The 72,089-nt window shown below is 33.4% G+C and overlaps 4 protein-coding genes across 4 annotated transcripts; 2 read left to right on the top strand and 2 right to left on the bottom strand.

Moving 5' to 3' along the window:
* Positions 1 to 16,115: 16,115 nt before the first annotated feature.
* Positions 16,116 to 37,049, top strand: LOC110645236 (probable cytosolic oligopeptidase A; the record flags this gene model as incomplete). Its single annotated transcript, XM_021798314.2, has 17 exons — positions 16,116 to 16,502; positions 16,913 to 17,080; positions 17,295 to 17,418; positions 18,569 to 18,645; positions 19,329 to 19,472; positions 19,592 to 19,822; positions 19,884 to 19,974; positions 20,371 to 20,492; positions 28,235 to 28,342; positions 28,442 to 28,687; positions 29,181 to 29,326; positions 29,572 to 29,689; positions 35,368 to 35,527; positions 35,636 to 35,667; positions 35,921 to 35,986; positions 36,511 to 36,582; positions 36,728 to 37,049. Coding segments are annotated over 17 exons (2,379 nt in total), but the record flags the coding sequence as incomplete, so codon positions are not given.
* A 1,400-nt stretch (positions 37,050 to 38,449) lies between these two features.
* On the top strand, positions 38,450 to 39,198 carry LOC110645237 (protein BRICK 1). The gene is made up of 2 exons (XM_021798315.2): positions 38,450 to 38,807; positions 38,935 to 39,198. The coding sequence occupies exons 1-2, from the start codon at positions 38,675 to 38,677 to the stop codon at positions 39,057 to 39,059; spliced, it is 258 nt and encodes an 85-aa protein (XP_021654007.1). The 5' UTR covers positions 38,450 to 38,674; the 3' UTR covers positions 39,060 to 39,198.
* A 2,148-nt stretch (positions 39,199 to 41,346) lies between these two features.
* LOC110645238 (nodulation receptor kinase-like) lies at positions 41,347 to 49,272 on the bottom strand (the record flags this gene model as incomplete). The annotated part of the gene is made up of 14 exons (XM_058128636.1): positions 41,347 to 41,776; positions 42,033 to 42,165; positions 43,128 to 43,317; positions 44,208 to 44,276; positions 44,353 to 44,479; positions 44,845 to 45,071; positions 45,625 to 45,797; positions 45,910 to 45,978; positions 46,105 to 46,176; positions 46,443 to 46,511; positions 46,600 to 46,671; positions 47,346 to 47,496; positions 47,612 to 48,087; positions 48,698 to 49,272. Coding segments are annotated over 14 exons (2,766 nt in total), but the record flags the coding sequence as incomplete, so codon positions are not given.
* A 15,673-nt stretch (positions 49,273 to 64,945) lies between these two features.
* On the bottom strand, positions 64,946 to 68,124 carry LOC110639920 (ABC transporter G family member STR2-like). Its single transcript, XM_021791045.2, has 3 exons — positions 67,616 to 68,124; positions 66,796 to 67,520; positions 64,946 to 66,138 (listed from the first exon to the last, which is right to left on the bottom strand). The coding sequence occupies exons 1-3, from the start codon at positions 68,093 to 68,095 to the stop codon at positions 65,157 to 65,159; spliced, it is 2,187 nt and encodes a 728-aa protein (XP_021646737.2). The 5' UTR covers positions 68,096 to 68,124; the 3' UTR covers positions 64,946 to 65,156.
* Positions 68,125 to 72,089: the final 3,965 nt, after the last annotated feature.

The raw sequence follows: 72,089 nt of genomic DNA on the forward strand, positions 1-72,089 counted from the left end.
TCTATTCTTAAGTTGTTAAGAATATGAGTAACAGTATTTTTAGCACAAAGTATCATAAATTGGTTCACAATCGATGATACTTCACAATAAGGACATGACTTATCCAGAAAGATTGTAATCATGTTTGTTCCTAAGTTATTTATATGAGATGTAAATAAGATGGAATGGTGAGTCTCATGCCATATAACAAACATGATAGGCACTTATACATGATAAGTAGATCGAACCAGTGACACTTATGACAAGCACATGGAGTTTACTCTTGTCAATGCATTGTCATAAACCATATCAGTGCATATAATCTTTAGACTTGAGATAACACAGTTATCTTGTATATAGGTAGTTTGAGATTGATACTGCTTTCATACTTGTACTATGTATGGGTATATGGGCATGTGTTGGCTCCTACTAGTTATATATGGAGGTAGGTGTTGATCAAGATGAAATCTGTTACCCTAAGTAAATAGGGATAAAATCTTATGTTCATTTAATTGTTCTTGATGTTTCAAGTTCCTGGCTAGGACAGATAGATTTAATCAGAAAAGAGTTTCTGATGAGAAAATCTTTTTAATCAAGAACTGGAATTAAAAGAGAACATAATATTCATAGCAAATGGGGTTTGACATAAACCATGACTCATTTCGAATTGGGATTTTGTAACAGAGAGATTCTAGTGCATGGTAATATATGATTATAGGTTCATTTAAGGTAAACCTTATTACTGATTGGGTGGCCATGGCATGCTATGCTAGGTGTTAACCATAGTCTATGAGCTGCATAAAATGATTTAGAGAAATCATTTATGGTAAGAAAGAGTTCTGATAATATTAAGAGTTGATATCATGTCTTATTGCCAATTAGTGATAAGCCTAGTAAGTCACACACATACACAAGTAATCACCAAATTAAATATGATTTAATTAATTAATTAAAGAGTTTAATTGATTAATTAAATAGGTTTGATTTGTAATTAGATTGCAAAGTCCCTAGCATGGCTTGAAACTAAATCTAGGTTATTGGATGTACAATATAAGTTAAATTTATATTTAAAGTGTTTAAATATGAATTTAATTAATGAGAAATTAATTAATAGAGATTAATTAATTTATTTATATTTGATATAAATTGATTAGAAGAAGAGAAATAATTATTTTGGGTTGAGAACTTAAAATTAAGACACTGGGGTATTTTGGTCATTTCACAGGGTGACATGTGGTACCATGAAATGGTGACACATGGCATTACACATAAGCTTGCCAATTATCTTTTAATCATGTAAGATGATTAAAGTCAAGATTAAATATAGGTTTGACACTTAACACAATGTGATTGGGTCAATTAAACCTAGAGCCAATCAGAAGGTGACATGTGGCAAGGGTTTTAAGTGATGACCTAGCTATATAACTGTAAGGATGAAAGAACAAAAAATACAAGCTGCTGTATTCTCTTGGTGCCGCCACCCCTGGAGTGTTCTTCTTCTCATCTTCTTCATCTCTCATCAATTCAAAGAGATTTGCCAACAATCTCTTGAATTAAAAATACTAGAAATCGTTTCTAGTGTCCTGTTTACATCTGTAATCTCTCAAAAGGCAATACCTGATTTTCTAATTGATTGAAAAAGCTTTAGAAGCTGTTCAAGGGGCTGCCATTGTTGATCTTAGTGTGGACAAGCTAGAGGGACAACATCTGGTGTCCTAGGCGCATCCCAAAGGTGCCAAATACACTGCAGTGCATCAAAAAGGTTAGTGCACTTGTTCTTGATCTAATCTAGGGTTCTAATGAATTAATCTCTTAATTCTAAAATCTTAAATGGCAAATATAGATCCAAAAACATATTAAAAGAGTTTTAATATTCTGTTTATCATTGAAATCAAATAGATAAAAAATGAATCTTGTATGATGCATGTGACCCTAAATGAAATTTTTTTGAATTCAATGATCTAAACTTATGTTTTTCATGCTTCCGTTCCTTCATCTAGGGCATACTACTAACAAATAGTGCCATGAATAGTAATCTCGAAATGCAAACTTCAAAGAACATTATTTTAAGCAAATTTAGGCTAGAATTAAGTAGGTGTGAATTTATTTATTGGATTAATTATGAGATGTGATACTGAAATACTGTAAATTATGTGTTCAGTTGAAAAAGACACAGGAAAGGATAAGGAACATTGAGTCAAGGTCTAGAGGCGACTCAAATTAGGTTTGTGCACAATAAACCTTATTTAAGCATTTTCTCATTGAAAATTTGATTTAGTATGCATTATGAAATTTCTGTGTTAATTATGAGTTTAAGAACTTTTGTGTTGCCACTTTGTTAATGAAAATGTGACTTTAGAAATTGATTGGATTTTATATGCAATACTTAAACAAATTGTTTTTAATTAATTTCAGATTCACTCTTAGCATGAAAATACCATATTATTCCTCCTCCATTTATGGGGTTGAGATCGATTATTTTCCTCCCTCTCTAGCTTACCAGTTGAGGTCAAGATCGGATGAGTACTGATTAGCTAGCTAGCCACTTCCCTTATCGATTTCGATTAGTGAGGTTGTAGATTGCTTTGTTGTGGTGTATAACACGGCATTGATTGGAAATTTTGTGTCATGACTTAAGTTGTGTATGGATTGGCAACACTGTGTTTATAAAATTATTCGACAAAATTGTATTATTAATGTGATTTGAAAATTGTGAAATGAGATTGTGAAATGATTGAATTATGATTTGTCAATAAAAGTTTTATTTACAGTATTTTAAATTTTTATTGTGCACCACTAAGTAAATTTTACTCAGCGATAGCTTATTTTGCTATCGCAGATAAAGGCAAGGAGAAAGCAGCAGAGTGAGCTGCTATTGAGAGGACTACATTGACCTTTTTGTATGGGTATTTATTTATACCATTGTAGTTTTTTTTATATAAATATCGTAGTGTCATATGTATTAATGTAAAATTGAGCAGTTGTACGGTTAATTATAATAATATTATTTTTGAATTTTTATATCTGTAAATTAAACTTATGAATGTAAATGAGCTTTATTGAATGCAATGTTGGTTTTGAAATGGTTTGATCTGAAAATTTTGAGTTGAATTGTGGTTGATGATGTTGGTTTGAGATTTTTTGGAGATTGGGATTTGTGAAGTAATTTATTGGAAGTGCTTTTCTCAGGTTTTAAATTTTTTGCTTTTCTCAGGTTTTAAATTTTTTATTTTTCTCAATTATAGACGGCACTCTGCCTAAATTTTTACAAAATTTGCGAAAAAATAAAAAGAGCCAAAATTTTTACCTAGTTTTTAAAAAGAACTTAAAAGTTTTTAATACTTGTTAAAAGTGCTCACCACCTTCAAAAGACGATAAAATTATTTTAAAATCCCTTGTAGTGTATTTAATGGGTTATCGGTAGGCGAAGTTTGGTAATTCATTAAGTATACTACGGGATCATGTTATGCCTTACGGAGGGGTAAGGTGTTACAAGTTCCTTCCATTGAGTCAGCAGTTCCTCTCTACTGTGATAACAATGGAGCGGTCATACAGGCTAAGGAACCCCGGTCTTACCAGAAATCCAAACACATAGAAAGACGCTACCACATTATCAGATAGATAGTTGGGCAAGGTGATGTAGCCATGTAGAAAATAGCATCAGCTAAAAATCCAGCTGATCCATTCACAAAGCCTATGCCACAATCTCAATTAGACCGACATCTTGAGAAGTTGGGTTTAAGATATTGTAATGAATAGCTCTAGTGCTAGTGGGAGATTATTAGTAGTATGTCCTAGAGCATATTATTTTGTATGTATCCTGTACATATTTTACTAATAAAAGGCAATTTCACTTTTCCGTTTACATAATATATTGATGTGTAATAGAAAAGGTCCATTGATATTTTGTTAGAAATTCTATTCTTCAGTTGTTAAGAATATGAGTGACAGTATTTCTAGCACAAATTATCATAAATTGATTCACAATCGAGGATACTTCACAAAGGACATGACTTATCCAGAAAGATTGTAATCATGTTTATTCTCAAGGTATTTATATGAGATATAAATAAGATGGAGTGGTGAGTCTCATGCCACATAACAAATATGATAGGCACTTATACATGATAAGTAGGCCGAACCAGTGACGCTTATGACAAGCACATGGAGTTTACTCTTGTCAATGCATTATCATATATCATATCAGTGCATATAATCTTTAGACCTGAGATAACACAGTTATCTTGTATATAGATGGTTTGAGTTTGATACTGCTTTCATACTTGTACTGTGTATGGGTATATGGGCATGTGTTGGCTCCTACTAGTTATATATGGAGATAGGTGTTAATCAAGATGGAATCCGTTACCCTAAGTAAATAGGGATAAAATCCTATGTTCATTTAATTATTCTTGATGTTTCAAGTTCCTGGCCAGGACAGATAAATTTAGTCAGAAAAGAGTTTCTGACAAGAAAATCTAATTAATCAAGAATTGGAATTAAAAGAGAATATAATGTTCATAGCAAATAGGATTTTGTTAGTAGTATGCCCTAGAGCATATCATTTAGTATGTATCTTGTACATATTTTTATTAATAAAAGGCATTTCCACTTTTCCGTTTACATAATATATTTATGTGTAATAGAAAAGGTACATTGATATTTTATTAGAAATTCTATTCTTAAGTTATTAAGAATATGAGTGACAGTATTTCTAGTACAAAGTATCATAAATAGGTTCACAATCGAGGATACTTCATAATAAGGACATAACTTATCCAGAAAGATTGTATTCATGTTTGTTACCAAGTTATTTATATGAGATATAAATAAGATGGAATTGTGAGTCTCATGCCATATAGCAAACATGATAGGCACTTATAAATGATAAGTAGGCCGAACCAGTGACACTTATGACAAGCATATGGAGTTTACTCTTGTCAATGTTTTGTCATAAATTATATCAGTGCATATAATCTTTAGACCTGAGATAGCACAGTTATCTTGTATATAGGTAGTTTGAGTTTGATACTGCTTTCATACTTGTACTGTGTATGGGTATATGGGCATGTGTTGGCTCCTACTAGTTATATATGGAGGTAGGTGTTGATCAAGATGGAATCTGTTCCTTTAAGTAAATAGAGATAAAATCCTATGCTCATTTAATTGTTCTTGATGTTTCAAGTTCCTGGCCAGGACAGACAGATTTATTCAAAAAAGAGTTTCTGATGAGAAAAATCTTTTTAATCAAGAACTGAAATTAAAAGAGAACATAATATTCATAGCAAATGGAGTTTGACATAAACCATGACTCCAGCTTGAGTTGGGATTTTGTAACAGAGAGATTCTAGTGCATGGTAACATATGATTATAGGTTCATTTAAGGTAAACCTTATTACTAATTGAGTGGCCATGGCATGCTATGCTAGGTGTTAACCATGGTCTATGAGGTGCATAAAATGGTTTAGAGAAATCATTTATGGTAAGAAAGAGTTCTGATGATATTAAGAGTTGATATCATGTCTCATTGCCAATTAGTGATGAGCCTAGTAAGTCACACACATACACAAGTTATCACCTGATTAAATATGATTTAATTAATTAATTAAAGAGTTTAATTGATTAATTAAATAGGTTTGGTTTACAATTAGATTGCAAAGTCCCTAGCATGACTTGAAACCAAATCTAGATTATTGGATATGTAGTATAAGTTAAATTTATATTTAAAGTGTTTAAATATGAATTTAATTAATGAGAAATTAATTAATAGAGATTAATTAATTAATTTATATTTGATATAAATTGATTAGAAGAAGAGAAATAATTATTTTGGGTTGAGAACTCAAAATTAAGACACAGGGGCATTTTGGTCATTTCACAGTGTGACACGTGGCACCATGAGATGGTGACACATGGGATTACACATAAGCTTGCCAAACGTTTTTTTTTAATCATGTAAGATGATTAAAATTAAGATTAAATATAGGTTTGACACTTGGCACAATGTGATTGGGTCACTTAAACCTAGAGCTAATCAATGAGTGACATGTGGCAAGGGTTTAATGTGTTAACCTAGCTATATAAGTGTTGTTATGAAAAAAAAAAAGCAACCAGCAGCCACTCCTCCTTTGTCACGCCATTTTGAGGCTCTCCATCTATTCTTCTTCATCTCTCATCAATTCAAAGAGATTAGCCATCAATCTCTTGAATTAAGAACACTATAAATTATTTCTAGTGTCCTGTTTACATCTTTAATCTCTTAAAAGGCAGAACTTGAATTTCTAATTAATAGAAAAGGCTTTAGAAGCTGTTCAAGGGCTGCCATAGGTGTTCTTGGCGTGGACAAGCTAGAGGGACAACATCTGGTATCCTGAAGACGAATCTCAAAGGCACGCATGCGCAAAGGCATCAAGAGGTTAGTGTAATCGTTCTTGATTTAATCTAGGGTTCTAAAATTAATCTAATTAATTTTAAAATCTTAAATGGCAAATACAGATCCAAAAACATATTAAAAGAGTTTTAATATGTTGTTTATCATTGAAATCAAATAGATAAAAATAAATCTTGCATGATACATGTGACCCTAGGTGAAAATTTTTGAATTCAATGGTATAAACTTGTGTTTTTCACGCATCCGTTCCTTCAATTGGTATCAGAGCCACTATATTTTCCATTTAGATTGTTGATTATATAATTAATTGTGTGTTTTGATCATGAGATGATTTATCCATTGCTGGTTGCAATGGAGGTGTGGCGGCATGCTTGAAAAACACCATCAATGGTGCGCATGGTTTGGCTTCCATGGGTGGTTCAAGGTTTGGCTTTTAATTCTGCAATTGTTGTATGATCTAAGGCCTATTCTTTGACTAATTAAAGTGTTTAATTAGTAGTTTTAATCACACAATTAAATTATGATTCAAATCAGAATTTTAAAAATTGTTTGAATGTGATTCAAATCTGAATTTTAAAAGTTGTTTGAATGTGATTCAAATCTGAATTTTTAAAGTTGTTTGAATCATATTTAAATCTAATTTTTTAAAGTTGATTGAATAATATTCAGATCTGATTTTTTAAAAAATGTTTGAATGTGATTCAAATCTGAATTTTTAAGGTTGTTTGAATGTGATTTAAATCTGAATTTTTAAATTTGTTTGAATGAGATTCAAATCTGAATTTTTAAATTTATTTGAATCATATTCAAATCTGGATTTTTAAGTTGAATATGAGATATTCAATTTAATTTAAGTATGTATGTTTTATTTAATTGTTAAATAGTGATATGCATGATGGATGATCATGGACTATAAAAAGACCAATGTGATTGGATTTATTTCTTTTATGTTTTCTTTGGGATTGCAAATTAATTAATTTATTTTAATTTATTTTGGGCATGTATTATTAAGTTTGTAATAATTTTTGGGTTGTAATTTCATTTATTTAATTCTTGTAAATTCGCCTTGGTATGCCAAGGATTACTATGTAATTGGATTGCAAGAAGTTCAAGAAGGTCAAGAGCATTGGTGGGACCAATGGGAGAAATTCAAGATCAAGTGTTGATTATGTACTCCTTCGGCAACTCTTGTAAAATGAATGAATGAAATACACCTAGGAATGCCCTGATTCAATTCTTGGTGGCTCAGAATTGAATCCCTTAGAAAGTCCATGATCATACCATATTTACTGCTTATCCATGAATGCATGAGATGTATAGGAATGTATGCAATTATATGATATATGCATGCTAAATGGATAATGTGCAAAGTGAGACCTTAATAGTAATTAGGATGACTATAAAATCTTCCAAACAAATGATTAAGTTGGAAATATTATAATTAAAGTAATTATAATATAGGCCCTCCATTAGGGCAATTATTTTAAGAAATTTTAAATAGTTGCATAAGATGCAATTAATTTAAGAGATTTTCTTAAGAATAATTGTTAAGCATAAGATGTTGTAAATATGTAAATGGTTTGGTGGCCAATATTGGATGTACATGAGGACATTAAAATTATTTGCATAATTACTGGCTCAATGGGATCAACTTAACTAATGCAAGATAAGTCAATAATGGATGTACCCGAGATTTTGAGCATTAGGGGCTAGGTAAATGATTGAACCTCACATGAGATGTGATGGGCAAGGAGTTGCTCACTTACAGTTTATTGTAATTCCAATAACGGATGTACCTGAGGATGATCAATAGAATTATAAGAATTCAATCACCCACTTGAAATCCATCCAACTAGGATTTTCGTTTTCTACTTTGGAAGTGTAGGATTCGCTAAGTTAGTAGGAGGACCAATTTGATTAAAAGACCATAATCATTTTGGTTATTTACTTGATACATTTACTAATTAATCTGGTTATTTTCTGTAATTAATTTTCTGATAATAATGAGCACATAACAACCACTACCATCCAATATCCTTGCAAGCATACTTGATCGCAATAGGTTGACAGGACCTAATCTCTCTGATTGGCTAATAAAATTTGAAACTTGTCCTGAACCTTGAACATATAGGATATGTTCTAGATTCAAATGTTCCTGGTCCCTTACCTCCAGAGCCCACTCAAGAGGAACATGAAACTTTGGACAAGTGGAAGGAGCATGATATGAGAGCTAAGTGTTACATGCTTGCTTCCATGAGTAATGAGTTACAGAAGCAGCATGAGAAAATGCAGAGTGCGAGTGAGATCCTCCTTCACCTACAAGAGTTGTATGGTGAGCACAGTAAGAATGCTAGGTATGAGATATCTAGGCGGTTCGCATGAAGATGTCCGAGAGACAATGTTGGGGATCATGTCCACAAGATGATTCGGTTGATTGAAAGCATGGAACATCTTGACTTCAACATGGATTTCCAACTCATGATGGATTTGATCCTTCACCTTCCTGATTTTGCGAATTTTGTGACAAATTTCCATATGACTAAACAGAATGCACCTTAGCCGTTTACTCAACATGCTAGTTATTGCCCAAAAAGACTATGCCGGGCAATAAAGGAAAATAGGTAGCTTTGATTGCATCTTCTTCTGCTGGAAAGTCCAACAAGAAGAAGGGCAATAAGAAAAAGAAACCTCAGATTCCTGGTCCTTCCAAGAAGATAGCCAAACAGAAAAACAAATATCAAAGTTGACAAAGGTAAAGGAAAGTGTTTCTACTACCAGCAGGAAAGTGTTTCCACTGCGCCGTGAGAAAGTGTTTCACCGTCAGTATAGCAATCTAAATGAATGTAATGCCATGATGAAAATCAACTCAAGTTCAAAATATATTTGGCAATTAAAATTAGGTCATATTTCAAAAGATAGGATTGCAAAGCTGGAGAAAATGGGGATTTTATCCTCACTGGGTTCTGAACCTACTCCAACTTGTGAATCCTGCCTTTAAGGTAAAATGACTAGATCATCTTTTGTTGGACAAGGATCAAGAGCTGAAAATATTTTGGAATTGATACATAGTGATGTGTGTAGTCCATTTAAGGAAATGGCTAGAGGCGGCTTTCATTACTTTATTACCTTTACTGATGATAAATCAAGGTTTGGGTATTTGTATTTGATGAAATACAAACATGAATCCTTTGAAAAGTTCAAAGAATAGAATTTAAGTGTGAAGTAGAAAATCAAACAGGAAAAAGTATTAAAACTCTTCGATCAAATCATAGAGGTAAATACTTAAGTACTGAATTTGATGAATACTTGAAAGAACATGACATTGTCTCCCAACTGACTCCTCCAGGAATGCCACAACTAAATGGTATATCTGAAAGGAGAAATCGTACCCTATTAGACATGGTATGTAGTATGATGAACTATACTGATATGCCAATCTCCTTTTGGAGATTTGCATTAGAATCAGCTTTGCATATTCTGAATAAGATTCCATCAAAATCAGTTTCTTCCACACCTTATGAGATATGCCATGAAAGAAAACCGAGTCTTAAGCATATTAAGATTTGGGGTTGTTCAGCTTATATTAAAAAGCTGAACACTGATAAATTGGAAACCATATCAGAAAAAGGTCGATTTGTTGGATATCAAAAAGAAAGTTTTGGATATTTTATTTGCCTACATCACAAAAGGTTGTGGTAAGCAGATATGCCATATTTCTTGAACAACATTTTATTCAAGAAGGTGGCAAAGGAAGGCAAATAGAGTTAGAATTGGAGAATTCTAACCAACTAACAGATCAAATGGATATAGATACATCTAGTCAACCTATATGATGAAACATCTACAAATTCTTAGAACAACTAGGATATCTCACCCACCAGTGAGATATGGTTTTCTTCATGAAGATGACCAAGAGTTGTTTACTCATGAAAAAATAGATCATGGAGATGATCCTCTTACCTATGAAGAAGCTATATCAGATATAGACTCTTCAAAATGGATTGAAGCTATGAAATTCGAAATTGATTCCATGCATAAAAATCAAGTTTAGAACCTTATTGACCCACTTGAAGGTATTGTACCTATAGGGAATAAATGGGTTTTCAAGAAGAAAATTTGTTCTGATGGAAAGGTAGAGACCTATAAAGCAAGGCTAGTTATGAAAGGGTTTTGCCCAAAGGTAAGGAAACGACTATGAGGAGACTTTCTCGCCTGTTGTCATGCTTAAATCAATTAGGATTCTATTAGCAATAGCTGCATACTATGATTATGAGATTTAGCAGATGGATGTCAAAACAGCTTTTCTCAATGGATACATTGATGAAAATATTTTCATAGAACAACCTAGGGGTTTTGAATTCCAAGACAGTTCCAAGGTATGCAAGCTAAAGCGATCCACTTATAGGTTAAAACAAGCTTCGAGGAGTTGGAACATCCTTTTTTATGAAGCCATTAAGTCATTTAGTTTTACAAAAAATGTGGATGAACCATGTGTATATAAGAAGGTTAGTGATAGTGTTGTCACTTTCCTTATCTTATATGTAGATGACATTCTGTTGATATGTAATGACATAGGTATGTTGACAACTGTCAAGGTATGGTTGTCAAATACATTATCCATAAAAGACTTAGGGGAGGTAACCTATATTCTTGGAATTCGCATCTATAGAGATAGAGCGAAAAGAATAATTAGTTTATCCCAAAGTTTATACTTGGAAAAGGTGTTAAAGAGGTTTAACATGCTTAATTCCAAGAGAGGATTGTTACCAGTAAGACATGGTATCCACCTTTCTAAAGAGATGTCTCCAAAGATACCAGAAGAAAGAGATAAAATAACCAGGATTCTATATGCTTCGGCTATTAGAAGTTTGATGTATGCAATAATGTGTACTAGGCCAGATATCGCGTATGTTGTTAGTTTGACTAGCAGGTTTCAATCCAATCCAGGTTTGGAACACTGGATGGCTGTCAAGAATATCCTTAAGTACTTGAGAAAAACTAAGGATTTATTCTTGATTTATGGAGGTGGTGACTTACAATTGGATGGTTATACTGATTCTGATTTTTAATTAGATATCGATGATAGAAAGTCTACCTCTAGGTTTGTGTTCATTTGTAATTGAGATGCAGTTAGTTAAAAGAGTTTCAAACAGAGTACGACTGCTGATTCCACTACAGAAGTCGAGTACATTGCTGCATCAGATGCTGCAAAAGAGGCAGTTTGGATAAAGAAGTTCATGACAGAACTTGCAGTAGTTCCTTCCATTGAGTCAGCAGTTCCTCTCGACTGTGACAACATTGGAGCGGTCATACAGGCCAAGGAACCCCGGTCTCACTAGAAATTCAAACACATAGAAAGGCGCTACCACATTATCAGATAGATAGTTGGGCGAGGCGATGTAGCTATGCAGAAAATAGCATCAGCTGAAAATCTAGCTGATCTATTCACAAAGCCTATGTCACAAACTTAGTTAGACCGACATCTTGAGAAGATGGGTCTAAGATATTGTAATGAATGGCTCTAGTGCTAGTGTAATAGAAAAGGCCCATTGATATTTTGTTAGAAATTCTATTCTTAAGTTATTAAGAATATGAGTGACAGTATTTCTAGCACAAAGTATCATAAATTAGTTCACAATCGAGGATACTTCACAAATGACATGACTTATCTAGAAAAATTATAATCATGTTTATTCCCAAGGTATTTATATGACATATAAATAAGATTGAGTGGTGAGTCTCATGCCACATAACAAACATGAAAGGCACTTATACATGATAAGTAGGCCGAACCAGTGACGCTTATGATAAGCACATATAGTTTACTCTTGTCAATACATTATCATATATCATATCAGTGCATATAATCTTTAGACCTGAGATAACACCGTTATCATGTATATAGGTGGTTTAAGTTTGATACTGCTTTCATATTTGTACTGTGTATGGGGGTATATGAGCATGTGTTAGCTCCTACTAATTATATCTGGAGATAGGTATTGATTAAGATGGAATCCATTACCCTAAGTAAATAGGGATAAAATCCTATGTTCATTTAATTGTTCTTGATATTTCAAGTTCCTGGCCAGGACAGACAGATTTAGTCAGAAAAGAGTTTCTGACAAGAAAATCTAATTAATCAAGAACTAGAATTAAAAGATAACATAATGTTCATAGCAAATGGGGTTTGACATTAACTATGACTCCAGCTTGAATTGGGATTTTATAATGAAGAGATTCTAGTGCATGGTAATATATGATTAAATATTCATTTAAGGTATTCTTTATTACTGATTGAGTGGTCATGGCATACTATGCTAGGTGTGAACTATGGTCTATGAGATACCTGAAATGACTTAGAGAAATCATTTACGGTAAGAAAGAGTTCTAATGATATTAAGAGTTAATATCATTTCTTATTGCCAATAAGTAATGAGCCTAGTAAGTCACACATCTACATAAGCTAATCACCATTTAAAATGTGATTTAATTGATTAATTAAAGAGTTTAATTAATTAATTAAAGAGGTTTAGTTTGCAATAAGATTGCAAAGTCCCTAGCATGACTTGAAACCAAATCTAGGTTATTGGATGTATAGTATAAATTAAATTTATATTTAATTTGATTAAATAGGAATTTAATTATGAGAAATTAATTAATGAAGATTAATTAATTTATATTTGATATAAATTGATTTAAAGAGAAGAAATTATAATTTTGGGTTGAGAACTCAAATTAAAGAGTAAGGGCAAATTGATCTTTTCACATGGTGACATGTGGCACCATGAGATGGTGACACATGACATCATATGATCTTGCCACTTGTCTTCTTATGATAGAAGACCACATGTTATGATTTAAATGTAGCTTGACACATGGCTTCATAGCATTAAATCAAATAATAAGAAGATGAGATCTTATGGTGACATGTGGTAAGGGAGTTAGAGTTTGACCTAAGTATATAAAGAGAGCTTATAAAGAAAAATTAGTCCACCTCTCTTTTCTCTTTAATGTTGGATGGCAACATGGTGTGACCATCTCCTCTCTTCTTTTCTCACTTGATTCAAAGAAAAATCCCTTGTTTTCTTTGAGTTAGAATTGCTAGAAAAGGTTTCTAGTGTTGTAAATATCCATTAACCTTCACTAAAGCACTAAACCCCATCTTCAAGTGGTTAGAAAAGCTTGAGAGACAAAGTTTGGGGCTGCCATAGTTGCTTCTTGGTGTGCTTGTGGTGGACAAGCTAGAGAAACAACATTTGGGGTCCTAAGAGCATCCTAAGATTGCATTAATTGTGCATCAAGAGGTTAGTACCTACAAATCCCTCTTTTAGTTAAGGTTTAATTGAATTAAATGTTAATATATAATCTTTAATGGCAAATAAAATTTTAATACATGCTAAAATATGCTTAGGTATGCAATTGGGCATTGGAAATTGATTAGGTTAATAAGACACTTTGTGTGATACATATAACTTTAGAAATAATTTTTTAAATTCAAGGTTCTAACGTTCAATAATCACGCTTTCACTCCTTCAGTCGGGGCGGGTCGGGTCGAGTCGGGAACTTTTGCCATCCCTGATTAATGGTAGTTATTAGATAGTTATCTTAGATAAGGAAGTTGACAGTAGTTTGTAGCGGTTTCAAGCAGTTCTAAATAGTGGCAGGTAACTGCAGAACGTAACAGAGAGTGTTCCAAAATCTTCTAAATACCTGCAGGCAGAGTTATAAAAGTCAAATACTCTGCAATGTGAAAAAGCTCTAACCACTCAATCAATCAAACAATAAACTCCATCAATCTATTTATTTTTAAGTTTATCTATCTTTTTATTTTCCTAGCTTTACATTTATTTTTTAAACTTTGTACTTAAATTTCCAATAATCAATACAATTTTCAGTTGCTTTAATTATATATTTTAAGTGAGATTTTGTTGAAACTGCATTCAGTTTAGTCAGATTCCTATAACCGTTTGAGGTAAGTCAGAAAAATGTATAGTTGACGCACTTAATATTTGGCACACACGCAATTCCTAAGTTGTTAGCTAGCCAAATTGTTTTCCAACGAAATAAAAGCTATTGTGCAAGAGGAGATAAACCTATCTGAATTTGGAACTATCATGGCTGATTATAATTTTTTGCTTAGTCAAATGTTTTGCAGCTTTTGTTGCTTGGATTGGTAGGCAAGCTAATAGAGCGGCTCATAATTTAGCTAGAGTTTCTCTTCACTTTGATAGTACTGTTGTTTTCATTGAACCTCCTCAATTTCTATTATCTAATTTGTATGATAATTTTCATCAGTAATATATTTTATTCTTTCAAAAAAAGAAGTTTCATAAAATTAAAAAATATATGTAAAATTAATGAAGATAACATTAATTTTAGAAGTTTGAAAATACTTTATAAAAAAACAATTAAAAATAATTATGTAATGTCAAAATATATATATGCTGGCAAGACCTTATAATTTTAAATATAACTCTAGTATTATTGAGTTAATGTTAATTAGATAAAACATATTTAAACGATTTAGTTTTAAAAAAATTACGAACTTTTCAAAAAAGATGTATGTTTAAATTTTTAAAATTTATAAATTAGGTAGAATTTAAGGTTATATATATATAAACCCATTTTATATTTTTTTAATGTGAAATCACTATTATAATTATAGTCAAAGAGTAAAATTAAATTTAAAAATTTCATGATAAATTATAATATAATACGTAATATTTTATTTGATTAATAAAATATTTTTTTAATTAAATTTAATATTTTAAAAAATATATTTTATCTATTATTAATTGTCATCAATTAATAACTACAGTAAAATATCATTATTATTTAATGGAGATATATATAAAAGATTGATTTTTAAAAACTGATAAATAAATGTGTTAATTTTAATTTTGATATATATATATATATATATATATATATATATATATATATATATATATTCATATTTCTAGAAGGATGAAATTATTCATTTCTCTTAGCCATCGTTGCTCATAGTGTAATTAGCACTCTGTTATGCCACATCAACTATAGATTAATTGCGATACGATGATAAGAGCAGCTTGCAATCTTGTTTGTTTGAATTCAATTTACTCATAATGGAAATACATTAATGAGAAGGAAAAAAATTTTAAGATCTTGAAGTTGTTATGCCCATTTTTGAGGTCGTAACATATAGAATTCTTTATACGTTGATCTGCCTCCACTTAAAAAGCTCTCAATACACTTATGTTTTAAAGAAAAATTAAATTAATTATGGTAAAATTAAAATATAAAGAGTTGATCTGAACAAATTGATGTATGAAAAGCTTATTTAAATATAAATATTCATTATGATCCAAGGGACAACTAATCATAAATTTATTAATGGATTATGAAATTAATCCATATATTATGTGGAGCTCCAATACATACACACGTGTATATCCAATTAGTTGAATTTTGAGAGCTTTTCTCACTTCAATTTGCCTAATTTATTGACACCTGTTTAAATAATACTATGAAATGTTAATAATATTTTAATATAATTATTGATGATAATTAATAATAAATAAAATAATTTATCGTTAATTTTTTGAACTTTAATTTCACGCCACAATTGTGATAAAATTGAAAAGTTTTAATTTGGCTTTCTTTTTAACTATGCTCCAAAGTTGACATATACCCAAGATATTTTTAAAAGGGCAAAACGACAAAATTCAGCCGACAAGAACCCCAAAAGAGAAAATGACAACAAAACTGCACGTTCCAAAGAGAACTCTTGGTCACTCTCTTTACATGCTCATGGCGATACGTTTCTTTCTCTCTTCCGTTCAATCCAACCAACCATAAACTCTCTCCTTGTTGCCATTTTGGCCCCAAAAAATTCCTCAAATCCCATCATTGCCCTCCCTTGTCCTCTTCTTTTTCCTTCTGCCTCCATTCTCTCCACAAATCCACTGCTTTCTGTGTCTTTCTTCACTCTTCCTCTCCTTGTTATTCTTCACTCTCACCTCCTTCAATGGCTGCTCCTGATGAGACTCTCCGTTCCAATCCTCTCACGCAGGATTATGAGTTCCCTCCCTTCGATGTTGTTGAGGCTGAACATGTTCGACCTGGGATACGTGCCCTGCTAAAGAAGCTTGTATGTTGCTTTGATCTTTTGTTGTGTTTTGGTTACTAGGTTTGTTCTGTTTTGCTTGTTTGGTGTCTGGATTTGTTGGAAGTCCAGTCTTTTTTGAATGATTATGATCTCTTGTTGTGTTTTTGGTTCTGGGCATGCATTCTTGTTTTTCTATTTTTTAATTTACTATTTCAATAATTGATTGTTTGATAAGTGGGACTGAAGCAGTTTTTAATAAGATATGACTGTCGATTATTCGATTGCCTACTTTCTTTTTCTATTTAATCCGTGTGTTCTGATTTTTTCTTTCCCATTCGAGCGCTGGGAAGATTATTATTATTATTTTTTTTAATATTGGTTTTCTGGAATTTAAGAATGGTTTCTTTTGTCTTTGATGTTGATGTTGTGTATGAATGAGTGGTGCTTTATAGGAGAGTGATTTGGAGGAATTGGAGAGAACAGTGGAACCATCATGGCCAAAGTTGGTGGAGCCATTGGAAAAGATTGTAGATCAGTTGAATATTGTTTGGGGGGTCATCAATCATCTTAAGTCTGTTAAGGATACACCTGATCTCCGCGATGCAATTGAAGAAGTTCAGGTAAATTTTTATATATCGCATTTCATTCTCTTGCAGACACTGTTATTCTGGCAAAGCACCTCATCTATGCGCACTACATCGGTAATTCTTATCTATGTCAGGACTAGAAGGAAAACTGGTGCAATATATGTAAAGAAAAAATAACTCTTCAGTGAAGTTAAATATATGCCTGTATCCTGTTTCTAGTGCTTATAGCCTTGAGTTTTTTCTGCAGCCCGAAAAGGTCAAGTTTCAGCTTAAGTTGGGGCAAAGTAAACCAATTTACAATGCATTTAAGGCTATCCAAGAATCTTCCCAATGGCAGTCACTAAGTAATGCTCAGAAACGTATAGTGGAATGTAAGTATCATAAAACTTCTTGTATCATCTAAAATGGTTATCCTTTTCTCCATTTTGGTTCCACTTAAATCCTTAAAAATTATTTCTTGTAGTTCTATTGTTGGTTTTAGAATTTGAATCTTGTATTTCTTTCTGAAATTTCCCCCAATCTTCATGTCACTGATTTTGGTTGGATTTTCTTAGACTAGTTGGTCGCAGGATTGTCCACTGGTCATTGCTTTAATATTGAATGGATAGGCTTGGCATAGTCGATCTTGCCCTGCAAAATTAAAAAAAGAAAGTATTTTTGCTGGGTTGTGCTGCATATTTGGGTTGCCATGCTTCTTGGTTTGTGCATACTTGTATCTGAACTGCATATCAATTACAGTGACTCAGGTTTCTCTCATGTTTAGGTATTAAATAAGTTGATCCATTAAATCCCATCCATCAACTCAGGCTCTGAGATTTAATTTTCAAATTTGCTCTATTCTTTTTTAAAGGGAGAAGGACATTGGTATTGAATTCATGGCCAATGCTTGGAATTACCTTCAAGCGTATTAAATAACCGAGCTTTATTTAGTCGGATTTGGCTTATTTATAATAGTGAAAGGTTAACCTTTTATTATTTGGCCCTTATAATGATGAAAATCAAAGGATAAGAAAAACAGGAGAATACATATTATCCTTTTTGCTAGATATTAGTTTCAGACAAACAGAGATACTAGATATGTCTTACCATTGGTGCTGTGAGTTATATTAAGCTTGGTTCTCCTAATTATTAAGCCAAAATCTTGCAATTTTTGGGGAATTTGTCAGATTGCATGAAAAACAGGTTTGGGAGAGGAGAGATATGGTTAAATGTAACTCACTTTGACATGGAAATTGCTTTTAGGCTTTTCATGAATGGATGTTTTCATGAATTCGTGTTGATATATTGGCTTTGCTTCAATGCACTCAATTAGTTAGTAGATGTCATCTTGTATTACATTTAGATTACAACTTATTATGGCTTATGTATTATTTTATATTGCATTTGGATTACTTCTTTTCAAGTACATGTTATATCATTTACAATGTCCTTCCATTGTATTAATTAGCCGTGCTTAAACATTTGAGATTACACTTAACTTGTTTAACATGCCGGTTTACTTCTGTATTTGTGTCTGCACAGCTCAAATAAAGGAGGCAGTTCTTAATGGTGTTGCTCTTGAAGATGATAAAAGGGTAGAATTCAACAAAATTGAACAGGTTTGTCTTTGATAAAGTCCTAAAGAAAAGGAATACTCAATTACTCATGTTCTCACATGGAGTGGTAGGGGGAATTCGTTTAGCACAAGTTTTCATTTTAAAGCCTTGAGCTATCTCCTTCTCCTCCTCCTCTTCCATCGTTTCTTCCACTAACTTGCTTTTTTGTTGACATTTTTTCATCAGAAAACATTAGCAATTGAATTATTAATATGTACTATCTGCCTGTATATCTTGTTATTGTTGTTAAAACTCAACTCAACTCAACTCAACTAAACCTTTAACCCAAAAATTTGGGGTCGGCTATATGGATTCTCTTTCTCCCCTCTAAACGATTTTGGGTTAAATCCTCGGAAATGTGTAATGCTTCTAGGTCATGTTGTGCTACTCTCCTCCAAGTCAGTTTAGGTCTACCTCTTCTTTTCTTTCTATCCTCTACCCTAATGTGCTTTACTTGTCTAACTGGAGCCTTCGTATGTCTGCGCTTCACATGACCAAACTACCTCAATCTCCCTTCTCTCAACTTATCCTCAATTGGCACCACTCCTAACTTTTCTCTAATGCTCTCATTACGGATTTTGTCTTGTCTAGTATGGCCACTCATCCACCTTAATATTCTCATCTCTTACCTTTTCTCTAATACATTATTTTTGTTTATGGCTTTTTAATCATGGTTTAATTTGCAGGAGCTGGAGAGGCTATCGCAAAAGTTTGGGGAGAATGTATTGGATGCCACAAAGAAATTTGAAAAACTCATTACAGACAAAAAAGAAATTGAAGGGTTGCCTGCTACTGCACTTTCATTGGCTGCACAAACAGCAATTTCCAAGGTATTACATGTGAAAATATGTATTTTTTTTCCTCTATTCATTAATATTTATTTTAGTTTTATTCATCAAGTCGAGTGCCATTGTTTTTTTAAATAATTTTTTATTCTTTTATCATCCAGGGGCACAAAGAAGCAACTGCTGAGAATGGACCATGGATAATTACATTGGATGCCCCAAGTTTTATGTCTGTCATGCAACATGCTCATAACCGTGCTTTGCGTGAAGAAGTCTACCGTGCTTATGTAACTCGTGCTTCAAGCGGTGATCTGGATAACACACCAATTATTGATCAAATATTAAAGCTTAGACAGGAAAAGGCTAAGCTTCTCAATTACAGCAACTATGCTGAGGTATGATTTATTATTATGCTCAACAATACCCTTTGATTCCTTGCTGAAGTATTTGTAACAGGTAAGCATGGCAACAAAAATGGCGACTGTTCAAAAGGCAGAAGAGCTCTTAGAAAAGCTGCGCACAGCTTCCTGGGATGCTGCAGTGCAAGGTAACATTAAGTATAATTTGTTAACCTAGCTCCAATAATTTTGACCTTAAGGTGAAACATTTTCTTTAGGGAGTTTTCACCCTTCTGTAATTGTTTTGTTGACTATTTGCAAACACACACTCTTATGTCCTGAAAATTTCATTTATATCTTCTATGCGTTATTCTAAAATGAAATTACAGTTTGGATCAATAAAATCTAGTTATTCTTCATTCCTCTTGTCCTGATGTGGTCTAAATGTAAATTTTACAGTTCGACTAATTTATAAGGTTACTGTTGAATATGGCCTGCTTTCTCTAACTTCCAAAAGTTTCCCTTTCTTAACGCTACATTCTCAGCAAAGTCGCCTTTAGTTGAAATGAGACATTCACAACTGCATCATTCTTTTATATTTGTAGATATGGAGGACCTTAAAATTTTTGCCAAGAATCAAGATGCAATAGAAGCAAATGATTTAAGTCACTGGGATATTAACTTTTGGGCTGAAAGGCTTCGTGAGTCAAGATATGAAATCAATGAGGTTGGTTTTCTCTTCTCTCGCTCTCTCTTTTGTGAGTGCATTTCTATCTAAGGCATATTGCAAATTTGGTATGCTGACTACGATTTTTTTTTTCTTTTGTGATTTATAATATTTTCAGGTAAATATCACACGCGATCACTTAACTTTATGAGTGTTTTCATGAAAATCATTGAATTTTAATTTCCTTCATAAAATTTACTAAACTTCAATTTGATTTCATAAAAGTCACTGTGATCAGAAATTAAAGGTTTTCAAATTAACCTGTTGACCTGTCAACTATTTTACAAAATAAAATTATCTTATTTTATTTGTTTCTTAAAAAAGAAAAAGAAGAAAATAGGATGCATAAAACGCATCCAACTTCCCCCTTATCATCAAACCCCTCCCCTTTCTCCGTTTTTTCTCCATCATTAACCACTAGTTAGGTAATTTTATTTGGAAAATAGTTGATAGGTCAACAGGTTAATATGAAAACTTTTTATTTTCTATTATAGTGACTTTTATAAAATTAAATTGAAGTTCAATGAATTCTATGAAAGATATTAAAATTCAGTGATTTTTATAAAAATACTCATAAAGTTAAGTGACCGTGCATGATAATTATCCCAATATTCTCTGACTGATGTCTTGGAATTGATTTTATTCTATTTATGATACATTATTGCTGTAAATCAACCTTGTATGCTTTGTTTTTTTGCTGGTTCAGTTGTGGATTTTATTGCACTTTTAAATAGCCAATTGATTTTGATAATCATGCACTGATTATAGTTCAAAGGAAGGTTAGAAGGCCCTGATTTAGCAAATAAAGGACCTGTTTGGAGGGATTGAATACACAATTTAGTCCATTTTTTCCCAAATTGTCAGAAAAGAAATTTCTCATTCCCTGTCTATTGATTGGAATTTCCCTTTTTTAACTAAGGTTTTACCCTTTCTATTGGATATTGAAGTGAAATTTATGTTCTTTTTCTCATATTGAATATGATTGTAGTTTTTTTGGAATGATTCATTCTGTCTCATTTTGACTTTGCACCAAGGAAAGAAAATGATAGCACGTGTTTTTGTATGTTTTGAATGTACAAGCACTAGCATTCATGTGTGGGTGATGTAGAACAAAGGGAAAGAATCAAAAACAAAGAAAAAAAAATCAAGGACCAATCCTTGAAGAAAAGAGAACTAATTCTCAAGATATTATTAAGCTTATAGAAATGGTCATAACAAACTGCTAACAATGAAAAACTTAGGTCTTATTTATAGGATTAGGAATTTCAATCTCATTAGAATTAGAGAACCCTAATTCAATCATAATTAGGAATTGAAGAATCTCAATTTAATTAGGAACCTAATCTATTTGTGATACACTATCATAAAAAACTAAAATTCTTATTTTCTATATTTTTTTTCCTAAAATAAGTACTCCTAAAATCTTTAGGAGTGTATTTTGCATTATTCCCCCTTAGTTGAAAAGAATTCGACTCCGTAGAGTTGACTTGCAAATAAGCATCCAAGAGAGAGAAGGATCTGGGCTCTGAAATTCCTCTTGTGTCATCCAAGTAGCATCAGAATCAGGATAGCCTTGCCACTTGACAAGAAATCTACGAAATCCATGAAATCCACCTTGTGAGGAAGTAACGAACTCATCATCAAGCACGGTGTTGATATCTCTAGGTTGAGGAAGTGATAGCGACTTTGGCACAAGCTGACCTGCAGAAACACTAGAAGGCAAAATAGGAGGCTCAAAGGTGCCTCGATAAGGTAATAAGTCCTCCGCATTGAAAATAGGACTGATATTCATATCTTTAGGTAAGTCAAGTAAATATGCATTAGATCCAAATTTTTGCAAATGGAGAAAGGGCCAATAGCTAAAGCATGAAGTTTCTTTAGAGAATCTTTAGGAAGCTTTCGGGGCAAATATGAACCATGACATAATCATCAACATTGAATTCTTTATTCCTAGGATGCACATAAGCAGCAAGTTTGTAATTTTCATTACTTAAAGCAATCTTTCGCCTAATCTCAGCATGCAAATCATGACTATGTTGAGCAAAAGATTCAGCAGGTTGTGAAACACGAATATCAGGTCGAAGAGAAACAAGGTCAACTGGGGTACGGGGAGAATAGCCATGAACAATCTCAAAAGGGTTTTTACCTGTGGAACGATTTACTGAATTGTTATAGGCAAACTCTGCAATAGAAAGAACTAAATCCCAATTACCTAGCTTTTCTTCTACAAGACACCTAAGCAAATCACCCAAGCTACGATTCACAACTTCAGTTTGACCATCTGTTTGAGGGTGAAAAGCTGAAGAAAATTTCAATGTTGTGCCAAACAACTTCTAAAGTGTCTTCCAAAAGTAACTAACAAACTTAGCATCCCTATCAGACACTATAGAAGAAGGTAAATCATGCAATTTGACAACTTCCCTAAAGAACAATGCAGCCACATGTGAAGTATCATATATCTTGTTACATGGAATGAAATGCGCCATTTTTGAAAACCTATCCACTACTACTAAGATAGAATCATGCCCTCGAGCTGTTTTAGGTAACCCAAGAACAAAATCCATGCTCACACCTTTCCAAGGGGTATGTAGAATAAAAAGAGGAGTATACAAACCAGTGTTATATTTCTTAGCCTTAGCTAACTGACAAGTGCGACATTGTGAGACAATCCTAGCAACATCTCTCTTTAATGAAGGCCCATAAAACCTATCCTCAATAAGTGCAATGGTCTTATCTTTTTCAAGATGTCCTACTAGCCACCTGCATGTAATTCTCATACTAAAAATTCTCTAGGTGAAGTACGAGGAATGCACAATCTAGTGGCCTTAAATAAATAACCATCATGAATAACAAAATCAACAAAATCACGATGATTACCTATATTCACCTTTTGAAAAGTAAGACCAAAATCAGGATAAGTATCATAATCATCTTTCATCTTTTCAAATCCAATGACATTTGCACTCATTTCATGAAGAACAATTGCTATATGACTAAGTGCATCAGCTGCTTTATTATCAACACTAGAATAATGTTTAAGAACAAAGGAATACTCATTAGGAAACTCAGCCTACCTAGCATGTCTAGAATTCAATTTTTTTTGTGAGTTCAAATACCTCAATGCTTAGTGGTCAGAAAACAAAACAAACTCTTGTGGCAATAAATAATATTGCCAATGACAAAGAGACTGGATTATAACATAAAACGCCCTATCATAAGTGGAATATCTTTGTTTAGCCTCATTGAGTTTTTCACTAAGGAATGCTATAGGATGACTTTCTTGACTCAATACACGTCCAATACCAACACCTGAAGCATCACAAGCAACTTCAAAAACTTTATCAAAATTAGGATGCCCTAAAACAGGTGCTTCAGTTATTTTCAACTTAATATTATTAAATGCTTTAGCAGTAGCTTTAGTCAAATTAAACTCACCTTTCTTAAGACAATCAGTAATAGCAGCCATGATTGAACTAAATCCTTCAATGAACCTTCTATAAAAAGTAGCCTTTCCATGAAAACTATGTACCTCATAAATTGTTTTAGGTGTAGGCCACTCTTTAATGACTTTTACCTTTTCAGATCAGCTGCTATACCTTGCGCAGACACAATAAAACCTTAGAAAAGCACTTTAGATTGTATAAAAGAACACTTCTTAAGGTTAGCATATAATTTTTCTTCCTTAAAGAGTATCAAAAACCTGTTGAAGATGATTCAAATCTTCTTTAGATTTACTGTAGATCAAAATATCATCAAAATAAACTATAAAAAACATACCAATGAAAGATTGTAAAACATGATTCATGACATGCATAAAAGTACTAGGTGCATTAGACAATCCAAAAGGCATTACTAACAATTCATACAACCCTTCTTGGGTTTTAAAAGTAGTTTTTCACTCATCACTTGGTCTAATCTTGATTTGATGATACCCACTATACAAGTCAATTTTAAAGAACACACAAGATCCTGCAAACAAGTCCAACATATCCTCAAGTCTATGAATTGAGAACCTATATTTAATAGTGATCTTGTTTATGGCTCTACTATCCACACACATTCTCCAGGAACCTTTTTTCTTAGGTGTCAAAAGTGCAGGAACAGCACATGGGCTAAGACTATGCCTAAAAAAGCCCTTTGTCAAAAGTTCTTCAACTTGCCTATTTAACTCAGCTTGCTCCATAGGGTTCATCCTATAATGACGAAGATTAGGTAACTGTGATCTAGGAACTAACTCAATAGCATACTTAATATATCTCATTGGTGGTAACTCACTAGGCAACTCATTAGGCATAATGTCAGAGAACTCTTCTAAAAAGTGTTTTATCTTAGAGGAGGTGTCAGGTTTAGAATTATAAGGGACCTTTTTAGCTAAGATAACTAAGCAATATTTACTTTCCCTTCCTACCTTTTCAAAAGCCATGTTACTCAAGATAGTAATTTTCTTTTAAGCGTTTAGTGAAGACTTAGGCTTTGGGTTTGAAGAGGAGGAGGTCTTTTGGGAAGGTTTTGCAGGTGTCAAAATGATTTTCTTTCCATCAAACTTAAACACATAGGTGTTGTCCTTACCATGGTTAAGTGCATCATGATCATAAAGCAAGGGCGACCTAAAAGCATATGGGCAACATCCATAGGTAAAATATCACAATAAATTTCATCTTTATAATGACCCATTTGGATGGAAATAAGACATCTTTAAGTTACAGGCAAAGTTGTATTATTTACCCAAGCAACCCTAAAAGGTTTAGGATGTGGCTCTACCTTAAGGTTAAGTCTCTATCAATGGCTTTTTTAGCTACCACATTCATGGTGCCCCCCCGCCCCCCCCAATCAATTATTAACTTGCATGACCTATTCCCATTTTTAACGAAAGTATGGAAGATGTTAGTGCGTTTCCAATCATCATCAACAACAGTCGACAACACACAGCGAACAATATTAACATGCTCATCATCTATATCTAGCTCATCTTCATCACCAGAATAATCAATAGGTCCTACAAATTCTTCCTGATAATCAAATGAGTTATGCTCACTTGCATGTTCCTCTTCACATGCTTGTTTTAAAGCTAGTGCACCGTGTAGACACTGAGATGCAATATGACCTTTATCATGACAATGAAAGGATTTTATGGAAGAGCTATTAGCTCAAGACCCACTAGATGCAACAACAGAATGAGAATTAGCAAAAACAGTTGCTTTACCTATGCTTTTTCTTGTGCTATTTTTAGGATTGAAAGCTGATTTTGGCACAATTTTAGTCTGACTTAGACATACAGACTGTGGAGAAGACTTAGGTTGATATGATCTTACTGATTATGAAGCAAACCTATGGGAGATAGGGAATTGGTATTAACTCTCAATCTCTAAAGCCTTGTGATAGGCTTCCTCTATTGTTTCAGGAGAATAAAATTTGAGTTCCTTTTGAATGTCAAGTTTCAATCTATTAATAAACTGATGAAGTACAAGGAAAGGGTTCTCAATTGAATCACGATATAAATCACATCTAAAGTTTCCTCAAATTTTTTAATGTATTCAGTAACACTGGGGGTTGATTGCTTAAGATTCATCATCTCATGTGCTATATTGTTCTTATAATAGCTAGGTACATATTTTTCCTTCAACTTACTTTTCATGATAGCCCATTGAGTAATAGGAGGCTCATTCAAGCACTCCATATGTTGCGTTGAACACTTTGCCAAAATTTCTTAGTAGCTCCAGCCTCCAGTGAATTTTATTTTGGCAAAACAAACACGTTCTAAATCAGTCATGTGATAAAAATCACAATACTGCTCTATCCCATATAACCAATCAATGAAAGCATTAGGGTCCAATTTTCCATCATATTCAGGAGCATTTAGTTTGACTTTCCTAGTAATATCAACATTTTCATTATTAGCATATCTAGGAGGTTGCCTATGGTCTCTATCAAAGAGTTTACCATGAGGATTAGGTTGCCTGTAATTTCTATCAAAGGTCCTATCATGAGGATCATAATGCTCAAAATGAGGATCTTGTCTAAAATGAATGATTGGTGGTGCATCAAGAGCATTCTCATCATAATCAATATGTGTCCTCTCTTCAAAGTGCAAAGGCATATTACCGATAGGATTAAACCTCACTTGTTTTGTTATTACATTGCTAACCCTATGCGATGCATTTTGTGTGCTTGGTGTATAAATTGTAGCAGGTGCAGACTCATCAAAATGAGGTGACTCTAGGTGTAGCTTAATAGATCCTTCTTACATTACAATTGGTTTGCCCGTAGCTTTCAGATGTTCAACAATTTGTTCCACTTGTCTTTTTAATTCAACAAATTCAGGTTAACCATATAATGTGGAATTAGGGGGTGGGTGTGAGGTAGAGGCATGGTACTTATCTTTAGTCATAATGAATGCTAAGCTGACTAAATTTACTAAAATTAATGCAAATAACAAACTTAATGCAAACACACGCCAATAAGAATGTTAAATCCAATTTTAATGATTTATGTCAAGGTTATTGGTGATTGGATTGAATATAAGTAAAAAAGACAAATTAAAGGAATGAAATTATGTTGAATGGGTAACATAAATTATGAAGTAAATTCTTGGATCTAAAACATCTTACAAAACTACCTAATTTATGAATAATAATCTAGTTTCAAGTAGAGAAGCGTATCTCGCCGAAAACACAAAATTTAGCATCTTGGAGTTGTTTTCTGCCGAAACGAATGCCAAAATCGGACTCAGAATGTTGAAATTAGTCAGGTAGGACTCTTCCAATTTTTTGCTGACGTGGCAATCACGTGTTTGATGAGGTGGCATTTTTGATAATGTGGCAAAGGATGGCTGACATGGTAATGAGGTGGTAGGATGATGTAGTGATGTGGCGCTCAGTTGCTAATGTGGCGATGACGTGTAGATGAGGTGGTACGATGTTGGGGTAGTGATTGGCTGATGTGGTGATGAGGTGTCGATGAGGTGGCAGGATGATGTGGTGGTGGTTGGCTGCGACTCTTTGGGCTTCTCCGTTTCAAGATTTTTTTTTTTTTTGATAAACAATAAACTAGAGGTAAAAGTTTAATAAAGGAAGTTTGGGATTTTTTTTTTAAATAAAGAAGGCAAGAACACAGATTTTGAAAAAGCTTGAGAGTTTGCGGAAGCAGAAGAAATTTGGATTGATTTTGGCTCTGATGCCAAACTTGATGTTGAACAAAGGGAAAAAAAATCAAAAACAAAGAAAAAAAATTTAGGACCAATCCTTGAAGAAAAGAGAACTACTTCTCAAGATGTTATTAAGCTTATAAAAATTGTCATAACAATCTGCTAACAATGAAAAACCTAGGTCTTATTCATACGATTAGGAATCCTAAACTCATTAGGATTAGAGAACCCTAATTCAATCAAAATAGGAATTGAAGAATCCCAATTTAATTAGAAACCTAATCTATTTAGGATACACAATCATAAAAACCTAAAATTCTTATTAAACCAAAGTTCTTATTTTCTATATTTTTTCCTAAAATAAGTACTCCTAAAATCTTTGAAAGTGTATTCTGCATCAGTGGGCCAAGCATATGTCTGTAATGTGATCAATAATGCATATGATTATTTCAATATAGTATCAACTCCTGTCTGACTGATTTCACTTTCTTGTCAACTCCTGTCTGACTGATTTCACTTTCTTGTCTTCACTTTTTGCAAAACTTGTGCTGTCTTTCATGGAGAAAAGCTTACTTGTTTCTTGTTTTGAATTCTACAGGAAGAACTACGGCCATATTTTTCATTGCCAAAGGTTATGGATGGCCTTTTCAACCTTGCAAAGATACTTTTTGGAATTCATATTGAACCAGCGGATGGTTTAGCTCCTGTAATATTTTCAATTTGCTCCATTTTTGTTTTGCTTTCTGCCAAACGTAGTTTATCTAACTGTCTGGTACCTTATTAATACATGCTTCTGGTTTTATAGGTTTGGAATAATGATGTTAGATTCTATGGTGTGAAGGATTCCTCTGGTAGTCCAATTGCATACTTCTATTTTGATCCATACTCTCGTCCATCTGAGAAAAAAGGAGGTGCATGGATGGATGAGGTAGTTGGTCGGAGTCGGGTTTTGTCACGCAATGGTACTACTCCAAGGTTGCCTATTGCCCACATGGTGTGCAATCAAACACCACCAGTTGGAGACAAACCAAGCCTTATGACATTTCGGGAGGTAACCTTAGCACATCTGTCTTGGCTCAATGGCTTTGGTTTTTATTTAGGGGCATGGGTGATTTGCTAGACACACACGTAGGGTTTAACATCCAACAATCCTTTAAAACACGGACGTAAGGGGGCAACCATATTCTGTGGATTAAACATTATGTTTAACCCAGACTAGTTGTTTTCTTTATTTAAATATGCTTAATACAAAATGACTATTAGGATGATGGCTCAAAGTTTCTTCATGTTAATCTGTTGCTGCTTTTGAACTCTATTCTTCTTTTAATAATGTGAAAGGAGTGGTTTCATACAACTATCCTTATACAGATCTTAGGGAGCAATTATATATAACCATCAAATCTTTAGTTTTTGTGAAATGATGTAATCTAATTTTGACATAAATTGCTTGTTCATTGAAGAAGTTATTTACCCTTTTAGGGAAAAGAAATTTATATCGGGGAACTGTGGTGGTGTAAATTGCCATGATTTTGCTTTTTTTGCAGGTTGAGACTGTCTTCCACGAATTTGGTCATGCCCTTCAGCATATGCTTACCAAGCAAGATGAGGGTCTTGTTGCTGGAATTCGAGGAATAGAGTGGGATGCTGTTGAATTGCCCTCACAGTTCATGGAAAATTGGTGTTATCACAGGTAATTTAACCTCAATGTGATTATAGATCATTTGAATGTTCCACACTGAAAAATTCTTTTTTATAGCTTTCACTTCTATTTATTTTGCTATTGTGAAATTGTTTTTACAATGATAGGTTGCATTCTATAACTTATTATTTTTATCATGTGTGGTCAGAATGTGTTATTTCCTCAAAGATTTCTTTGTTGGAAGTAGTAATTTCAAACTGATTCAATGTGCATATATTTAAATGTGTTTGCTGCAGGGAAACCTTGATGGGCATTGCAAAGCACTATGTAACTGGGGAGACTCTCCCGGAAGATGTATATTTGAAGCTTCTTGCTGCAAGGACTTTTCGTGCAGGTTCCCTTAGTCTTCGTCAGGTTTGTGGAAAATGATGGGGTTTTGCTTTTGTTTTTCTTTTGTAAGTTATTTGGAATTTTTCTTTTTTTTTTTTATGCTGATTACTTGTTGGTAGGTCTGAAATCTATTTGAGGATATAGCTTTCTTTTGGAAAGTTGGTACATAATTGTTTTCCTTCTAGTTCAGAAACACATTTCTTATATCATTCATATCGATTTATATGTGGTTACTAACTTTCCATATTAATGAGTGAAGATTTTAAGAGAATATAGCTTTCAAAACAGGGCCATAAATTAATGAAAAGTTTTGAAATTACTTACATTGTCATGAAAGAAAAATAGCACCAACGGTGTAAAATTAGCAATTTTAAAATTTAAACCCTAATGTGTCATGCAACATGTAAGTTCTTTATATTATTGCCAAAACACATATTTTAGTTACAACACTTGTCACTCAATTGCTTAAAAACCTATTAGTTATTAGGAAACTTAAACCTTAAAATTATTAAGACAAAATTAAGGAGTTTAGCCATTCAGGCTTAGAATCACATTCAACACCTTATCCGGGGAGCTTAGATTGCCAAAGGTCGATCCTGTAGTCCGTCTGTAGGAACAAGATGACCAAAGCACCAAGACTCAACTGAAATTTCTTTGTGCTTCCTCTCCTTGTCTTGACCGAGCTTGCACAAACATGAAATTTAGGGTTTTTCTTGGTTTTAAGCTAATGGAACTGTAGAGAAACTATTTCTCTATCTTTAATTTAAGAGTGACAACTTCAAGTTTCTCTTGAATTAAACACAAGAAAGAAGAGTGGAAAGCTTGGCTTGAGAGAAAAATGGAAGAAGAAGAGATTAACCACTTAATCAAAAGTTGTCTTCTTATCTCTAATTCTTAGAGATATTTCATTCCCATAAGGTTAATTAGTGGTTGACTACTAATCATTGTCACCTTTATAAGTGTCCATATCTAATTTCTCCAATTAGACGTGTTTTCTCATTTTGATTTGGTCACTTGTTAAGTTAATTTAGGAAATTAAAACCTTAATTAATTAGTATTATATGAAATACTAATTAACTATTAATTTTCTCTTTTCTATGACTTTCTAAGTCATTTTAATCAAATTAAAATTTTTTACCTTATAATTAATTTATCAAGTTTATATTTAAACACGTTAAACATAAACTTGAATATTTCCATTAATGAATTTAGTTTCAAGTCGTGTTAGAAATTTTGCAATCTTATTGCAAATTAAAAATATTAATTTAATTAATTAATTAAATCATTTAATTAATTAATCAAATTAATTATGCTTTAATCATTTTATTCTTATTGTGTGTGACTTTCTGAGTTCATTACTAATTGGCAATGAGAATAATATTAACTCTTTAATATTATTGCAACTATTCTATACTTAGAGTAAAATTTCCATATCACTCTTAGTTCTCATAAATCATGGTTGACACCTAGTATAGCGTACCATGAGTACCCAACTAGTGATGAATTAATTTATACGTAACTCATGAACTTTGATGATACATATCATGCACTAAAATCTTTCTGTTACATAATCCCAATCCTAGCAAAGGTCATGGTTTATGTTAAACCCTAATTGCTTAGAATCATATGTGCTCATCTTAATTCAAATTCTTGATTAATAAGACTTTTCCATCAAAAACTCTTTTCTGAATAAGTCTATTTGTCTTGGCCATTAAATTTATTTATTAAGAATAATTTAGATAGAAATAAGATTTTATTCCTGTTTACTTAGGGCAACGGATTCTATCTTGACTTAACTCTTATCTCCATATATAACTAGTCGAAACCAACATATGCTCTTACACTTGTACCCAGTACAAGTATGTACAACTCAACTCAACTCAACTAAGCTTTTATCCCAAAAATTTGGGGTCGGCTATATGGATTCGCTTTCTCCACTCCGAACGATTTTGGGTTAAATCCTTAGAAATGTGTAATGCTTCTAGGTCATATTGTACTACTCTCATCTAAGTCAATTTAGGTCTACCCCTTTTTTTCTTTCTATCCTCTAACCTAATGTGCTCTACTTGTCTAACTAGAGCCTTCATATGTCTACGCTTCACATGACCAAACCACCTCAATCTCCCTTCTCTCAACTTATCTTCAATTGGCACCATTCCTACCTTTTCTCTAATACTCTCATTACGGACTTTATCTAGTCTAGTATGGCTACTCATCCACCTTAACATTCTCATCTCTGCAACTCTTATCTTAGATGCATACGACTCTTTTTGTGCCCAACACTCACTACCATATAACATAGCCGGTCGTATGGCTGTACGGTAAAATTTTCCTTTCAATTTATTGGGAATCTTACGATCACATAAAAATCTCGTGGCACGTCTTCACTTCAACCATCCGGCTTTAATCTTATGACTAACATCCTCCTCACATCCCCCATCTACTTGAAGGACTGAGCCTAGATATTTAAAGTGATTACTTTGGGAGAGTATCACTCCATTCAAACTAACTCCTTCCCTATCACCAGTTTGGCCTTCACTGAACTTGCAATGCATGTATTCTGTCTTCGTTCTACTTAACTTAAAACCCTTTGACTCTAGAGTACTTTTCCAAAGTTCTAGCTTTCTATTGACTCCTTCTCATGTCTCATCTATCAGAACAATATCATCCGCAAACATCATGTACCAAGGAATACTCTCTTGTATATGTTTCGTCAGTTCATCTAAAACTAATGTAAAAAGATAAGGGCTTATGGCTGATCCTTGGTGTAATCCAATTGAGATCGGAAAATCTCTTGTGTCCCCTCCCACTGTGCGCACAATAGTAGTTGCTCCTTCATACATATCTTTCAATACTTGTATGTAACTAATAGATACCCTCTTTTGTTCTAACACATTCCATAAGACCTCTCTTGGAACACTATCATAAGCCTTTTCCAAATCAATAAAAACCATGTGTAGATCTTTCTTCACATCTCTATATTTCTCCATCAAGCTTCTAATGAGAAAGATCGCTTCCATAGTTGAACGACCGGGCATGAAACCAAATTGATTGAGAGAGATAGAAGTATCATGACGTAGTCGATGCTCCACAACTCTCTCCCACAACTCTCTCCCACAACTTCATAGTATGGCTCATGAGTTTAATTCCCCTATAGTTTGAGCAACTCTGTATGTCTCCCTTATTTTTAAAAATAAGTACTAAAATACTCTTCCTCCATTCATCAGGCATTTTCTTTGATTTTAGAATCTTATTAAATAATTTAGTTAACCATGCCACTCCCATATCTCCCAAATACTTCCACACTTCAATTGGTATTTCATCGGGTCCACAGGCTTTACCCACTTTCATTCTCTTAAGTGCTTCCTTTACTTCTAAAGATCTAATCCTTCTAGTATAATTCACATTCTTTTCTATTGTTCTATAATCTATATTCACGCTATTACCATTTTGACTATTATTAAAGAGATCATTAAAATAATTTCTCCATCTTTCTTTAATGTCCTCATCTTTCATCGGCACTTTTCTTTCTTTATCCTTAATGCACCTAACTTGATTGAGATCTTGACATTTCCTTTCTCTCTTCCTTGCTAATCTATAAATATCTTTCTCCCCTTATTTAGTTCCAAGTTTCTCATATAACTTTTCAAAGGCCTATGCTCTTGCTTGACTAATTGCCTTTTTTGCCTCTTTCTTTGCTATCTTGTACTGTTCATATGCCTCATTATTATCACATGTAGGTAATTTCTTATACCATTCCCTTTTTCTCTTCACTGCTTTTTGTACTTCCTCATTCCACCACCATCTCTCTTTTGAGGGCGGTCCATGTCCTTTAGACTCTCCAAGTACTTTTCTAGCTACTTCTCTAATCTTTGATGCCATCTGTATCCACATATCATTGGCCTCCATATCTAGCTTTCATACTTCGGACTCGAGAAGCTCATTTTTGAATTTCACTTGCTTTACTCCTTTGAACTCCCACCACTTTGTTCGAGCTACACTATTTCTTCTGACCTTACTTGAATTGTTCCTAAACTTGACATCCAAGACCACCAATTGATGTTGACTTGTTAAAGCCTCTCTTGGAATGACCTTGCAATCCTTGCATAGAGCTCTATTTGTCTTCCTAGTTAAGAGGAAGTCGATTTGGCTTCTATGTTGCCCACTTTTGAAAGTTACTAAATGTGACTCTTTTTATAAAGTAGGTATTTGCTAGTATTAGGTCATATGCCATAGCAAAATCCAGGATGTTTTTTCCCTCCTCATTTCGACTGCCAAAACTAAAACCTCCATGAACATTCTCATAACCTTGTCTATCATTTCCTACATGCCCATTCAAATCTCCACCAATGAAAACATTCTCTTCATTCGGTATGCTTTGCATTAAATCATCCATATCTTCCCAAAACCTTTGTTTACTCTCACTGTCTAGTCCTATTTGTGGGGTATAAGCACTAACTATATTTATTGTTTCTCCTTCCGGTGCTAGTTTTACTAGTATAATTCTATCTCCTATTCTTTTCACAGTTATTACTGCGTCTTTCAATGTCCTATCTATGATTATGCCCACTCCGTTCTTGTTTCTCTCCTTTCTGGTAAACCACAGTTTGTACCCTGCATTACCCACTTTCTTACTTTTCTTTCCTACCCATTTAGTCTCCTGAATGCCAGCAATATTCACCCTTCTCCTTTCCAAGGTATCCACAAGCTCCATTAATTTTCCTGTAAGTGATCCAACATTCCAAGTACCAACCCTGATCCTCCTCCTATCCTGCTCCTTCCTAATTGGTCTCCTTCTATGATATCTTCTATTGTTTTCTATGTCTATCTTGTGTTCTGTTCCACTATTTATTCTACTATCTGTCCTATGGACTAACTTCTTTATCCACACCCGTCCATGATGTGGGAACCCTTGCTCACTTAACACCACACCCGGGCGCCGGCATGGCGCGTCGCTTTCGGTGAACGCCCTACACCCTTGCATATTTCTCACTACACCCGGGCTCCGATGTAGCGCGTCGTTAGTAGAGGACGCCCTAACGTTTATATCATTTGAATCCATATCATAGCGTGTGACGAAATTTTTACGCTGGTTGTCACCTATCGCAACCCTTCTCCTTTATCCGGGCTTGGGACCAGCTAAACGCAAACTACCGCAACTCAGTACAAGTGTGCAAGCGGTATCAAATTCAAACCATCTATATACAAACTAACCGTGTCATTTCAAGTCAAGAGATTATATGCACTGTTATGATCTAGATGATAACGTATTGACAAGAATAAACTCCATGTACATATCATTTTAATGTCACTGGTTCAGTTTACTTATCTTATAAGTGTCCACCATATTTGTTATATGGCATGAGACTCACCATTCCATCTTATTAATATCTCATACTAATACATGAAAACAAACAGAGGTGACAGTCTATACGTATAAATCATACTCAATGAGATATTATTGACTGTGAACCAAAATTTATAACACTTGTGCTAGATTATTCTGTCGCTCATATTCTTAACACCTTAAGAGTGGAACATTTAACAAGCTGTTAAAGGATACTTTCAATTAAATTTAAACAATTTAAATTAAAAGAAAAGATATTCGCCATTAAAGAGGAATAAGTATTTACAAGATACAAATTACTAGTTATACTCTAGGGCATACAGCATACTACTAACATGCAATTGTTATAATGCAGTTAAGATTTGCATGTGTAGACTTGGAGTTGCACACAAGGTATATACCTGGTGGGTTAGAGACCATCTATGATGTTGATCAAAGGGTCTCTAAGAGGACACAAGTGATCCCGCCGCTGCCTGAAGATAGATTTCTTTGTAGTTTTAGCCATATTTTTGCAGGTTTGCTTTCTTGTGAAATTATATGAATTTCTCAAGTTTAACTTATAGTTTGTTAGCTGTGACCTTGCCTTTTGACCTTATTAGTTGAATTCTCTTTGTGACTGTTAGGTGGATATGCAGCTGGATACTACAGTTATAAGGTAATAATATTCTTTAGATCCAAAATACCTGTAGCTTCATCCATAATTAAATGAGGCACTATCGAAGGTTCATCATATGCATAACTCAATATTTAGCTCTCTAGAGCAAACACAACCCAGCTTGAGTTTATTCTTCCTCTTGAAGAAGAAGAAGAATTGTTGGCATAGTTTATTTTCTTGCGTTTCTACCTTTCCCCAACCCCCTTTTTTTTTTTTTGTTTGTTGCATCCAAAATAATGATTCTTAATGGCAGTGGGCGGAGGTACTATCCGCAGATGCTTTCTCAGCTTTTGAGGATGCTGGATTGGATGACAGCAAGGTATGCTTGCAGAAAAAGCTTTCTAGGACTGACCTTAACAGCCCTGTTACTGATTTTAATCTTTAGTTTCTTGTCCTTTCTTTATGTGCATTGTGTGATTATTGTATTTATAGTTGCTTATGATGAATTGCATTACCTCTTGAAAATATTTAATTGGATATTCATTGCACTATGAGTACATGATATAGCCATTGAAAATGGGATGTTATCATTATTACTTGAAATGTTATAAAGTTTAATTGATGATTGATTAATAACAACTCTAGAATATCATTAAACCTGAGATAGACATAGGAATTCTTAAAAAACGTTTTGATACAGGATATTAAGTTTTTGTTTAGGATTTACTTCCCAATTAGAATTCTGCCATAAATATACTGATTTGCAATTCATTATGTTACTTCAAGATTTGTTTTGATGTTTACAGAGAATCTAATACTGCCATAATCATCGAAACAAAACTTCTTTCATTTGCATAATAAATAAGTATTGCATGAAATAAATGAGCTCTATTATTGCTGCAGGCTGTCAAGGAAACAGGGCACAAATTCCGGGAGACCATTCTTGCTCTTGGAGGTGGAAAAGCACCATTAGAGGTCAGACAACAAAAGCTATGTTTTAACCTGCATATTTTTATGTTTCATAAAAATTTACCAGACATAATGGCTTGCCCTTGTGCAATTTAGTTTTTCTGTGTTTCTTCAATTAGGCATAGTTTACATATTATGATGTTGCATCCAGGTTTTCGTGGAATTCCGTGGACGTGAACCTTCACCAGAGGCACTGCTCCGACATAATGGTTTGTCATCAGTTACAGCCTCGGCATGAGTTCTACTGATCATCTGTATTCTGTCAGTGTACAGCGTTTCTGAATGATATGCAGGCATGTTGTTAGGCCTTTGAATGCTGTGCACTGATTATGGGTTAAATTCAGAAAGAAAATTGCCTGTGATTTCCTAGGGACCTATGGCAATTGTCCAAATCCTTGTTTGGTTGAGTTGGAACATTTTAAATGTACAAGATGTTGAAAATAACAGCAACGAAATAACGTTTGTACCTTCAAGATCTAACAAAGCACAGTACATGCGAAGTTTTTCCCATCCTTGGTTGGAAGGTCTGCTAAACTTTTGCTTAGAATCCATTAACATCGAGTGTCAGCTACCAAGTGAATTACAAAACACAAAATTTTGTGAAATCCAATTAAATTTTGAAATCCAATTAAATTCTATATTTTGCATGTTTAATTTAGAAAAAAAAATCAATTTTAAGAATTCAATTTTAGAAATTAATTATAATTTAAATTAATTCCTATCAAATTTAATAGAACTTAAAATGAATTTCAAAAATTTACATAATCAATATTTTTGAACAAAAATACTCCAATAAAAAGAAAATCCTGCCAATCAAACTCTATTGACTAAAGAAGATAGAAATCACAAATTAATTTTTTATATTTATCTTAACTTTATATATTGTTATATAAATTTCATATATTATGAGATATGTATATTTATTATTATATTATTAATTGTTTATATGTTTGTTAATAATTATGTTCATTAAGTATAAGATTTTTTTTTTAATTTTGTATAAAATTATAATTTTTTAATTAAGGGTAGTTTAAAAATTATGAATAAATAAATTTTAATTTTAAAATTATACCAATAATAAATTATATAAAATTTAATTAAATTATGCGTTTAAGTTATGTCATCTCATATAGGATGGCAACATGTAGGATATCCACAAAAATCATCCTACCCGAATTCGAACCCGATTAATATTTTTCAAATCTGAATCCGTTCCAAACCTGATTAAAATTTATTCTAAACTACCCGAATTTGTCCCAAATTTGTTTGTTATTATTCAAAAAATACTCGAATCTGTTTAATTTTATATATTTAATTAATAATCTATATAAAAAATTATTTTTGTTAATAATTTATATTTTAAAATTTTAATAATTTTATAAAATATTTTAATTTTATTTTATATAAAATAAAATATATAAAAATTTATAAATATTATTAAAAAAATATATTTTATATTTAATTAAATATTTATATAAACAGATTCAGATAACGGGTACCCAACATATAAAATTCAAATCCGACCTAAACCCATTGTAAGTATTAAATTTGAAATCTGAACCTATCATAAACTCAATTATATACTATTTAAACTTATCTTATTAAAATTCAGTTAGATTGAGTATTTATACAAATTTAATCTGTTGCCATTTCTAGTCTCATATAATTGATTTTATTTTAAATAAATTTTAAATTTTATGATAGAATTTGGCCTAAAAACTGCGTTAGTGTTGTCCGAGTTCACGTCACCTTCTTTATCCCACCAATTCCGCTGTCGCCGCTGCTTCTCTCCAGCGGACCACCGGGACTAGACTATTCGGCGTCGCTTGTGGGTTTGAATTAAAATTATAAAGGCCTATAAAAAAAAGATAAGTTTTTTTTTTAATTAAGAAAAAATAAGGTTGTTACGCGAATGTCAATTTTGGGGTAAATAATGGGAGCTTGCCTTCAAAGATCAGATTAATATAAAAGCATTTTAGGGAAAAAGTAAAAAAACAAAGTCAACCGACCAACAACTACTGAGCAGAAAACAAAACATAATCAGAAATTAACAAGAATTGTTTGGTCTCAACAGAATTAGATCGAAGCAGTGGAGAGAATGGCAAGAGCAGGAGGTATAACAAACGCTGTCAATGTAGGGATAGCAGTGCAAGCCGATTGGGAAAATCGCGAATTCATCTCTCACATTTCCCTCAATGTTCGTCGTCTCTTCGAATTCCTCCTCCAATTTGGTAATTTCTTTTTGTTTTTATCTTTTCAGAGATCTTTGCCATTTGGGATTTTTTTTTTCTTTCTTTCTTTTAAATTTCAAGTAATGGTGAATTGGTGACGATTTGTGGTGTGTGATTGCTTTTTCAGAGGCTACTACCAAGAGTAAGTTGGCTTCGCTCAATGAGAAGCTGGATACGCTGGAGCGACGTCTAGAGGCCCTCGAAGTCCAAGTGGGTACTGCAACTGCTAACCCTTCTCTTCTTAGTACTTGATATTGAGGTGTTATTTGTAGTGATTCTGCTTCACTATAAGTGCTGTCTTTTCTGTATTTCTGCTTGTGAACTGAATATACTTCATCTTGTATTGTATTCCTTTTAAAGGGTAATATATATGTCTTCTTTTTGTGCCTCAGGTTCATGTTTGTTTATGGGTTTTGCCATTTTTTTTCCTTTTATGTAATAAGTTGGCAAGTAGGTGATGAAAAATTTGCATTGATTGCTTTGCTGATGGCAAAATAGTTGGATGATTTTTATGTCTTCCATGGAATTGAGGAGAAATTGATACTAAAAAGTTAAAAGCGGCTTTTCATGGCAAGGAAACAATATTTTAGTATGGCAGTTTGACTATAAATATGATTAAAATTTCAAATTATTATCAGGATATGGTATTCTTCATTGCAGAATGCCAAATGTTCTATATTCTTTGAACATCTCACATTGATGGATAGAGATCTTTCACTGAACTCTTTTATGTTGATCTAATTATTATTGGCCAGTTTGAAATTTTCCTTGATAATTGTTGCACAAAATTTCCTTGATAGGTGTTTACACTTTACAAGCCACTACTTGAAGTGGGCATCTACTGTAAAAAAACAAAGCACAAGATGCTGACTAGCATTCATGTAAAGTTATTGGGCGATAATCCATTTGATCATAGAGCACATAAGGCTTCCAATTTTGTTAGTTCTTAGGTGATGACAATTTTGCTCATAGTTGTCATGTTTTGAGGGATTTTTAAAAAATCAGAAGGTGGTGTTTGTTGCACCAAGAATGTGATGCTTTTTGGTAATCAGTTTTCCTACAGTTACTGCACCATTGCCCCTTGCTGATGCTTGATATTCCTAGGAAGGCATGGGAGGAGTACTTGGTGCTGGGAAACAGTAATTTGATTATCTAGGAGGAAATAAATTCATATGTGCTCATGCTTGCATCAAATAGAACTTTAGGTTTCTGCATGAACTGTGATGTCCCTCAATTGAAGCAAACTGATTAACTTTAACAAGCAGTTCATTTAATACTAATCCTCTTGTTAAGTTTGTTTTGTTGTCCTTGCCTCTGATATTTGGTAAGGGCTGGCCTTCTTTTCCATGTTATCAATGACTAGGGTGGTGGTTCACACTTTCTTACATGGGGCTTAGATGATCAATAATACATTGATAATGCATGTGGAATATTCTTTTTTTGAAAAATAAAAATAAATTTGTCAATCGGATAGGCTCCAAAGTTACAAGTTCCCATAAAAGACAACCCAAGATTTTGTTTCTATTGGAACTACCACTTTTGAAATCATCAAGAATCATTGTTCTCCATCACACTTTCTTGTTCTTGACTTCCTTTATGTAATCAATATGCAACCTGTCATTATGCAGTTCCCTGATTCCTTGTCTCTCCTGCAAGGGAACTCATACTTTAACCCAAAGCTGCTAAGATCTGAACATTATAGGTAAATCAAGACTAGACCATTTAAGAATTTTGGACATACTTAAATACTCTCAATGGTCTTGATCTCTAGTTTTGAGAAATTTTTATTATATTTGTTATATACTGTTCTTGTGTGTGATATATTACAAAAACATACCTATCAATTCAAGTCATTAATTGTCCTGAAGTCATTGGGATGAATTTGAAAGTGTAAATGATGCAGTATAGGAAGATTAGAATTAGGAGTTTTATTCAATGTAAAATAGGAGATTTAAAATTTTATAGTTTAGGAATTTTATTATTATTATTATTATTATTATTATTTAGTGTTTCTAATTAGAGTTAAATTAGGGTTTCTGAAATCCTAATGTGAATGGGAGTTTAAACTCTATAAATAGGTTTTAATATTTTTATTTTATATAAAGACCTATTATGCTATTGATTATTGATTTGGGTAATAAAATCTGAGAATTTGTTTCTCTTCAACTTAGAGAATTAGTTTCTCTTCCCCAAAATCCCCTCAGTACCTATTGGTTCTACATCAGTGAATCTCAATTTAGATATTTTGTTCTTCAATAGGTCTTCCTGGTTAAAACCAAACCAATTTAGATGCTTAGGCTGCTGTTTTATATCTCGTACTGTCAAAATGGACAATGATCCACTATTACACTGTTTTTAGCTATTTGTTCTAATACTGAGAATGTAATGAAAACCCATACTACATCCTGTAAAATTTGGTTGCAAAAAGTAGTTCTTTAACTTGAATATTCAGGGAAAAATTGAAAAACTTGAAGTAAATGGAATATACGGATGATTTCTCATAAATGAGCATTGGGAATCATCTTTAAATTTCCCTTCTATGGTTTTTCATATGATGCAACTAAACTGATTGTAATTCACGAATTAACATATTGTCAAGCCTTCTACTATCTTGGTTCTAGGGGAGCCAAGGCTTGTGAATTAATTGGTGAGGGTTCTGTTGGGGTTGGAGTGGGTGGTGGTAGAACATTCTTCTTGTCTATGACTATGGAGAAACGATTGGAACCTCCCAAGCTGTACCCCCCTATGCTGTCTATGGACTTCATGTATTCAGATGCATTGTTTTCTATGATCAAAGCATCCTCCAACTCCCTAACAATGTCAGCCATGCATGGTCGATAAGCAGAGAAGGGCTCAATGCATGCCAATGCAGCCTCCACCACTCTCCACATTGCCTCTGCATGATACCCTCCCTTTATGCTAGAATCCACAATTTCGTCAATCTTTGACTCCCTTATAAAGGGTTTTGCCTGCAGGTGTAGATGTTTTTTTTAGCTTACAATGATATTCAGATCTTTGATACCCAAAAGGTAAAGAAAAAGAAAAAAATAATGGATAGGTGGGGATGGTGGAGAGAGAGAGAGCTTGTGCTCCATGCAGGCAGTAATATCAGGCTTTATGAGTTAACAAGGAGTTAAGTCATAGGTTGTTAAGCTTAAATGTGGCATCTGGAAGAGAAGCATCATAAATATAATTCCATTTAAGTAGGAGAAAGCATGGACATACCCATTCAACCAAGCTCCATTCATTCCGTGGCCTGTGAATGTTGAGAGGCTCCCGACCACTTACAATTTCAAGGAGAACCACCCCAAAGCTAAAGACATCGCTTTTTGCTGATAAATGCTGTGTTGAATAGTACCTGAATGATAGAGATATCAAACAGGATTTAGTGACAGACATTTTTTGAGGTTATAGCGTCCTTTGAAAGCATGTGACTAGCATTGACATCCCATTCAACAATATAAACTTTCTGAGCATCTGTGGAGAAAGTATCCAATGTGCATATGTTTGTGAGGAGGGTTACATAAGAGACATTTGTAGATTGAAGCAGTATATCTCTTGCCATGGTAAAGGAGTGATGGAAACAACATAAAACTTCTTATGGAGCAAGTTAAAGACTCAAGAAATATAGAATTGTGGTCTGAAGTCCGTATAAGTTTATTTGAGACTCTATTGAGTATCTTCTAGCCCTTAAAGACTCCTATATTTATGCATATTTAGTTATAATATATGCTGGTGCAGTGTGCTTATAATTTAGGATACTGGGATATTTTACTATTTTCAACTTTGCAGGAATAGCCTGGGTTTTATTATCTTGGGTCTTATTTTGAGTTGTAATCAAGGAATTTAGCATTTAATCTTTTGAGTTTTGTATTTGTGAGTCCAAGTCCCTACTTGGTTTAGGAATAATAAAAACCTCTATATTTATCCATGTAATCTCTTTCAACCACAAACTAATAAATGGATTAATAAGATTTTTCCAGGTGCTTCTTTGGAGTTGTGTGATGCTATTCTAACTCTAGGGGTGATGTTTATGGAAACTTGGATGTGGTACATAAGGAGTTCAAGAAATGAAATTGGAATCTTGTTACTTTTTCAATTTCTCAAGTAAGCCTCTATGCTAGTAAGATCTGAGCTATTTTTCTTCAATCCTTCATTTCTGTTCTACATTAAGGTTCCTTATAACTGACCCAAATTAGTTTGAGATTATGGCTTAGTTGTTGTTGTTGTCATTGTTGTTGCTTCTTGGCTGTTCTACAATAGTAAGCATAGCTGATTGAATTTCAAATCAAGATTTGAGTCTATGAAATGTGTACTTACTCTGGATCTAAGTACCCAGCAGTTCCTCTTACTTCTAGAGAAGCACCACTGTCCCCTTCCTGAGGAGCATATTTTGAGAAGCCAAAGTCTGCCACCTTGGCATTCATGCTTTGATCTAGAAGTATGTTGCTTGACTTTACATCTCGATGTATAATGCAACGGCCAGCAAATGTATGAAGATGTGTCAAACCTGAATAATGAAAAATAATCTTAAACTTTCTCACATTGTCAATTATAAATGCATAAGAAAAAAACTTTAGGGGAATATAAACTGAGAACAGGGACCAGGTTAATCAAACAATGTGATTTTGATAAAATTGTGTCAGAAAACAATGTCAAACTGGAATTTTTGATTGACTGTAATCCATTGCATAGATTTTTTTTTTGGTACTATATTTGCACCACCTTTTGTCCAATACTCCCTAACCATGAGAGAGAATTTGTTCATTGCACATGGATTTTTCCCTTTAGGCTTTTACAGTTAAGATCTGCCGTGGCTTGTACAATCTATTACATGTGTGGTACGTAATATCCTGATCCAGATTCCAGAGTGATAATCCTGGACAGACCTGTCATATTTTTTGGCCCGTCTTTTGTTCTTCGCAGCATTTTAGCCATGCAAAGCATGCCCAGAAGCTACATTTGTATCAACGTGTTCCATTTCACTGACATAAAAACCATTTTGAGTGAGCCTCATGTATTTTTTTTAAGAGCAGAAGTTCAGCACTAACTTTCTAACTGACACCTACTGAACTGTTGATAATTGATACCACGTAGATTGGTCTAACATTGTCACAATACTGCCTCCAATTTGTGAAGAAAATTCAGAATTTAATATCTGTTGTTATGTTGCCTGTTAGTTTTCTATGGTGAGCGGTCAGCTATCTTGCTTTGAGGGCATTGATGGAAATTATATGATTATTTTTACTTTAGACATTGATGTTATGTTCATAGTATAATAAGTTTTTAACATTAGTCTAAGCAGTAGGAAAGAAGTTGAGCCTAATTTTCATGTCAGATATTGGTACAGATAGAACACAAGAAAATAGTAAATGCTTAATATCTGTACTAGTTACTTGCCTCGAGCAGCACCAAGAGCAATAGAAAGTCTGGTTGGCCAATCCAGAGTCTTCCTTTTAGCTGCTTCCCCTGTTATGAGAAATGGTTGTTAGAAAGAGATGAATGTCAAAACAAATTAGTGGATAGGGCTTTTGATGAGAAGTACCATTTAGGCGATCTTGCAGAGAGCCATTGGACATGAATGGATAGACAAGGATCTGTTGGTCATTTTCACAACAATAACCAAGAAGGGGTACCAGATTCTCATGACGGATGGATGAAAGAAGGTTTAGCTGTAGCATACATAGACAACATTGTCAGTAGGCATATATTTTAGACAGACAGAAACCCTAAATGTGGAGTTATGCAGAATGGAGATCTACTTTAATCTTTTATTTTCTCTGATGAAAAGAGAAATTGCATAGATGATGGGCCAAGAAATGTTAACAAGGGATGTTATTTGATAAAATCATGATAATTTTAATGATGCACAAATTTCTATCAGAAGTCACAAACAGCACGGGTAAACTGGGGAGTGATAAGATGATAATTGTCATTTCTATAAGCTCAGCACAAGGTTTCTATTTGGTATTTAAATAACAAATTTAGAGCTAGTAGGTAATAGACAGAAAAGTACAATTCAAATGCATTGTTATACCTCGTTCTCAAATTCCCGAGTTCCTTGAATTGAGGTGGATGATCGGACTTTCACTGCCACTTCTTGACCATCAGGCAGTATGCCACGGAATACTGATCCAAAACCACCTTCACCTATTAAGGTTTTATACTTGTGGGTGGCATTCTCAATGTATTCTAGTGTAAACACTTGAATAGTTATCGACTTGAAATCTACATCATCCGAGCTGGGAAGAGAGAAAATGGCATCTGCATTTTGTAGGAAACTTTCATCGAGAATGAAGAGATGTTTGCTTTGCCATCATGCACATTGTAAAAGAATATTTTATTGAGCAAAACAATAGTCAGTTGTAAATTTGAGTGAAGAATAAGTGTACTATAGATGTATGCGTCTTTAAATTTATGTGTACATGTATATGTACTTGCACTTGTTTTTATTTTCTATATGCATTTTGAACTGGATGGAATTATTATTGTTGTTGTACTACTTTGTAAATGAAGATGATAAGTTCGTTGTTTTACTTTATATGCTTCTCTGTTCAAGTTTTCCTAGTCATGTTTGTATATATTTTCCATAGAAATGGAAGAAATTTTTGTCAACAATATCCTGTAGATGATATCTACACATGTACCACATTTAGATTATAGCATTCCTGAAAAATAAAACAAACCAACTCTAGTTAATGCATTTGTGATAAACAGATGCAGCATATCAGGAACTGAAACTATTTAACTCGAAGATCTAAGAGGCTGCTACTGTGTTTTGAGACTGTAAGCTAAAATTAAGGATGAATTTACTAACTCCTTGTCATAGGGTGTCGATTTCCATCAAAATTTGCCAGAGGGAGGAACTTTTGTCTGTAAATGCAAATTAAAGCAACTCCAAGTGCTAATATGAAGGATCCACATGCAACAGTGCCTATGACTATTCCTTGTATTTCACTTGTTGATCCTTGTCTTTCACATGCCCCATAGCTGAAATTTAATAAATTTAATAATTGAGTGTTAGATTTTTCTTTAATTCTTGAATAATGAATACTGAATCTTTGTGTGCTATGATGTAAGGCGTAGATTATCAATTTCATACTCTGTAGCAAGTCTTGAGCTGTTAAAACTCGGAGACTCTTTGCTGAAATGAGCATTGCAGCCATAATATCTAGGGGAGAAAGGATATGAATGGTGAATTAAATGTTCAACGTTAAATTGTGGAGGAAGCTCCACTTAGATAGACCTTCTCTTAACATATTAAAGGAGAGAAAAACTAAAATTGTTAGTGACTTACAATGAAGTCAAATTTGGAAGTGAGGTCAAAGAATTTGGAAGAAATCCAACCAGATCATTGGAGCTGAGATCCCTGATAAATTGAATGTGCGTCAGACAGTGGCATGTACCAATGTAATTATGATGTTTGAAACACTCAAAAACTTCAAGCCACAAAACCTAAAATTTAGTACATGGTCATTCAAGTGTGTAGAAGGAAGACAATTTAATATTTCGTAACGTTAAAGAAAGTGGAACTTTACAATTCTTAGACTCCTCAAGGCTTGCAGATACTGTGATTTCAACAGAAAGCTATAATCAGATAATCAATTGCTAAAGAAGAAAGAAATGGAAGATTACACTGATGTTAACTTGGAGGATGATGGGAATTCTGGTATCTTGCCAGTGAAGTCATTGTGGCTAACATTTCTATGTCCGAAAACAGGAGAAATTATAGTTACTACCAAGAAATCACCAGTATAATAATAATGGTAAATAGCAACTGTATAAATCTTACAACTGCATTAGGTTGGTCAGCCCTGTAATATTGGCTGGAAGCGGGCCTCTTAGATTACTTGAGGAAATATTCCTGGAAAGCATAATGAACTAGAATATTGCAGTAGATAAAGAAGAGAAACATTGATGGGAAAAGTTTTGAAAAAGTGCTCTGACAATGAGGGACAAAACTTTTTTTTTTCTTTGAATCATTTTATAATATGAGGTTTAATTTATTGTGACTTAAGTTTCAATTTTTGTTAGTTACATTGTAATCATGCTTATATGGTGTTCATTTTTCATAAAGTGACAATTAGATTTTTGCATTGTTCATAAAATGATTACATAGTATCAAATTAATGATATGTTGAAATTTTCAGTCTTTCTAAAATAAAATTTTATTATGGGAAACCGAAAATATATAACATGTTAAAAACATTAATAAATCATTTGATTTCACCTAACAAAATTTTATTTTGGGATAAAGGCTTGGTTGAGTTGAGTTGAGTTTACAGGGGTACTTTTTTCAAATGTAAATTTAATGATATCATAATAATGATTCTAAAACAATGATAAATGAAACCTCATGCTACTAATATGACACAGAAAGAATTTATGTCCTCATGCTGCTAATATGATGAAAACATTTAGTTCCCTCAAACCATAAGGTACTTTTTTTAACTTTTCCCAAAATCAAAACAACCCTTCAAAATCTCAACTAAAGTTAGAACCATGATAATTTCCCCAAAGAAGAATGGAAGAACTTACAGCCTGATGATCACTGGGGACCCATTCATTTGTTGGCATGTCAGACCTTTCCAAGGGAGAGGACTACATGGGTCTCCTGACCAACTCTGCAACACTAGATTTTCTTTGTTAAGCAGCAGCAGTTTATTTTTCACCATCTCTATTGTGTCCACTGAAAGGTGCACAATTTAATTAACAATAGGCACAACAGATTAGCTGAACTATACCACTAGTTGAAGCATAAATGAAATCAAATTGTGTTAATATGTTGCAACTGTTGAACTTACCATCTTGCTGATTAGTTCCTTGAACCCATGGGTACACCTGTAGGATCTCATAAGCATTTAAAATGGGTCCAAAGACAGACCTATTTTTGACCTTGACTAGGGTCAAATTTAGAGACTCTTTTGCTATGACATTCAATTCAACTTCATTATAGTATGATCCATTGGCTTGTATGTCGAATTCTTTGTGACGAAGCTCATTATTAACGTAGATGTTAAACACCCTTTGTCGAGGTGATATAGTGGAATTAAGCTCAAGAAAGTAGAGGAACAGAGTATAGTTGTGATCTTCTGCATTAAGGCTGTTGTGTATGAATTCCAATCTGTCTTGATGTGTCAGTGCTGTTTTGAGAACTTTAAGAGGCACTGTTGTGCTGGCATTAAAGATAATGGATCTAGCTGGTGTTGAATCTGGTGATATGAATATTCTTTCATTGTTTGGATTTTCCCAAATTCTATCAAAGTGGTCGTCTGGGTGCCTGATATGGGCAAGCATAAAACACAAGTAATATGATTTCAACATTGACAATATATATTTATTATAATATTGCCATATGCCTTTTCTCTTTATGCTGTTGTACAAGATAAGAATACAAGATTCCTGTAATTCACTGATATTTACATTTCAGTGTATGCATGCATTTTCTTTTGAAGGAAAAGGTTATTATGGAAATGGTTATGGTTTGGTGTTGATAAGTTTAGGAAGGGAATGAAGGTGGAAGCCTGGATAATGGTGGGTGGACATGAAGGGGGATATTTTGTGGTGTTCTGAAGAGAGCTAGTGCTAGAGGCCTGATGGTGCCATTTGGTTAAATATACTTCTGTGAAGACGCTTATCTGAATTCCCTTAAACAAAAAGAAAAAAAGAAAAGCCTTTGTTTTTCATTTGTGTTCTTTCACAGTTTCTTACAAATGAAAGAATGGCTCTTGCTACATTTTGGCTTTAATTGGCCTTGTTATTAGTGTATTAGGAGACATGCATTTCTTTCAGGGCCTTCATATAATTCCACTTGTTTCAAAACTTACATTTGCATCTATTTCAGTAGCCAATCTTTATTTATTTCTTTCCGTGAAAGAAGTTTGACATACCTGATACCATCTCCTGCATTTCCTACACCAATTCTACTAACCAATTTCAAAACAGTCGTAGCTTTTCTCTGTAAATACACTGAATCTTCCAGGGGCCTGAGTTCAAGCTGTGAAATGTATGGACTTCCCTTGTCATGCACTAAGCAAAAGTCCATATGCTGGTTTGTTGCTCTAAAAATGCCCTCTACCTTCAAATCCTCCGCCTTCAAATCCTTAAACGATTTCACTGTGCTTATTCGTGTGACACCAATCAAAACATCAAAGGAGAGCGAAAATCCCACTGAATATCCATAAAGAAATGTACCCCTTATTAGATAGTCTTGGTCCTTATTTGTTGGCAAGTTATAACATCTCTTCCCAGAATCAATTTGGAAAAACCGAATTTTATCATAGCCCGTATGATTTGCTGCCCTGGTTATATTCTGGCAATTTGCATCATTGGGGAACCATCCATAATCTGGTATCCAACTTATATTGTTCTTGTCCGTAGAATTTAATGCAGCACAACAATTGATGCTCACAAAATCTGCATGAAATTGACAGGCTTGGGAGTTAAGATTATGTTTTCCAGTGCAGTGTTAATAAAACTCTGCTGGAATCTGTACAAGGTCTTGTAACTCAGAACCATGTCTTATTACCGCAACAATTACACACTGGTTTATAGTAAAACTTTGAAATATAGTGCTTGATTTCTGATGCTTTGTTTGTTTCAAATCTTTCAAAGAAGATCTAGTTTCTATGGTGATCAGAATCCTCCAATGTCTAGCAGATTAGCTACAAACTCATGGTTTTGCAATATATTATTAGTGGTCGACCACAGTTGTCTGCTATATGAAACACGCCTGTAATTTTAGGTTTACCATTTTAACAGTTAGAACAGATTGTGAGTTCAGGAAAAATTAAATACAATTACACATTAGATCTCTACAAAATGAAACCTTTCCAGAAGAGAAAATCATTATCTTTCCTGCACTCACTTAAAGATCCTGATTCCAGGGTTACCCCCTATGCAAAGATTAAACGTGATCAATGCTGATCTGAAATTTTATGTGAAGAATTTAGAAGACTTTGTCAAGAATTTTAACTCCTCACTTCATTTTTAATGCATACAAGTTGTAACAATCATGAGACTTTGCACAAAAATTTAGGAGAAATAGCACTAACCTCCTGCACAAGTTGGTTGAATAAGTATGAGCAGGCAAACAATAAAACACTCTGCACCACTTACAATCCAGTTATGCACTCCCATCATCTTCTCATCTTAAATGGAAGTGGCCCCATCAGGTCATTAAACTCATAATCAGACCAGCTGTTTTTGCTGGTTATGAATTTCCCGGTATTCCACTACCTCAAGCACCTCGCATCTGCAGTTTTGTGGTCTGACTCAACATATAGAGCCAGATTTAGCTATATATATATATTTCTCTGATGGTTGAAACTGAAATCAAAGCAAGAAACCATGGCTAGCCAAAAACACTTCTAGGAGTTTTTGCAGAAGAATCCTGTTTCCATGAGGGCATTAGAAGAAGAGAAATTTTTGAAGAAAAAGAGGTTGATAACACAGGTTTGACTTCAAATGTGGAAGGAAGAGGAGAAGTATAGGAAGGAAGATAGAAGAGAATTAAAATAATCCAAATTTGATAATCACTCTAATGTTATTATAAGATTGGGGTGTGATTATTATTAAAACTTTAATTTGTTGGTGTGGGTCTAATTATTTATATTTAATTAAATCAGGTTTGATATTATTGGGCGGAGTAACCCTTCATTTTCGTCTCTCTACTTGTCTGTTACCATGAATGGAACATCATGGAAATGCAGTATGGTGCCTACAGTAAAGCACCTTATGTTACAGTCGAAGTAAACTAATCATGTTGAATTTTTCCTTAATTAATTCATATTCTAATTGATTAGTACTATGCTTGTTTGCATTTACAAATAATTATATGATGTCATGTTTTAGCATTTAATTTTCTGTCCTTGCTGCATCTTCTTTAACCTTGGAATTAAAAAAAAATAATGTTATAAACCCTTAGGATTAGCTCAGTTAGCAAGTATTAGACAATATTAATTATTTTAGTAGCCATTAACTATCTTAGTAGTTTTCTGTTGTTTTACTAGTTATTAATTATCAGATATTAGTTGTTAAAATAGAAATGTTCGATAAAAATAACTGTTGGATTAGCTGTTAAATATAAAAATGGTGATATAATCTTGTTAACCCTAGTCAAAACATTCCCTTAACCTTTAAAAGTTAGGAGGGTAAGTTTTCATGAATCACTATATTTACCTCTAAATACTAGTATAAACACTATACCACTGAATAATATAAATAAGAGAAACGTGTTACGTACTATAGAAAGAAATATAAAAGAATATGATTAGATATTCTAGAAGATGGGGAAGTAAGGAATTGGAGCGAAATGTGGATGAGTTGTTAGGGAGTCAGCTGTTCTATAGTTGGCAAGATGAGACAACTGAGGCAGTTATAAGATAGTTGTATAAATAACTCAGCTATATCTTTATTGTATTCATTCTAGAATTTACAAGAAATACAATAACTATACTCTATTCTCTTCTGTCTCTCTCTCTCTCTCTCTCTCTCTCTCTCTCTCTCTCTCTCTCTACTCTTCTATTCTTTTCTATTAGGTTTCTCAAACCCTATTATTGTTATCAGAGCTTTGCATCCAAGAAACTAGCGGGTAATTCTTTCTTAAGGATTGCAGCCATGACTAAATCTGTTGTGGTTGGCCCAGAGATGGTACAGATTGCAGAATTAGAGGAGCAGATAAGAAATTTGTAGGAAGTAACTCAGAGGAATGCTGAGGAACTGAATAATTTTAAGAAGGAGATGAAAGAGGAATTAAACAAGACTTCTTTAACAAATAATGCCATTCTGGAGGATTTGCGACAAATGATGATCACTCATGTAGTGGAAAGGAATAAGGGCAGCAACAGTTCAAATGAGGGTGGAAGCAGAGTCGAAAACAGGGGAATGCAATCTAACCCCATTGTGTAGCCAATTCTTGTAGTACATTCAATCCCTGTAATCCAGTCAATTCTTGCATATAATAGGGGATTATTATGTATTCCTAACATGGGAGCTATGTCTCCATTATTGCCTAAAATTGAGTTAGTTACTTTTGAAGGTAAAGAACTCAGGGCTTGGTTGAGAAAATGTGTTAAGTATTTTGAAGTGTATAGGGTCCCTCATGATCAAAGAGTGTAATTAGCAAGTCTTTTCTTACTTGATAGGGCTGATGCTTGGTTTCATAATTAGGAAAAAGGAGATAAACATTCTTGGGAGGAATTTGAGAAGGAAATTTGTAATAAGTTTAGGGAGGATGGATTAGAAAATATAATGGAGGAATTTATGAAACTGAGACAGCAAGGGACAGTGGAGGAGTATCAAGATGAGTTTGAGGATTTAAGAATAAGGATGGACAGGCTATTACCTAATTTGGGGGAATCGTACTTTTTGTTAGGATTTATAAGAGGTCTAAAAGATGAAATCAGATTAATGGTAAAGATGATGAAACCTGTCACTCTTTCCCAAGTTGTGGAAATAGCTAGATTGCAAGAACAATTGTTAGAAAACACCAAGAAACCTGGATCTGCAACTAATTCTTGCAAATTCAAAGCCATAACTAATGGTCCCACAACTTATTCCAATTCTTCTTTCCAATATTCCAGACCTTATCAAACCTATCAATACCCTCTTAGACCACCAAATATTGATTCTTAAAGTAAACTCAACCCCCTTGTTACCAAGTAACAATTAGTAGGTAGTACTGCTACAGCTACTAATACTTCCATAGCAGCCTCAAAACCCAATACCAATCAGACTCAACCAACAAGAAACTTGCCTAAACCATGTTTTAGATGTGGTGAAAATTATTTTCTTGGCCATCAATGTAAGCCAAAGACATTGAATGCTTTGTGTATGGATGGGAAAGATGAGGAATTAGATGAGGAGTGGCATGATGTGGGGGTTGATATAGAAGAATTGGAAGAGGCTGGTTCAACCTTATCTGTTCATGCTTTAGAGGGTAGTCATGGGGCTGACACTATAAGAATGTTAGGGATTCACAAAAATAGGCAATTGGTGATCCTCATTTATAATGGTAATACCACTAGTTTTATGGATAAGAGGATAGCAGAGGAACTGAAATTAAACTTAGTGTAAATTCCATTTAAAGCAATTACTGTTGCTGATGGAAGAAAATTGAGTTGTAACCATCTATGTCAACAATTTAAATGGAAAATGCAGCATAATGACTTTATGTTTGACTTCAGAATATTAGAGTTAGGTGGATTTGACATGATTTTGGGGGTTAATTGGTTAAAAGATTATAGTCCAGTTCTTTTTTATTTTGCTACATCTCATATTACAATTGCAAAGGATGGCCAACGCATTCAATGGCAGGGAATTGGTGAGGAAAATTTGCAATCTGGTTTATGGCATTCTGATAATTTGTTGAGCAAAGGAGGGGTGGATTTTCAAACTCCTTTATTCTGTGTTGTGAATTCCAGCCTATCAATAGATTCTTTGGCTGCTGCAACTGCTGTTTCTGTTCTAGATGAGAGCCTGCAGGATTTAATTCAAAAGTATAAAGGTGTTTTTGTAGAACCTAAGGAGTTGCCTCCATTTAGGAGTCACAATCATGCTATTCCCCTACAATCAAATGCTCAGTCCATCAATATTAGACCCTACAGGTATCCTCATTATCAAAAGGCTGAAATAGAAAAACTTGTAGCTGATATGATAGAATTTTCAATAATTCAGCCTAGCACTAGCCCATATTCCTCTCCAGTTCTTTTAATGAAAAAAAAAAAAGATGGCACATGGAGGTTTTGCATTGATTATAGAAGGTTGAATGATCAAACAATAAAAGATAAGATTCCCATCCTTATTATTGAAGATCTATTGGATGAATTGAATGGGGCTAAAGTATTTTCTAAGATAGATTTGAGGGCTGAATATCACTAAATTAGGATGTTGCCGAGGATATTCCTAAGACAGCCTTTAGAACACACCATGGGCATTTTGAATTCAAATTGATGCCTTTTGGGCTCACTAATGCTCCTGCAACATTTCAAGCCTTAATGAATCACATCTTCCAACCATTTTTGAGGAAGTTTGTGTTAGTATTTTTTGATGACATTTTGGTGTTTAGCAAGGATATGGAGTCTCATTTGCTGCACTTGGAGGAAGTTTTTAAAGTATTGCAGGCCCAACAATTATTTGCAAAGTAGTCTAAATGTTTTTTTGGGCAAGTTGAGATTGAATACTTAAGGCATATAATTTCAGGGGTAGGGGTATCTACAGATCCTAAGAAGGTGGCTGCCATGGTTGATTGGCCTGTGCCTTCGTCTGTTAAAGAACTCAAAATTTTTTAGGTCTCACAGGGTATTATAGGAAATTTGTTAAGCACTATGGCATTATCTGCAGGCCTCTTACTTAATTATTGAAGAAAGATTTTTCACTGAATAAGGCAGCCCAAATAACATTTGATATTTTGAGGACATTGATGTCTGAAGCACCATTTCTTGCTCTTCCTAATTTTTCTAAGCCATTTATTGTGGAAATTGATGCAAGCAATTGGGAATGGGTGCGGTTTTACAGTAGCAAGGGCATCCAATTTCCTATATTTCTAAGGCCTTTGGTCCTAGGAGTCAGGCTATGTCAGTATATAAAAAAGAATTATTTGCTATTACTTTTACAGTAAGCAAATGGAGACATTATTTGGAGCAAGGGCTGTTCTTTATTAAAACTGATCATGAAAGCTTTAAGTATCTTTTGGAGCAAAGGTTAGATAACAATTTACAGCAGAAGGGTATTTCAAAGTTGCTAGGTTTGGATTACAAAATTTTGTATAGAAAGGTCATTAAAATAAGGTGGCAGATGCTTTATTTAGAAGATGTGTTGATGTGGGTTCTCATTCTTATACTATGTATTCAGTGGTGGTTCCAATTTAGATGCAAAAGTTAATTGCTAGTTGTGAAAATGATGGGAAGCCTCTGACTTAATCCAGCAGTTGTTGTTGGATAAGGATGCAGTTTCTGGGTATCAATTGAAGAATGGTATTTTGTATTATAAAGATAGAATGTATGTGGGGACTACTACCAATTTAAGGCAGGTGTTGTTGGAATCTTATCATAGTTCAGCAGTGGGAGGCCATTCAGGTGTTCATGCTACTTTTTTGAAATTAAAGAAAATTTTCTTTTGGCTTGCTATGCTTAATGTTGTCATGCAGTGGGTTCGTACCTATGATACTTGTGCTAGATGTAAGGGCGAGCACTGTGCTTATCCAGGGTTATTACAACCTCTACCAATTCCTACTCAAGCTTGGCAGTAGGTATCTATAGATTTTATTGAAAGATTGCCCAAGTCAAAGGGGAAAGACACTATTTTGGTAGTTGTTTGCAGATTTACTAAATTTGGCCGTTTTATTTCACTAGCACGTCCATTTTCTGCTGTTTATGAGCCAAACTTTTCATTGATCACATTTTAAAGTTGCATAGAGCTCCTCAAGTTATTGTTTCTAACAGAGATAAGTTGTTTACTAGGTTATTTTGGCAAGAATTGTTTCGAAGTATGGGAATTAAACTTAATTTTAGTTCTGTTTATCACCCTCAGTCTAATGAACAAACTGAAAGAGTTAATCAATGTGTGGAGAATTATTTGAGGTGTATGGTTCATTTGAGGCCCTACTAATTGGAGCTCTTGGTTACCTATGGCAGAATGGTGGTACAATTCCTCTTATCAAAATGCTATTCAGATTACTCCATTTGAAGCACTGTATGGGTATGCTCCACCTCTGTTTCATTAAAAATTTACTCTTGATTCATCAGTTGGGGCTGTAGGGAGATTGTTACAAGAGAGACAGCATCTTAATAATCTCCTAAAGGAGAATTTACAAGTGGCCCAGCCTAGGATGAAGCAGCAAGCTGACAAAAGAAGAACTGAGAGGGAATTTGTTATTGGGGATTGGGTGTATTTGAAACTTCAGCCTTTTAGGCAGACTTTAGTATCTGTCAGACAAACCCTTAAAATTTCTGCTAAGTTTTATGGGCCATTCAAAATTCTTGCTAAGATTAGGAAAGTTGCTTATCAATTAGACTTGCCTCCAACAGCTACTATTCACCCTGTTTTCCATGTATCCATGCTTAAGAAGAAGGTTAAGGATGGTGTGGTGGCTGCTACTGATTTACCTGTTATGCAAGATGACCAGATTAAAGTTATTCCTGAGCAGGTTTTGCAAACCAGAATAATTGAAAGAGGAGACCAGAAAGTGAAACAGGGACTTATTAAATGGCTTAATCTGTCAATAGAGGATGCCACTTGGGAAAATAGAAGCTTTATTAAAGGGCAATTTCCTGAAGCCTCCTTTTCTTGGGACAAGAAAATGCTAAAGGAGGGGGTATTGTTACGTACTATAGAAAGAAATGTAAAAGAATATGACTAGATATTCTGGAAGATGTGGAAGTAAGGAATTGGAGGGAAATATGGATGAGTTTTTAGGGAGCCAGCTGTTCCGTAGCTGGCAAGTGAGCTGTTCTGTAGTTGGCAAGATGAGACAACTGAGGCAGTTATGAGATAGTTGTATAAGTAACTCAGCTATATCTTTCTTGTATTTATTCCAAAATTTACAAGAAATACAATAACTACTCTCTCTCTCTCTCTCTCTCTCTCTCTCTCTCTCTTTCTCTTCTATTCTTTTCTGTTAGGGTTCTTAAACCCTAACAAAACGCTACCTTAAAAGTTATTGCTGAATAGGGCCTACATGTTAATCAGCTAGCTTATCTATCATAGTTGAAAACCTGAAACTAAAAAATACAAGGGCAATGCCAATTATAGGTAGTTTGTTTGGCCTTTCTTCACCTTTAAGGTGGAGGGCGTGGGAAGGACTCTAATTCAAATATCCTTATTTATTTATTTTAATATTATTTACCTTTATATTGAGAAAGGAAAATGGTTATTTCTTGTAACTCATCAATTATTAATCAGCCCATTGTATCTCTATTAAAAAAATATATATAAAAAAAAGGTAGTATTTCACCTTAATTAGTCCTGTCCAATAAAAACAAATAAGGGTAGTATTTGAATTGTTTTAATTAAAATTTCCAAAATATACAGATTTTTCATTTTAAGATTAGAAAGTTTTTGAGGTAGTTTTATTATTTTTACTTAATAAAATAGTTAATTATATTATTTTTCTGTATTTTAATTGACATTCTCAATGATTTATGGAAGTTACTGATATAAAAATTATTTATGAAATTATATAATTTGAATTTAAATTTGACTGAAAATTAATTGGAAAAAAATGATTGAATTTGACCCTACTAGCAATGGCATTTGAAAATGAATTTACAATTAGGATAAACCAAAACAAAAAAAATGGAATTTTATAACCAATTAAATAAGTTGAATAATTTCTTACATTATGTTAGCCTAGTTTACGGCAATACCCTTGAGTTTATAATTACGGAATGGAGCAAGTCAAGGACTTTTGGGTAAGTATTCATATACATGCTAACCCTACAATTTATTCTCAAGAATTAACTAAAGATTCCATTGGAAATGCATCCAATCATATGCTAATGACTATAGACTAGACTATTAGTTGGCAATTTTTTTTTCTTTAAATAAGCTATAATCTAACTTTGCCTTATTTAATTTGTAGTTGAAATGTGCTCATAATAAGCTAAACTGATTAAGGTTATTTTTAGCTGGGTGTGACCTGAAGGAGTGGAAGCATGAAAATTATTAGGTTGAATTCAATAATTTTCTTCTAGAGTTTCATGCATCATGCAATATTCATTATATACCTAATTGATTTCAATGTTTAAATACATATTAAAACACTTTTAATATGTATTAGGATTTACATTTGCCATTTAAGATTTTTGAATTAACAGATTAATTCATTAGAACTCTAGATTAATACAAGAACATGTGCACTAACCTTTTGATGCACTGTAGATGTGTTTGGTACCTTTGGGAAGTACCTAGGACGTCAAATGTTGTCCTTCTAGTTTGTCCACACCAAGATCACCAATGGCAACCCCTTGAACAGCTTCTCAAGCCTTACCAACCATTTAGAAATTAGGGATTTGCTTTTAGAGAGGTTATAGATGTATATAGGACACTAAAAACAATTTCTAGCAATTTTAATTCAAGAGAATATGGGTAATTCTCTGTGAATTGATGAGAGAAGAAGAAGAAGAGAGGAAGAAGGCTCTATGGGTGGCGGCACCTTTTAGAGAAAATCAGAATATGTTATTTGTTCTTTCATTCTTTCCTTTTTATAATTTGGTTATCACTTAAAACCCTTGTCACATGTCATCTTCTGATTGCATCTTAATTTTAATTGAACTAATCACATTAAGCCAAGTGTCAAAGTTAGATTTAATATTGACTTTGATCATCATGCATGATTGGAAGACAAATAGCAAGTTTATATGGTGCCATGTGTCACCATCTCATGGTGTCACATGTCACCCTGTGAAATGATCAAATTACCTTTGTGTTGTAATTTTGAATTCTCAACCCAAAATAATTATTTCTCCTCTTCTAATCAATTTATATTAAATATAAATTAATTAATTAATCTCTATTAATTAATTTCTCATAATTAAATTCATATTTAAACACATTAAATATAAATTTAACTTATACTATACATCCAATAATCTTGATTTGGTTTCAAGGCATGCTAGGGACTTTGCAATCTTATTGCAAACCAAACCTATTTAATTAATCAATTAAACTCTTTAATTAATTAATTAAATCACATTTAATTTGGTGATTACTTGTGTATGTGTGTGACTCACTAGGCTCATCACTGATTGGCAATAAGATATGATATCAACTCTTAATATCATCAGAATTTTTTCTTACCATAAATGATTTCTCTAAATCATTTTAGGCATCTCATAGACCAAGGTTAACACCTAGCATAGCATGTGATGGCCACCCAATCAGTAATAAGGAATACCTTAAATGAACCTATAATTATATGTTATCATGTACTAGAATCTCTCTGTTACAAAATCCCAATTCGAGCTGGAGTCATGGTTTATGTCAAACCCAATTTGCTATGAATATTATATTCTCTTTTAATTTCAATTCTTGATTAAAAGATTTTCTCATCAGAAACTCTTTTCTGATTAAATTTGTCTGAAACATCAAGAACAATTAAATGAACATAGGATTTTATCCCTATTTACTTAGGGTAACAGATTCCATCTTGATCAATATCTACCTCCATATATAACTAGTAGGAGCCAACACATGCCCATATACCCATACACAATACAAGTATGAAAGCAGTATCAAACTCAAACCACCTATATACAAAATAACTGTGCTATCTCAGGTCTAAACATTATATGCACTGATATGATTTATGACAATGCATTGACAAGAGTAAACTCCATATGCTTATCATAAATGTCATTGGTTCGGCTTACTTATCATGCATAAGTACCTATCATGTTTGTTATATAGCATGAGACTCACCATTCCATCTTATTTACATCTCATATAAATAACTTGGGAACAAACATGATTACAATCTTTCTGGATAAGTCATGTCCTTATTGTGAAGTATCATTGATTGTGAACCAATTTATGATACTTTGTGCTAGAAATACTGTTACTCATATTCTTAACAACTTAAGAATAGAATTTTTAACAAAATATCAATGGACATTTTCTATTACACATAAATATATTATGTAAACGGAAAAGTAAAAACGTCTTTTTATTAATAAAACATATACAAGATACATATTAAATGATATGCTCTATGACATACTACTAACATGACCCCTATGTATAAACCATTAGAGTTTGATTGTGGCTTGTTAAGTGATATTAGTTGTTTTAGCAACTGTCGACTGTTTCACTAACTGTTACTTATTAGATATTAGTCATTAATAATTAATTATTTATATAGTGATTTAAAATATAATTATTTAAAAAAATAATTATTGTATTAACTATTAAATATAAAAATAATGATATTATTTTATTGACTCTAGTCAAAACTCTCTCTCAATCTTTGAAAGTTAGAAATGATAGTTTTTTATGAATTATTCCTTTAACCTCTAAATAATATTGTAAACACTGTATCACCTAACAATATAAATAAGAGATGAAGTATTTTAACTACGATGAAAACACTAAATCCTACTTTAAAATTGTTACTAAACAGAGCCTATATAAAGCTTTATTCATCATTTAATTTTGATTAAAACCAATTTCGCGTAGCACTGATATCTAAAAAGTGTTAATATTTTAATATTACTTTTATTTATTTCGTTTAAAATTTGTTTTCACTTCTTTTATCACTAACACACAAATATAATAAAAAGATCAAAGCATAATTAAGTATGAAAGGATTCATGATTTAAATAGTCATATAATAATTATAATTGATAAAAATTTATATATTATAATTTTAATAAATAATAATCAACATTTTTTTTATAAATGATATATTTTATTAATTTAAATTTAAACAATTAAAAAAACTTAATAAAAAAAGTGCATACTATACCTAACTCAATAAACGTAAGATTTAATATATTAAATAAAAAATTAATATAAACAAATTATAATATAAAATAAGACAAAAGAAATTCGAAGGTTGCCACTTAAATATGAAACTAACATGTAAACAAAATTGTCCTCACTAAAAAAGACACTGCTTTTCGGACAAATTTTAGATCAATCTTACTGTGTATAATATACGTGTGAACACTTGGTGAAGTCAAATAGGCTACGTTAAATAAAATAAAATAAAATATTTCTAAAGGGGGTTATACTTTGCCATTTGCCCCAGAAGGTCTGCATCGATGCTTGCTATGGTTGGGAATTATATTCCAAGCATTAAATTTTGTCTATTGCTGACATATATGGCCAAAATATTAGAGTGCAGCTAGTGTTTTTTTTTTTTTTAATTGCATTTATTTATTTTATCAATTCTTTTTATAGTGAAGAGGACAAATTATTATAGACTAAATATAGAGGCATATAGGGAATTTTTATGGTAACTTTATTTAGTGAATAGTAAAATATGAAAAATAAAAAATAAAGTGAATTAAAAAGTCAAAGTAATTATAAAATACATTGAAAATAAAAGGAAAATTGAGTTTGTTTCTTTACAATTAATTAGGAAGTTTTCATTACAATTAATTTGTAACGTAAAACGATAAATCTCATAATAAATAAATAAATCGAATTGACAATTTTTCACTCTACTTTTAAAGGAGTAAAAGATCGAGATACTCTAATTCACATATAATTTAAAATTTTAATTAGGTGTGCATCAATTAGTCAAATTTGAAATTGAGTCATTGAAAAATCAAAATCTAAAATTTTAAGAATCAAATCAAACTTAAACAAAGTACAGAAGAAATCGAATCGAATCAAACAAAAAAAATATATTCAATTCATCAGTTTTGCTGCTCCTTCCTCAACAAACAAAACAATACAAGAAGAAATCGTGCTCAATTGCTCATATCCTCAAAATTTTTGACAACATAAATCACTCAACAATCATAATTAATTCCAATAAATCACAAGTTAATAATCAATAGTCTAAGTTTAGAAAAATCAACAATTGAAATTTGCCAAAAAAAATATATAACCCAATAAATTCCTAGCAAAACCAATCATTAACAACTAAAATTTGCCTAAATATCACAACACAATAAATTCCCAAAACTGAGTCAAAAAGAGAGCACTCTATCAAAGAAGTCAACATGGCAACGCTCAATCAAAGAAGCTAATGTGGCAGCCAAGGAGTCAGCGCTTGGTCAAAAGGTCAAACAATGAAGAAGTCATGACCAGGGAGCAGTCTAAGCATTATGTGGCTGGGGCTAACTACTCCGAACAACCAAGACTCAGACTATCTAAACTGAGCAAAGGAAGGCTCGGACATGTTAGTCGGAACAAATGCGAATAAAAGATATCAAAGCAAAGAATAGGAGTTAATGCTTGCTTGCAAGCCGAGTATTAATAGCACCAGTCAACAATCAAGGCAGATTCATGGGTAGAAAGATCAAAACTACAACTGAGCGTCCAAAATTCCCACAAATAGTTACAACGACTCTTCAGCTCTCATTTTATAAATATCAGAACTAGGTGTTACTCAAGTATGCTTACTCTGCTGAAATTTCTATTGAAATCATTTTGTCATTCATCAAATTCATTTTCGATCAAACTTCTAACTTGAGCGTTAGAGTGGCTGGCCAATAGGCCCTCGACCTCATCATTTCCTTTGTGTTACAAGCTGATCTAGTATTGTGACTGGTTATAGGGGACTTTCAGATACACCAGAGGGTACACCTAAAGCTGAAGTGCTCACTGTTATGTTTCACTAAGTAGAAACTCCACTAGTCTTGGCTACATCCCTAGTGGATGGGTCTAAAGGCCCAACAACCTCTAGAAGGCCTTTTATGTTGTAACCTTGGTCATCAGAATTAGAAAATAGGAGACAGGTACTGGAGTCGCCACTATGGACCACTTTCGGTGACTAAGGGGTGGCATTAGACCTACAGTTTTCATTGATTTTGCTCATCATGAAAAGAAAAACTAGAAGAAAGGTGAAATGACAGATAACTTGTTGATTTGAAGATTTTAACGCCTGAAAAAGTCAGAAGAAAAGCAATAGGAGCAAAGGTTTTGCAAAGAAAGGGAAAGAAATGGAAGGGTAAAAATGGAATTTGAGCATAGAAGAAGGCTTTTATAGGGTGATTTTAGGGCCTTAAGTGCCAGTTCTTTAAAGAAATCTATAGCTAAAATCTACTGCCAAGTCGCCTTTGGTGCATTCAAAGAGATATTGATGATGTTGCATCAAATCGAGGAGACGCCATAAAAAAATATGTAGAACAGCTGTCCTTGGGCTTCGTCACCATAAATTTCAAACCACACATTTCAAGGAAACTCCACAAAAGTAACCAGTTGGGCACAAGACTCAAACGTAAAGTTTTAAAAGGATTCAAGGCTGGGGGGGGGGGGGGGCGGAGGAATAATGATACTATCCATATAAAATCGAGTCAAAGAGTCAGCAATCAGTTAAAAAATCTAACATGACAATCAAGAGGTCAGCACTCGGTCAAAAGGTCTAACAGTGAACAAGTCATGACCAAGGAGCAGTTCGAACATCATGTGGCTCGGGCTAACCAGTCCGAATGACTAAGACTGAGACTATCTAGACCGAGCAAAGGAAAGCTCGAATAGGTTAGTCCGAACAAACACAAATAAAAGTTATCAAAGCACAGAATAGGAGTTGATGCTCACCTGCAAGCTCAGCACCGCCTTTACCGAGGATCAACAGTACCAGTCAACAATCAAGGTAAATTCATAGGAGGAAATCTCAAAACGATAGCCAAGCATCCGAGATTCTTGCAACTAGTTATAAAGACTCTTTAGCCCTCAGTCTATAAATATTAGAACCAGGTATTGATTAGGCATGCTTAGTCTACTAAAATTTCAATCAACATCTTCATTTTCAATCAAACTTCTAACTTTAGCATTAGAGTGGCTGACCAATAGGCCCCAACCTGATGCTAGCATTGTGACTGATCATAGGAGACGCATGGTAGCATCAGTAACCATCAACAACCATTAACAATTTCAACAAACTAGATTATCAAAGTCCAAGCACAACAATTTCAACAAATAAAATACTTCATTGCTACATTGTTAAATTTGGAGAGAGTGTTAGGTAAATTACATATCAATTCATTTTTAATCTAGGCTTATATAAGTAATTGAGTTGTTTTATGCATCAAAATGATTAGCCAAGTCAGTGTTACAATCCATTTAATTTGTTTCTTTTCCCTATGTGGGATGTGCAATCCCAACATACTCAACAATGATTAATAACTTCAAAAATTAGACCCAGAGTTCATACATAACAATTTCAACAAATAAAATTGCTTCATTGTCATTACTATACTGCTAGGTTGCATTAATGATTCATCATGTTCTCCCTGTGCCTTAGTTATGTCTTGGTGGATCTAAATAAACTGATAGGCATTGCCACATCTCAATGTTGCAATGCTTTCTCTAAGTCTTTCAATTCTAGCAATGGTAACTACTTCTGCTACCTTATAAGGCAAACTCTAATCTTTGGAGATATGGAGGGAGAGGTAGTGCATGTTGTTGGAGTGAATGGCAATGGTGGGGATGACTAGCGAGGGCCAATTAAAGTGAGGGATAAAGGAAAGAAAAAGATGAGGGAAAAAAATCTAAGGGTGAAGCGAAGAGTCCTTTGTGTAAAAACTGAGGGTGAGGGAGAGGATAAATATGAATCGATTACTTTATATGTAGGTAACTACACATGGAATGACAAACCAAACATGGAGTAACAACTAAGTTATAATGGGTCCCATAAAATTTAATTTTATCTATGTGTTAACGACATTTCTTTTTTCAAATTATAGCTAACTTTTTATACTTAATTATTCTTTCATAATTGGTTTGCCATTACATATCAAATGCTTACATAGAATCATGATTGTACCATATAATTTCTTGAGGGAGAGAGTCCTTTGTGTAAAAATTGCGGGCAAGGGAAGAAGGCCTTTGTTTGAAAGAAAAATGAGAGGCTAGTGAGGTTTATTGCAAATATATGAACAAGATTTCAAATAGAACAAATAAGAGAGGCCAGGTTTGCTAGAACATAATTAAAGGTAATGAAATTGTGAATTATTTTGTTAGTTATATAAGAAAATTTAATATAATAGAATGACAAGTATCATATAATTAATTAGATTTTAATTAATATAATAAATATTACATATAAAATTATATGTAATCATGATTACTTATTTTGATTTATTTCTTTCATTGTTACCACTACTACTTCACTATTGCCAATACCACTATTATTCTAACAACCTATTATTACCACCATTGTTATTACTATCACCATCCAACGACTACTACTATCATCACCACTTAGTCACTACTCAGCCACTTATCCCACCACCACCACCTAATATCTATTGTGGTTATCACCAATAGGCCATTACCATCACGGCTACTAACACTATCACTACTATTGTCACCACCCAACCATCGTTACCATTCAATTACCACCACCACCACCAACCGACCATTAGTCATCATAGTCATTGCAACTCTTTTGTAATTAACACTATAATGAAATTAAATATTAAAATTAAAAAAAATCATTACATTACAATATTACTTGCATTTTTTTATTTTGTAACTAAATATGAAAATAAAATGATGATTATATTGCATCATTCATTTCATTATTATATAATTAATTACATTACATCGTAATACTTTCTACCAAATGTAACATCTACCAAATGTAACATGGCTGATTAAACAAGTGATTTGTCCAGCAAAAGTAGAATTAAACATCACCAAATATCCCCACTTATTTTCCCTCCATGGTGTGATTTTCTACGACCTCTGGTTCTTGGAGAAGAATCGAAGAGTTATGTAGAAAAACATCCTGTATAGAACTGCCCAACCCAACATCACGAGCACCTTCTCCCACTTCTCTGATTCTTTGGTACTAATATTGAGTGATTTTAAGATGGAATTGCCACTTATAGGATCCCCATTTGGAGCATAGCCAAAAATATCTGTTGTCTGGTACTGGTTCATCAATAGCCCTTCATATGGATATGTCATAGTGGAAATCTTGTTCATCCACTTCCAATATATGGGAATATCATGGCTATTCAAGAAGTATCCACAGAACAAGAAAAAGAGAGCAGTGAAGGCAATTACAGCTGCATAACCCAGAATAAAATTTGGCACCACTGAGCTCACAAACACCACAAATGAGTTGGTGGAGAGAAGGGAAACATAGAGAACGAGCAAGAAATAGTAGAACGGTCCGCGCAGCTTTAAGGCTTTCCAAACAATAGCAGCATAAACACCAGATTGGAGTGCAAGAAAGGGAAGGTAAGTGATGAGGCCAGAAATGGTGTAAGAAGAGGCTCTATAGGCATTGTGGGAAGTTTCGCGGATGAAAATAAAACGTTCTTGGATAAAGGCAGGAACAGCATCATTGGAAGAGAAGAAGAAGAGACAAACAGTGAAAATGAAGAAACTAAGACGATTGGTGATTCCTTGAGAATTATCTTTAGGGTTCAAGAACATGGTTGCCATCATGAAGCCCATAGTGGTTAGGACCACGAGTCTTGAAAGGAAAAGCTCAGGGGTTCTTCTAATGTTCTTGAAGTTTCGGCGCATAAGAATCCAAGTCTCTGAGAAGAAGGAATTGGCAAATTTTGGAGCAAGATGATAGGGCATGCCGTTTGGAGCATCTTTTGGGGTCAGGTAGTCATTTTCATTCACTGTGTAGTCGCTGCTGTGAGGCGTTGGTGTGTTTGGCAGGACGTCGCTCGAGTATGTGTAGTAGCCAGGAGATGAACTGCACAAAACATCATGCATAGAAAGGACAGGAAACCAATCAGCCACAAGCATATGTTACAAATATTACTGAAAAACATTTGCAATATATATATATATATTTTTTTTTTCTTTTTTTTTTGTGGGATTCACGTATGTAAAATAGATGAGACTAATATAAATTAAATTTAAATAAATTTTCTTGAATAAAAAATAATATTAGTGTTAATATTTTTAATATAATTTTAAAAAAAAATTATTTTTGCAAAACATTAAAAGTATATAAAATTTTGAATGAAATTAACCTCCTCAATTCATTTGGAGGTTGGCATAAATCTAAAAAATCATGCATACCCTCTAAAACCTTGTTTCTCCCAAGCAAAATTTTATGGTTTCAAAACTTATAAAGCTATCATATGACCTTCAAATCCCATATATCCCATTCAAACAAGCTACTACGATAGTGTTCAGATAATTTTTTCCATAACCCTACACAGGGTTTATTATATATAGGAAAATTTTTATTTAGATTCAATCTATTATGAATTTATATATTTAATAAAAAGATCTTATTATATATTCTTATCTTAAGTTTATGATAAATAGATTTTAGGCAAAAAAAAAATCTTAATATGTACATATGGACTTCAAAGTTATATATGAAATTCAATTACTTTACCTCATTGGATTTTTCACTTTTCTATCATTCCTTTGATTAGAAGGTGTAAACCTGAGCGTTTGCATCACTCCAATACTGCTACCACTCCATGAAGGGCTCCGCAGACTATGGTTAAACTCATCAAACTCATTAGATTCTTGAGTACTTGTTTGTAAGGGCCCTTTCCCATCATTTCTCCTTCTACCAGATCCTTCCGACTGACGGCGGTTCCAACGGGGCGGTGTCGGTGTCGGAACAACAGTGGATACAGACAAGTCCTCATCGGACAGCTTAGGCGGTTTCACTCCAGTGCGTACAAATTGTGCAAGTGCCTCCACTCCATGCTCAGATTGATCATACTCTTGTATCACATCAATTATATACTCTATTGAGTTTTCGCCTTTGGGGACTTTTCTCCCCATCCGGCTAAGATGAAGGGTGACATCTTTTGGCGAGCCTTGATACATGAGTTGCCCACGAGCTAGAATTATGAGATGATCAAGGAGCAGTTGGATTCTTGATGAGGGTTGATGAATTGTAAGGATCACAGTGCTACCTGACCTTGCAATGTGGTGTACCTTTTCTATTACACTATGAGCACTGGTAGAGTCCAGACCTGAGGTAGGCTCATCCAGGAACAGCAAGGATGGTCCATGGATTATGTCTACACCAATTGACACTCTACGACGCTCCCCACCGGACACTCCTCGGGTACCTTCGTCGCCTATGTAGGTGTTCCTGGAAGACTGGCCATAAAAGCATGCAACAATAACATGAGAGACTACTACTGTAGTATTACTAGGTTAAAATTTATTGATAGAAGCGAGTTTGAATTACTTACAGATAAACCAAGCTGCTCAATCAGCTTCTCTACCCGCTGCTTCTTGTCAGCTGCGGAAATCGGCCCCAGACGAAAATCAGCAGCAAACATCAAAGTCTCATAAACAGTAAGCATAGGAAACAGCCTATCTTCCTGCATTATATAGGCCGAAGTCCTTTTAATCAAGCTTGGACTCATTTCCGTGCCAGCAAATGACACTCTACCCTTGAGGCTTCCACTTGCAATACGCCCAGCCAATCCATCCAAGAAGGTAGATTTTCCGGCACCACTAGGCCCCATGACGGCAGTGATGCACCCTTTGGGTGCATAACCAGTAATCCTGTGTAACAAATCTACTTCTTGGCTCAACCATTTCCCATCAACCTTCTTCTTCTTACTCACTGTATACGTAAGACTAGTGAACTCAAGTCCTCCGGTGAAATTCGCTGGCTTCCCTATGCCAATAACAGTTTCGAAACGGTGACCATTTGCTCGTGCCATTGATTTCTTTTCACGGAGAAATTCTAAAGCATAGAAAAAAAAGGTTGGAAGGATTATATTTTAAAAAAATATATATTTTCGTGGTTTCAGTATTGGGGTTCTTTCCCAAGTTGGCATTGAAGGGAGAGAAGGGAGTTAAAAAGGAAGGGAAGAGATTGAGAAAAGAACTTAATTATACAGCTAAGAGGCAGATTGAGGAGGTGGATTCAAAGTTTTGTATGAGGCTGTCTTCATTGAAGAATCCGGTTTCAGTTGTTTTGATCGAAAAGATGAAAATGTCATCTTGTTTTCTTCATCCTCTCTGCTTTTGACGTTACTATTTGCAATTTAGTGGCCATGCACTTCCTCCTCCTTCGTCCATACCCATTTCTTTGGATGATTCATGGCTGTTAATTTCCAAAATTCATGCAAATATTATTTGTCCCAAATGGAGGAGTAAGGGTGTTAATTTCTTTAATCAACTCCCATTTCTTAGTATGTTAATTCATTTGATCGGTCTAACACAAATATTTGGAAATCATATATATATACTATTAAATATATTTTTTATTTAATTTTAATTAAAATTAAAATTTAAGATTTTATAATTTTAAAAATAATTACAGTATTTTAAATTATTTAATTACAAATTTATGTCACTTTATATTAATTGAGATAAATTAAAAAGCCATCAAAACAAAAGGCATATTCCAACTACAATACAAAAACACAAGGTTAATAATATAATCATTCATTCAACGCAATTCGCCAAAACTGAATTTCCAAACTGCATCAATCTAAGAATTTTTAGAAAATAAGGGAATATTTTTGTTATGAGCATATTCACCTTGTCACAATTGCAGAGACGCCAATAATAATAATAATAATAATAATAATAATAATAATAATAATAATAATCAACTCTCATTTTACTCTAAACATGACTAATATATTTATTATTTTAATTTTATAATTCACCATAAAAGATGTGTTTACACATGGACAATAACCCTCGACAATGAATAATAAGAGTCAATCTCCCTTGAACTTTATATTCTTCTTTTATTCGGGGTGATAATTAAATAGTCTTTCATAAAATATTCATATTTACAGTGTTAGTCTATTTAATTATATTTTTAATAAAAATAAATTATTTAATTAGAATTAACACTAAAATAAAATTTATATTCTGCATGGAAAATAAATTTTCTTCTAATTGAAGAATATATTTTTTTATTTAAATTAAGAAATCTCCAAATTCTACTAAATTTTGAATCAAATAATAATAACAATTTATATACACTATCATAAATAAAATAAAATAAAGTTGTCAACCTCGACATATAGCTTTCAGAGTTTTGAGTTGTGATGAGCTGCAAGTCCATTAGTGCTAGCTTTTTCTTACAAGGTTGAGTGTAATCATCCAAAATTAATTTGGATTAAATTTAGATGAGAAAATAAAAGTTTTCTCTCTTCTACAACTTTTGGGTGCTACATCTTGTCTTCTTGCTCAACATCTTACATTCCTACCTTGTCTTATCTTCCTTTGGTGAAGACATTTTGCAAGATTGTTTTCATGTCGTCTCTCTTTTTCTCTCACCCTCTCTATCTCTCTGTTTTTTTTTTTTTTTCAACATAATAGGATTTCTCTCCCTTTTTGTTTTCTTTTTGTTATTGATTGATTTTCTGTTACCGTCCATACTCATAATATCAAAATCCAGTTTATCATGAATTTAAAATATAAAATATATTGTGGGATTCACTTATTAAATATATGAATTTCACATATTTGTATTTTAAGTCCATAATAAATCGGGTTTAAACAAAAATTTTCTATAATCTTATAATAATTTTTTTAGAATAAATTATTAAAAAAATTAATTGAATTTTCACACTATTTCTTTTAGGCCAATTAAAAAAAATAAAATATTTTCATTATTTTATAATTTTATCCTAAAGTTTTAATATTAGTTTTAGTATTCTAATGTTTGACATTGGGGCAATTATATTCAAAATTTTAAATCAACCCCTGAGAATGAAATTTTGCCCATGTGGCAATCCATGAGGAATTTATTTATAATTTATATTTTTTTTTTTTTATACATCATACAATTTAACCACCAATTTCTTTCAACTCATCAATTTCTTCATGCTGCCAGAAACAAGATTTTCTGCAACTCTGTCAAGAAACAAGGGTGATTTCTTGCTGACTCAATAACCCAGACTTAGCTCCGGAAAATATCTTCGAATCTTTGTTTTGGAACTAGAAAGCAATGGATCTTCAATTTTCACTGTCTGTTTTGGCTCCATGAATTTTGCTAGCACAATACTTCCTCTCTTTTCTACCTTCAGACTTCTCTTTGCCTTATGGAAACAAGCTTCAATGGATTCCCTTTTTTTGATGTGAACAGTTTCTGTTGTGCACCAAGAAACAAAAAAAAACAAAGCAAACATACAAAATACCAATATTTACGTGGTTCACCCTCTCAACATAGGGCTACATCCACGGGCATACCATCTTCCACTATCTTCAATAATAAATCATCATTACAAGCTCAAAGCTATAATACTCATAAACCCAATTACACCCAAGAGAACCCACACTGTATCAACTACTCAGTAAATATATTAATTAGTTCATCTCAGTCTCCTCTAGACATAACCCAATATATTTACTATTATAACTACTACACCATAAATGGTGTCTTCAACTATATGGACAAGAACCCTCTCACCAATGGACATGAATCCCTTCCTCTTGAATTTTATGTCCTTTCTCCACCTCAGGCCGAAGCCTCTCTTCACTGCAATGGGCAAAAGTCCCTCATCAATGGGCAGAGCCAAATCCGCAGCAATTGGCAAGACTTCTCTCTACAATAGAGGACAGCCTCACTCCATGAGCTGAAAGCCATTCTCTTCAATGGGCAAAAGCCAAATAACCTTTTACATCGTTCTCCTATTTATAGTATTAATTCCCTCAATCTTTATCTGATTAGGAGTCCTACTCATTTTAGGAATAACGCTAAAATAAGAGTTATACTCATTATAAGAAATATTCCTCCATCCTATTGAGGAATATTTCTCCTACTCAAATTAGGAAAAGATCTCTCCAAATCCCATTAGGATTTTGAGTCATAATTCTAACAATCTCCACCTTGACTCAAAATCCATCAACCATTGCATACCTCAAATTCTTGAGTGTCATCAAATCATCAAATCTCCATGCTTGAGCTTGAACCCTTCAAATCATCAATTCTTCAATCTTCATCTTGGGTGTAACTTGCTTTATTCTTCAAAAAATCTTCATGTCATCAACCATCTTGATTTTGCATCAAGAGCTCCACCTCAATTTCAACTCTCCACCACCACCATTATTGTATATGTGATTTTTTACATATCGCAACAGCTCCACCTTCAACCAAACTTATCAAGATCATCCCCATGCTCTGATACCAATTTGTTGTGCACTGCGGAAGCGTGTAAACTATTAATAAACAAAGCAAATATATAAAACATCAATATTTATGTGTTTACCCTCTCAACATAGGGCTACATCCACGGGCATGCCATCTTCCACTATCTTCAATAATAAATTATCATTACAAGTTCAAAGCTATACTACTAATAAACTCAATTACACCCAAGAGAACCCACACTGTATCAACTACTCATAGTAAATATATTAGTTAGTCTCCTCTAGACATAACCCAATATATTTACTATTACAACTACTACATGACAAATGTTGTTTTCAACTATATGGACAAGAGCTCTCTTACTAATGGACAAGAATCTTTTCCTCTTGAATTCTATATCCTTTCTCCACCTTAGGCCAAAGCCTCTCTTCACTGCAATAGGCAAAAGCCCTTCATCAATGGGCAGAGCTAAATCCGCAGTAATTGGCAATGGCTCTCTTTACAATTAGCGACAGCCTCACTCCATGAGCTGAAAGCCATTCTCTTTAATGGGCAAAAGCCACTCTCTTCAATGGGCAAAAGCCAAATAATATTTTTCA

Source organism: Hevea brasiliensis, chromosome 10 (assembly GCF_030052815.1).
Source record: "Hevea brasiliensis isolate MT/VB/25A 57/8 chromosome 10, ASM3005281v1, whole genome shotgun sequence".
NCBI lineage: Eukaryota > Viridiplantae > Streptophyta > Magnoliopsida > Malpighiales > Euphorbiaceae > Hevea > Hevea brasiliensis.

What these genes read in the sequence shown, in the direction of transcription:
- LOC110645237 (XM_021798315.2), top strand. Translation starts at nt 38,675, where the DNA reads ATGGCAAGAGCAGGAGGTATAACAAACGCTGTCAATGTAGGGATAGCA. An exon ending in CGAATTCCTCCTCCAATTTG is followed by an intron (nt 38,808 to 38,934) that starts GTAATTTCTTTT and finishes TTGCTTTTTCAG; the next exon opens with AGGCTACTACCAAGAGTAAG.
- LOC110639920 (XM_021791045.2), bottom strand. Translation starts at nt 68,095, where the DNA reads ATGGCACGAGCAAATGGTCACCGTTTCGAAACTGTTATTGGCATAGGG. An exon ending in TTGAGCAGCTTGGTTTATCT is followed by an intron (nt 67,521 to 67,615) that starts GTAAGTAATTCA and finishes TTTTATGGCCAG; the next exon opens with TCTTCCAGGAACACCTACAT. An exon ending in AAAGTGAAAAATCCAATGAG is followed by an intron (nt 66,139 to 66,795) that starts GTAAAGTAATTG and finishes TGTTTTGTGCAG; the next exon opens with TTCATCTCCTGGCTACTACA.